At 36.6% G+C, this 52,769-nt stretch overlaps 1 protein-coding gene across 2 annotated transcripts; it reads left to right on the forward strand.

The window, feature by feature from the left end:
- The first annotated feature begins 604 nt into the window (after positions 1-604).
- On the forward strand, positions 605-46,117 carry LOC149072920 (uncharacterized). 2 transcript variants are annotated; one of them, XM_089246284.1, is made up of 3 exons: positions 605-774; positions 38,875-39,151; positions 44,113-46,117. In XM_089246284.1, the coding sequence occupies exons 2-3, from the start codon at positions 38,950-38,952 to the stop codon at positions 44,589-44,591; spliced, it is 681 nt and encodes a 226-aa protein (XP_089102410.1). In that variant the 5' UTR covers positions 605-774; positions 38,875-38,949; the 3' UTR covers positions 44,592-46,117. The 2 variants fall into 2 exon arrangements, with proteins under 2 accessions (XP_089102410.1, XP_089102411.1); XM_089246285.1 differs by lacking the exon at positions 605-774 and adding an exon at positions 32,321-32,459.
- The last annotated feature ends 6,652 nt before the right edge of the window (positions 46,118-52,769 follow it).

Consider the following 52,769-nt stretch of genomic DNA (forward strand, 5'->3'; position numbering starts at 1 on the left):
GGGGCGCGGGCCGACCGACCGACCGCACCTGTCGAACACCCCTAAGGGCGGCTCTGCATTTTAACTCAGAAAAAAAAAAAGCTCTCTTTCTCTTATATTTAGATGCACATTGGGATGCGAGATAAATTCCTTTTTATCTCTTTAGATGCTTTTTGTTTTTGCATCGTGTTGTTTTTTCACGACGTTTGTGTCTTGTTTAGAGCGACGTTTTTTTTTAGTGTTTTTTTTTTTTACGTCGTTTCTTTTCTCGCTTGTATTTATCGGATTGCCCGTACGCTATTCCTCAAATTCATTCAGCGCACGATTCTCGCATCTCACCACTACTTCTCTCTACCCACTTACATCCTAGAAACTTTTATTGATAAACTTTGACTGTGTGTGTTAGCTCTCGCTTGATCTCTCGGGAGGAAAGAACAACAACAACAATAATAACAAAAAAAAAATTGTTGTGTGTTTTTTTTTTTTTAATATGCAATATAAATACTATTATTCTAATCCCCCCATGTATTAATACCGACTTAAGTAGTTGGTTGGTGAGATTATTTGAGCCGAGTGTTGATTGTATTTTGCCCCTGCGTGAAGGAAACTGTATTAAAAAAAAAACATTTTAGATATGAAATGAGATAGAGATATTAAAAAAATAATTTATATAGAAATAAAGGAGAAGTATAAATAAGTATTTATACTGATATATATCTGCAAAAGGAAAATAAATCAACGATATTGAAGGTTTTTCTCATCGATCTATTTTGAAGAGAACTCGTGTTCTACAAGGTAAGTGAAAAATCTCGAATTATTGTTTTTAATATTTTTAATAGGGCTGGGAATCGATTAAGAACTTTAAATTGTTAATCCAAATTTTTTTAATCGACTGATTTACCGACTTTTAGATGCTGACTATTCGTAAGAAACGTGCATTAGTGACTATAAATAATATTAATTGATGCTGTAAAGATGTATTTCATTCATTTCAATCACCTATTCTCGTAGATGTGAATAAATATAGGAGTAGATTGAGAAATTTTGGTCACCCGCGTGAATAAATTTGATATGCCGAACATATTTTGTCATATCCTGGAATTTCTTAACTTAGACCTTGCTGTTTTGTTTAGAGAATCCATTATTTTAGGTTGGTCACTGATTTCGAAACTACTTTCGATCTTCATACTGTTGCTTGTTTCCTTTAGAAAATGTAGGAAATGTTTAAGAGGGTGTTTCGCTCCTAAATGGGGGGGGGGCATGTTACGCAAGAACTGGTGTTCACAGTGGAGACAATATATTTTGAGCTTTTCTTTTGAAACTCTAATCAAAATCAGTTTGAAACTGAAATCCTCCGAAGTTTTCGTTGAATATCGACTTGTATTTTCCAATCTAAAAAAATTGATGAAATTATTAATTCAAGAATATCTAAATATGGTAACTCATCTAAAATGTTATGACGAGGAACATCATTTAAGACATCTAATTGGTTTCGTTAAGTAAATAAAGTTAATTCACATACTTTTATTGGAAAATTTTAATTTAATTAAATTTTAATCGGATTGATCGAGTCGATTAACACAACTAAAATTTTTAACTGTGATCAGCAATTGATCAACTAATCAACCCGATTAATCGATTAATCGGACCAGACCTTATTTTCAACACATCTTTCCAAAAGGATTATCATTGTACAAACAGAGTATATGTAAAATTCATATAAATTTTTACGAGGCTTTTCTTTGACTTTAAAATTGTAAGTGAAACTATCCGACGTAATAATTTTAATTCCAATTATTTAAAAATTTAGTTTTCAGATTTTATTTATAATTTCAAATATGGAAGCGAAAATATTTAGCATTAAAAAAAATGTTGGTGTCACAGATGCAAAGGTGTTCCACGAAGAGTGTCCGAAAATAAAAAAAATTTATGGTTATTCTAAAATTATAGTGAAATATAAGTAAAAAGAGTGAAAAAAAATGATTAAAAAGAGGAAAGTAGAAATATGGTAGCATCACTCTCGTAAAATTATAATTTGAAAAAAAATATAGAAATAAAAATTTCATACGGCCCTGATAAAAGAAATTAATTAATGAAATTTACCCCGTAACACCCGTAACATTTGAATGATAATTCGTTTCAAGTGCTAAAATGACATAATTTCATAAAAGGAAACACGTGATAGTCGGAAAAAGTGCAAAAATGAAGAATTTCCGTCGTCGATATCTCGCCGGATTTTTTATTTAAATGTTACGGGAAGAATTTTTTCGCTGCATAAATAAAAGCACAAATTTTAACCGGTTGACATTTTTTATTTTCTGCTGTATAAAAATTTGAATTTTTTAATTTCTCTTAATTATCATTTTACGAGAGTGCAACTACCGCAAATTTCAATTTTCTCCTTTTTTGATATTTTTACATATTTTACTTCAATTTTATACTCAACCATAGAATTTAATTTTTTTCGGACACTCTCCATAAAACACCCTGTAGATATATGTACAATATAATCGATAAAATATATTTGTAACAGAGTGGTATTATAATTTCGGATAATAACAGCCACTGGTACTTGAATTTCGAATGATATCCCTATGGAGGTATGTAATTTATAAATTGATTAATATGGGAACTAATTAATTTATTTATTTCAAAAAATTTCGACTATGGTAAATTGACTATTTTATGATTTATTTTGTAGAATTCAAATTTTTATGCCTGCTTGATTTGGAAACATGCGATATTTTCTATCTTCTTTTATTCCTAACCATAATTTTATAGTTTTCAAGAACTAAATTCGAAATTTAACTAGACAGGATTATTTGGAAAACTGAGGACTGCAAGGATTATCGATAACAAAGAAAACTGCCGAATAGAGCCAAGAAACTCGGTTATTGCTTCCTGTCTAGGAAAGCTTACCTCTTCCGTCGGGGAGTAATTAGTGAGGAATTATAAGCTACTAACTTTATACCCCTTCAGAATTCCGAAGTGATTTATTGATTTCATAAATCTCTACCAGAGATCCCTTTCCTTAACTCGGCTTCAGAAATCTGCCACATGCCAATGAACTCTACCTCACTATGGAATATATCTACCTAGCGTTCTATCAGAACACTATAGAACGCATTTTTAAGGGGGTCTCATACCTTTTAACATGGTGGGAAAACTATGCTCTAAAATATCATTTAATATTGCTACTTAACCATTGATTTATTTCAAATTTTTTACGCATATTTTCGATTGTACAGTATATGCTAACCCAGCGTTTTCTCAAAATTTTTTTGCCCGTGGCCCCCTTTGAAGCATATATTTTTTTTCTCGTGGCTCCCCTGTCTTACCCCAGAGTCTTCGACCTCCATGTAGAAGCAAGGTCCTTTATACATATTGAATTGATTTTTTTTTTCAGTGAATTTATATTGAACGAAAATTTTGCAAATAAGATTTCCCTCCAGACCACTGGCCTAGAATTTATTGAGCTCCCCGCTAATCCGAGTTCTATTCAGGACCGTCTCACCATCATGGGCCCCCTAGGCAAAGTGATGCTATGGTAGTCTCATACTTAGCCGGAAATAAACAGCCTACATATTACCTACTTATTTTCAAAATTTATTATACTATATAAAATATCATGAGGGGTGGGGTCACTTATGAACATGAGACCCCCCCCCCCCGGGCATGACCTCTCACAAGAGGACAGAACTGCAGCCCGGGGCCTGATATGGTTTTCATCATTTTTTTGTTTTTTCACTCTATAATTTTAATATGGGGGGGGGGGGGCTCTGTGAAAAATCTAGCCGGGGGCCTGAAAAAAACCCCATTCTAGGGAACCTGCTGTAAAATGTATGCGGTGAGGCCCGGGTGGGTCCATGCCCTCAGACGGCCCTGGTTTTATGGGTGGTTTGTTGGATTCTGTATAAGTGTATAGTCACTAATATAAAAGCTTTATTTCTTTACACCTCAATTTTTCTTCTCAGATCTCTGCAGCCCTTCAAACCACCTGTCATAGCCCCTTTCTCTATTTTCTTCCGTGGCTCTCTTGAAGTGTCCCAGTACCACCAGGGGGTCATATGGTTCCCGGTTGAGAACCACTGTGCTAACCTATTGTCAGTGTAAAGTTCTACATATATCTAATACTTAATATTTTACGAATTTTTAAAATAGCGCATTAAAAACAAACAGCTTGCGCGCATGATGAAATAGCATTACATCAATGTAATTGAATAACAATTTATTCAAAATGTACAGGGTGGGCAAAAAGTCCGTAGAAACTTTAAAAAATCATAAAAACGGTTTGCAGGGTTAGCATCGCTACGTAACGGGAATTTTTTAAGACAGAAAAAAAAAACTACAAAGCAGCCGATAAATGGCGTTGGTACGAGCGACTTCGGTGGAAATATGCAAATGAGACGGTTATAAGAACTTGCGCTCCTAATCCACAACCAGTTCAACGTTGTAAACCGTGTATGTGAACAAGGATGCCGAGTGCGAAGGATAAAGCTTTGTTGGTGAAGTTGTTTTACGTGAACCAGGAATCAGCGACCATTGCCGTGCGTAAATTCCGGGTTCTGAAGAATGTGAGGACTGGAAAAGGCCTTTAACAGCGACAGGCCTCCTAAAGCTTGTTTAGTGGTTTGAGGAAACTGGAACGCTGGAGGATCGTGTAAGAACCGGACGACCATGTTTAAGGAAGGCAGGTTCGCCGCGTGTTGCAGCCGAAATGGAAGCGCTAGCGTCCGAATCAGCTGCAGGGACCAGCAGTGCTCGTGAAGCTGCCAGACGCTTGGGCTTACCACCATCCTCGATAGCAATATTCTTCATGGAATCCTTGATCTGTACCCATACAGACTGCAGTCGTGCCATGAACTTTTACCAGTGGATACCGTACAGAGGGAAGCATTTGCGAGGTTGGCTTTCTCCAAAATCGAACAGAATCCCACCTGGGTCTTTAACATCTTATGGACAGACGAAGCTCATTTTTCGCTTCATGGTGACGTTAATATTCATAACTGTCGCATCTGGGCGACGTGTAATCCACGTGAGTACATGCAGAAACCATTGCATTCCCCAAAAGTGACAGTGAGGCGTGGGTTCACATGTTCGTTCATCATAGCACCCTTCTCCTTTGGAACGCAGTGCCCAGTAAATCTGTGGAAAACGGCTACGGTGAATGTGCAGCGTTATTTAATGCTTCTGTGCGAGAAGGTCGTACCATGTTTGCGTGAAAGAGATGCGTTTTCTACCGTCACGTTTATGCAAGACGGAGCAACTAGTCACACTGCTACTCCGGTCAAGGCATTCCTGATACAGACGTTCGGGGAAGACAAGATCATTAGTAGGCGTTGCAGGCTTCCATGGCCTCCTCGGTCTCCAGATTTGACACCGGCAGACTTCTGGTTATGGGGATATTTGACATCCCGGGTGTGTCGATCCGGTCTATCCAATCTGTCGGAATTGAAAGATGCGATCCGCCGAGAGGTGTCATGTATACATCCGGACCTGCAGCACTCTGCCGTTGTTGGATTTGTGATTCGCCTGCAAGTCCCTTGTGGTGGTGGTTATGTGGAATACATACTGCTGTAATAAACGATTTGAAGATATTCTGTTCGTTATTTGCGTATCTTTTCTTTGACTTATGTATGTCAGCGCCACCTATCGGCTGGTATTTCAGTTATTTTTTTTCCTGTCAAAAAAATTCCCATGACCTAGCGATGCAAACCCCTCAAATCGTTTTATTTCGGTTATTTTTCCGGTTTTTATGAATTTTTAAAGTTTCTACGGACTTTTTGCTCACCCTGTATATAAAAGAAACTGTTCAGTTAGTGAAATGAAGCAAAAGATTGACATTTAATTGACTTAATCTTATTTAAAATTAAGTTTTAAATTTAAATTTTTTTGAATTTCAAAATTTGAAATTTAATTTGAAATAAGATTGAGTCAATGAAATCTGTCTTTTATTTCATTTCATGAACAGAACAGTTTATTTTTTTTTCGTATTCAATTACATTGATGTCAAGCTATTTTATAATGCGCCCAAGATGTTTTCAATGCATTTTTTTTGAAAAATTTGCAAAAAATTAAATATTAGAGATATATAAAATTTTGTACTCACATAAGATAGTATATATAATCAAAAATATATATGTGTGTAAAAAAAATTTGAAATGGTCAAGAAGTGTTTTTAATGATATTTCGACTAGAACATAGTTTTTCGCTTTGTTAAAAGGTATGAGACCCCTTAAGCAGTAACAGGTGATTAATACCGATATAATCAATTAAATTAATTGTAGTATAAAAACTATAATTTCATGTAAAAAAAATAATTATAATCTTATTAGCTGGCTCTCAGACAGCCTTGTGTTTAAAATTAAAGTCCGAACGATATTTTAGGCCGAAAAAAAACAACAATATCCTGTATTTTTCAGAGATAGAGGAGCAGAACTCCAGTTTTAGTGTTTTAAATATTTTATATCAAAGTATTAAAAAATGAAACATCAAACCAAAATATCAGTGATTCTTGCTACAGAAAGGATTAAACTACTGGGTAAGGATTAAACTACTGGATAAGGATTAAACTACTGGATAAGGATTAAACTACTGGATAAGGATTAAACTACTGGATAAGGATAATAGTCATCATTGAGCTCAATGCTAAAAATACGCATATTTGGTTCTTCTTTCAAATCATATTTTGATATTTGGTTCCTGTAGCTCTGAGGTACAGAATGTAATCTTCGCAAGCAAAGATTTATTGTAATTTTAGGCCAAAAAATTTAAATAGCCTATAAACTAAGTACTATTACAGAAGGTGCCATTGTTTACTCCATGTCTCAGGTTGTTTATGACGAGTGGACACTTTTGAATGACGTCAAATATCTAAATTGGATTTTTCAAACATTTTATTTCGTGCAGAACCTTTGATAGTTACGAGACCGTTCATTGGACCGAAATAGACATGAATATCTTTTGATTATAGATATTTTTATCGCACCACCAATTTCGCAGATTTTAATACTGTAAAATCCTAGGATTCCTTAAAAAACAGATTAGAAACCAATGGCCTAACTTAGATAACACTCTTTGTTCACTGTGTCTGCTTTAAGAAATAAATTTACGTCGTTTGTAGGTGTTTTTGGTATTTACTTTTTATTTATTTGTTCCGGCGGATTAAACAAAATTTGGTGGGACGTAACTTATGTTATCAGAGGAGGCAAGTCAATCAACGCACCCCGACCTAGCCCGAGGGCGATACGGGATAAGAAGCAAATCGGAAGCTGCAATCCTGCCAGTAGAGCACTTGTAGGGTGAGAAAGGCCAACACCATCTATAGCAGAAGGCCTCCGCGCGAAGCTCGTGACGTCACTGAAGAAGGCCATCTCACTCACCTATAGCTATTGAATATACTACAAAAAAAGAAAAGATTGCGCATGCGTCGGCTTGCTGTATGTAATGTCTATAGGTGAGATGACCTTTTCAGTGACGTCACGAGCTTCACGCGGAGGCCTTCTACTATAGATGGTGTTGGACAGGCTACGGAGACCTCGAATCGAATACCAGCGTTCAGTGGTTCCAGAGAGGTTGGCAATCTCTGTGTGTCTCCCCCCCCACAGTCTTTCCTTGCCTATATGGGTATCTATCAGATGAGGTAAAAGCAGCATCGCAGGAAGTACAGTATTAGTTTTATAAATAATGTAAAAAACCGTACCACCAGGCTGGATATCTGCCAGACTCTCTTTTGGGTTCTATGGGTAGTTCTGGATTTCAAAAGTGGTTTACTTTCCTCCGCTATTTTTTAAAAACATGCCTCACATCTGTATTTTTTTTCAAAGGTCTCTGTGCCCTTTTCACCCTTGGGCACCCTTAAAATATCCCAAGGCCGTTGAGAACCACTGTCTTAAACTATTGAAAGTAAGGAATTCTACTCCAAGTCCCCCTAAAAAAGGGATATTCGTTCTACTCTAGATTAAAATCCATTGCAAATCACTGTAAATCAATTACCAGTCTATGTACTCGTAGATGGTATTTTCGGGAGAGAGAAGGTGATTTTTAAATAAGTGATTCTCTCAACAGGGATCCCGGGAATATTCTATGGCGGTGGCACGGTCATAAATAAAGTAAAAGGAGAGCCACGTGGCAGGTGATTCAAGGAGACACGGGTGAAATGCAAGCGAAAGGAAAGTCGTGGCAGGTGATTGTGGGAGACACAGCTGAAAATCAAGTAAATGAGGAGACACGGCAGGTGATTGTTGGAGACACAGCTGAAAATCAAGTAAATGAGGAGACACGGCAGGTGATTGTGGGAGACACAGCTGAAAATCAAGTAAATGAGGAGACACGGCAGGTGATTCAGAGAGCCATCGGTGAAAATTGAACGAAGGGAGAACCAATGCAAGTGATTAGGGGAGCCACAGCTGAAAATCAAGTAAAAAGGCAGCCATGCCAGGTGATAAGGGGGGGGGGGGGGCACGGGTGAAAATCGAGTTAAAAAGCAGTCATGGTAGGTGCTTAAGGAAGTTGAAGAGATCTGTGAAACACAACAGAGACGTAAAGCATTTCAATGAAAAATGGCCTACTGTAGTGGAAAAAGCGTGGTTATACTTTTAGAAACCAGTATAAATATCCATGGAACCCTCCCCCCCCCACAAGAGGGAGGTTGATGGTATCTAAGGCCGGTATTACCCTGTAAAAGTTTGATAAAACATATTTTACTAAACTTGGAAAACCAACCAATAAGTCTTTCGGTTGCATTCTATACACTTATTGGTTGCAGTTTTCAAGTTTTACGAAAGAACTTTCCTAAAATTTTCATAGTGCAATGCCGGCTTAACCCAAGATGCATTTTATTTACAAAATTGTTGGACTCTTTTTGGGAAAATAATGTCCAAAGGGTGCCATGGGCGAAAAAAAAAAAAAAGGTTAAAAAACACTGATTTAAAATCATTACGAAATCCCACGTGCCGGAAAAAATAAAATAAAACACGTACCACGGGAATCATATCAATATTTTAAACGTGTCTAAAATATCTATCTTTTCCCACCGATAATTGAGTAGCTACTAGAAGATATTTCACTTTAATGTGAATGTAAATAAACAAACACGGGATCTAGAATTATCGCAACCTAATGGGGATCTGACACTACTTGGAAACATAAGAATGATAACGAATTCAGAAGCAGAAAAGAATAAGATAAAATAAGAAAAAAGGGTTTCATTCGTCCTTGTTCTGATGAAAGAGTACTCCGTCGGAGAAACATCAAAATGATTACATATTAAAAAAAACAAAATCGCAGGACAACAGAAAAGAGGTGAGGAAAGCTCTAATAGAGACATAGAAGACATTCCTTGATAAAAATCGTTTATTTATTACTTGATTACCCGAAAGTGTCTCGAATTTCTCAGAAAAAAAGATAACAATAATAATAATAATGCAAAGAAACTTTCACTGTTTAAATTTTCATTGAGATTAAAAAGAGTGAAAGTTGCTCCTGAAAGAAATGTTTCTGTGAATGTAACTATTTTAATTAGTCCGAGAAATCCGAGAAAGGAGTTAATTAAGGTATTCAACTACCTTTCTCTTGTCACTCTTCTTTGAAATAGTACTGGAGTGAACTTTAGTAACATTTTTTTTGATACAAAGTGTCCCGAAATGATAAAAACAGCAATAAATTCTGGAGTATCTGCGTCATTTCTACGAAAAAGTCATTTTTATGTCAAATTTTAAGACAAATTAGTGTGATATTTCAAACACGATTGCAAAAAAATCTATAAACGTTTTTTTATTTATTTTCACAGTACATTCAACTAGTAATGGTGCAGGTTATGAACCAAAATTTAAAGGATTGAATGATATGCTAACTGACTAATGATAATGATATACTAATTGAATGATGTCCTAACTTACACTCAAATCTATTGATGTGCATGTGAATTTTTGAAAATTCCATTCTAAATTTCTTCTATGAAACTGTAATTAGAAGAATATGTGATAGGCATTAGATTTTAATTCATAATCTCCGCAAAGTAGTTTTTCCTCAAAAACTGCTTATCAAAATACAGCCAAATTTTGAGCATATCTTAATGAGACCATTGAGGAGAGATTTATAAAACAAAATAGTTTAATTTTCGAGCACCAGGTGAAAAAGTGGCGCTTTTCTATTGCATTTTGCATTTTACATATAGCGTATGTGCCAAGTTTCAGTGGAATACGTCTACCAGTACGGGCACTATATAGGTCTGAGTAGTTTCAGTATACTGACGCTGCTTATAAAAATGTAGCACCCGTCAGTATACTGACACTACTCCGACCTATGTAGCGCCCGTTCTGGAGAACGTATTCCATTGAAGCTTTGTACATACTCTCTATATGGGAAAAAGTCTATGAGGAAAAGGAAAATTCAATAAAAAGCTCCACTTTTCACCGGGTAGTCATAAATTAAACTATTTTCCTTATATTTCATAAATTTTCGATATTTTCTTCCAAAATGACGTTTTCAACGTAAGTGGATACCTTAATGGGGTTACTAGAGCCCAGAAGTTCAGGTAAAATGCCATAAATGACTTTTTTTTGTCTATTTTCAACTTTTTTTTTGTGAAAATGCCTTTTTTTAGAAGTTTTTCAGCCGTAAGTGCCTATTTCGACATTGTTTCATGTTTATTCGTGAATTTCTATAGAACTTAGATATTTTTACCATTGAGAACTTCACAAGAGTTTTCTTTTAATCTGCCGCCCTTGGTATTAAGTCTTATTAGCCAAGCCTCCCTTCCCCTCGGCCACATTTGAATGCAAATAGGCGTAAATTCCTCGAGACTAGAAAATGGGTGACACAAGTGGTCCGTCAAATTGCTTCAGATATTTTACTGCTCCTTGTTTTAAAAAGGTTGCAAAACACTTCTCTAGACCAATGTTTCCCAACCTTTCTTGTCCCATCGCCCCCTTCTTTAGAAAAAAATTTTCCCATCGCCCCCCAACGCAATCTAACCCAAAAGGATCCTATGTTATACCCATAGCTACTACCGCCCCCCTAGAACATTCCATCGCCCACGTTGGGAATCACTGCTCTAGACGAAAGCATCCCATGCATAAGAAAAACTGAGAATAAATTAATAAAGTTTGTTTCTCCACATGCTTCACATGTCTTACTCACGCACTGCGCTGCATTATAGATGAACAGTTGACCGATGACTGTCTCAATAGCTCATGGCTCACACAGGGTGAGATAGGAGCAGACGGTGCCCTCCACTTTACCGCACACCAACTCCGACCATATATCGCCATACGGCAATTTCCAACCGGTGGAGTTGGGTGGGAAATGAAGGCGCCATCTATCGTTGGTTGCCCCAGCCTCGGTATAGGTAAAGATCTTGTTTCTGATGTTCTTGCCCAGATTCGAACCCGTGGACCTTGACGGTAACCCTTGACAGGGTCCTCTGGTCCATATGTTTTGATTTTATTTTTCTGAATCATAAATACACTACGAACAACCAGGACAAGTTATTTTAGATAATGCAAAAACCATCTCTATAGAATATTTAAGAGATTTTTTTTTAAATTGATGAAAACCAATCGAATGCAGATCTCAATATTTGAAAATTTTGAGAAAAATATGTGGTTATTATGGAAAAATTGCCACCTGTTTTCGAGAAGAATTATTTTTTCCCCCATTGTGAGCTGATAACTGCTTCCCCCAACAACAAAAATTTACTCCACCCATCTCTTTTATTTCCCCTCACTATGATACAGAAACACCTGCCATGACGTGCGTGGCTTCCTGGGAAGAGAAATACTTTTTTTCTTTAATATCTTTTTGTATTATTTATACTGAGCGTATATTTCTTTATATTACTGAAAGAAAGGGGTGGAAGGGGGAACACACAGTCTCTTTTTCTCGCTTGTTCTCTTATCTAACCTTGAACAAGAGGTGACTCCGTCCACTGAAAGTTGATTGATTGAAGAGAGGGATGGAAAACATGTTTTACGGTAAAAACAACTTCAACGCGTTTTTAGAAGCCGAGATATTTCGGGGTTGCTGAAATAAAGCAGATCAAGTTTGACGAGATATCTCGGGATTGCCGCTGAAAGGGTTGCAGAAAAATGCAGTTATTATAATCTATTATAGAAGCAGTAGATTCCATGAGCGCAGCCAATTTTTTAGCAAGTATTCGGACCCTTAATATCGTATCTTTTAGTTACTTTTTCTTTTTTTTCATTAATTATAAATGCTTTTTTAGTGCTTATTTTAGGCATATTTAGAGCCTTTTTTAGTGCTTATTTTAGGCATATTTAGAGCCTTTTTTAGTGCTTATTTTAGGCATATTTAGAGCCTTTTTGCCTGCCTATCTTGACCATTTTTAGTGCCTTTTTCCTTCCTATTTTGACCAATTTAATGTCTAAACTTCCAGGCTCTAATGATTACAAAAAAGAATTAACGTTGGACTTAATAATAACTAGAACTTTTTTTTGTGTTTGTCCAAGGATTAAGGATTAACTCAGGTATCTAATTATATTTTTTTGTGATTATTTTTGATACCGATAAGTTTTATTTTTTCTTTTAATGATCTGATGTTTAAAATGATAATGGGAATTTGTTTTGGAAGTAATGAGAGAATTATCATTAAAATTACCAGTTTGGTATCGTTAAGCTAGATGAAAATGCAATTGCGGCTGATTCGATTTTGGTATTTGAGATCGTTATTTTTTATGTCGACTCATCATGATTTCAGTAAATGTATTTAGATCTTTGGTTTGTTTTTCGTCGGAAAAGATTGAAATCGATATGCTTTCTTCCAAATGAGAGCCAAGATGTCAGGTACATGTAATGATGAGGGTAAAACATTTATGTGATTATAATTAAGTTATCGTCTTCGAATGTTTTTTTTCGTTGAGCTTTATGTAAAAGTCTATCGCCAAATTGAGACTCTTGATTAAGCCGTAATACGAGGGGGTTGATTGTCATTAAAAAAGAAGAAATAAACAAAAAACGCATAAATTGTTCTTCACTGTCTTTTATTTTGATACTGTGGAAAAAGCTTTGTATCAAAACATTCCTCCAGTTCAGTAGCGTTTCTAAATTACGTGTCGCAATTTGGATTGGGTTTTGGATTTATTGGCGCAAGGACCAATTTGGTCAAACTGCGCCAAAACGAATAATTATATAAAAATAAGAAAAATTGTCCTTGTCATGTCAAAAAAATAAAACTGCTCATGATAAAAAGCAACGTGAAACGTAAAACAATGACACACATGGAATGTGAAAAACTATAATTTGTCGTATAAACCAATGGCTTTAATGGGTTTAAAAATGCGAGATGCTTCGCAATGGTCAGATAAAATGTCAGGAAGTGAAAGATGATTCTGACCAAAAGCAATCGTAAAATGATGACGATGATGTGAACAAGTAAAAGCATGAGCAATGGTCAATGGACATTGACAATGTGGGCACTCCGGTTGACTCTCCCCTTGTAATAAATATGATTGCGTGAGGCGACTGTGTCCTATACGCAACCGGGCAAGCAAAATCTCCTCCTTTCGGTTGGTCCTGCAGCCCACACTTGGCTTGGCCATTGGCGTTCGCCAATTGCCAAATGTGAGCTTGATGGCATGTAATTTGTTATTTATTTGGTTATTCCAGTGATTCTACCAGCGATGATGCATCACTGGCTTTGAAAAAGCTTTGTATCAAAACATTCCTCCAGTTTAGTAGCGTTTTTAAATTACGTGTCGCAATTTTGAAAATGTTTCTAATAGATTTACGATGTGAATTTGTTGTTCTAAATTTGCATAAAATTCACAAAACCGCACACTTTTGACCCAAAAATGCAATTTTAATTAATCAAATTTACTGTGTTTCTTAATCTTTTGCGGTCCTATGCCCGAGGTGGAAGTACTGTTGTTTCCTGACGCGGACTTATGTCGAACGGTACATCATTGTCACAACGGCCCCTCACGATAATAGGAAGTCCCCTGTGAATTCGGCTTTTCTGCAGAATTCAGAAGCTATACAGAAACTGCGAAGGAACAAACATTCAGGGACCTTCCTCATTGCGGGGGAGGCGCTATAGAGTACGAACTGTACCAACGATGTGCTGAAAACCTCTGAACCGCCAAGGAGGGTTAATAGCCAAGTGGCTCTCATATATCGCTAACTATCTATGTATCACATCAGAAAATATGTTTTAGATAATCTAAGGAGTAAATTGTTAAAGAGTTGCCTATTAGGCTATCAAAGCTGTCGAGACAGATTCTATAATAAACAGTTTGATTTTCCCCAACAAGACATGTTATTCCCAATAGAACATTAATTTCATCCTAATTAATACGCTATTCTCTTTGTATGTGGCAGATATACGAGATTATGATTGTATTTTAAATATACAGTATAGTCTCGATAAATGTTGGTTTACTTAAAACAAGATACTATCATACTTACTATATTTTTAATTCTTGAACAAGATATAGATACCATACGATGTACAAAGGTTTTTAACACAGCTACTGCTACTAAACTACACATGAACCTCGTCCATGTTCCTCTGCGGAACTTCTAGCGAATTGGTACATGTTGGAATATGCATGTGGTGAACCTGAAGTGAAGTTTGTTTTTGTATAATGTTGTTATGTGTAGTGCCGTCCTCTTCCATCAGTTTTTCTGATAGGTTTTTAACAGCTGCTGATGCGAAGATGAATTTAGGAAAGAAAGAATATTCAACTGCCGTTGCGGAGAATCGAACCCACGTTCTCTCACTTGCCAGGTGAGCGCACTAGATTACAAATTTAACGAACTTCACCCTTTCCTTTCATGAGCTCTAAGGAGCCAGCTGTTAAAAATCTTCGTATGGATAACGGAGAGTGACGTCATCTTTTGCCATACGATGTGTTTCAAAAAATGAAGAATGTGAAAGAGGGCGAAGGTCAAGAGACGATCAACTCTTCTCAATCCACCATTGAGAAGAGTTGGGGATGAGATTGGTGGTAACGCTGAGACGCCCTTAGCTTTCAATTGCCTTTCCAATGATTTTACGTAAGCAATTAGGGGACGTGTCATTATCCACCATTACGAAGAAAATTGCCAAACTTGCTCCTTTCTCTCAGCGACCACCCGAAAGTAAAATGGTATACGTCCACTCAAGGGAGTCTAATATTTTATTACACCAGTTACCCGTTATAGGGTTGGGGTTTGCCTAGTTCCTTTGAAATTGAAATTATTATTATACAACACATACGTACAGCGTAGTATTCCAGGGGGAAAAAAAATAAAATTGGGCTCTATTGGAGGGAGAAAAAATTCAGTGCCTCGGATTATCCGGAAACTCGAACATTCGAGACTACTGTATCTGTTTTCCATTATGTATTTCTAAAATAAAGAATCATAGAAAAGACAGCTTAAATATAGAGAAGTTCATTATTTATTTCAATCGTATCTGAATAAAACGCGTGTGTGGAGAAGCGAATTCAATATTATTTCTAAAAATGTAAAGCAAGTTTTCTACTTAGCTATCCAGCAATGAAAACCATCAGAACACTCACCATTCTGTTTAATAATACCCGTCAAAACCCCCTTTCACAAGGAGTAAACATCGATCACTGCAGCTTAAACGTTCCGTAAATACCAGATTGAAAGTGGGATTACTGATTCTATTATTAAACAACACGCAACCTAAATACAGGTTTATCAACATCAAACTTACCCGACTCAGAGGATTGAGGAGGGCGTTGGACAGGTCCAAATGGAACCAAATTCGGATATGTAACCAAAATACAGCAACCTAGTATAAAAGCATATATCACCAAAAAATAATAATTCAACAATATATATATAATACACTGCTCATAAAAAAGATTATGGTTGTCTTATCTAAGTATGGATAGCTTCTCGATTTATCTCACTATGTTTATCGTACTTCTTTTTAAATGTATTAGTATTGTGTTAGAATTCACGACCACCGGAGGTAAGCTATTCCATTTATTAACAACTCTATTAGAGGAAAAACTCCCTGGGATACCACAACCTGGAATTGTCCCTTACTAAACGATACTGGTGTCTCCTCGTCCAGGACCGTAACTAGGATTTTTGCCACCCGGGGCGCAAACATGATTCAGCCACCCCCACAACTTTAAAAGTTCGATGATTTTGCAACGGTGTTCTTTGTTCAAACCTAAAACTGTCCCCTTCTAAATTTTGTCGCCCAGGGCAGTTGTCCCTCCCCCTGCCCCTCTACCTCTAGTTCCGGCCCTGCCTTGTCGAAGCAGTTGATTGACGTTTACGGATAGATGTACTCATGGTCCATTCCATTCATCCCGTAATTAGAATTCATGGATTATGTTGTCATTTGGGTATTGTTATCACTTTTGCACAGAACGGAGCGGACCAACATCATAACATGGGAAAAAATTCGTTTATAGTTATCGGGACTTCGGATAGTTATAAATTTTTTCCCGTCGAAAGTTTTTCTTTTTTGCGCAGTGTGAAGCTAAGGTTCATCCAAATTTATTTCTCTTTTCCGGTAAGTTATCGTTATCAGGCTGCAAGACTGTGTAGGAGGCTTGAAGAAGATCGTACTTAATGTCGGTGTTCCAGATTATACAACGAAGCTGGGCTGGAAGAGATCTCGGCAACGGGATAAGTCCGGTGGCACAGTTCTGGCGTTTATTCATTTGTACTTAGTGTCGCAACCAGTGCGTAGTATTCGCTGTGATCCATGTACGTGTGCATCTGCTTTTGCGCAATGGCCTTCCTATAATGAAGGCAAATGTATGACGAAAACAAGGACTTACCTTCAGTTCTTTTTCAGTTTTTTTCAGTTGATCAGATTCAAATTTTTTTTTCCGACATTTGATTTGATGTCGACATTGATCAATTGATCAAAGACATTCTCAATTGATCCATGAAACGTATTGTACATTAAAAGAAGTCTCCCAATTCGTGATATACATTAGACCAGCGGTTCTCAACCTTTTTTGACTAGCGGAGTCCTATCCAGTATATAATTTCTATGGCGGAGCCCTGTTTGACTCGAGGAGCCCTTTTTTGTACATTTTTTTTTATGGCAGAACCTTGTAGGCCTCTTATGTATTTATCTATCAAATTTACTGATTTATATTATTTTCCTCGAGTCACCGCGGAGCACCGGTTGAGAACCCCTGCATTAGACAGTTCCATTCTAATGCCTCACAATGGCTGAATAAGAAAAACGTAGGACTTTAGTTCCAGGAGGAAAAAGTCCCGTTTTAGAAAAGAAAAAGAAAAATATATAGGAACGATTTTTAACATTTGGCAACCAACTATGTGGGAAAGAACAGCAGTTGTCCCGGTTTACCAATACCAGTTTACCATGCATGGAAGGGCAGTGAAGGCTCACCAGAGCCAACCAGCCATTGCAGAAGTGGCCCCGCACCTGGGATGGCCACGGAAAGTACAGGGGGGGGGGGCTTGCCAGAGCCAAACAGCCATTACGGAAGTGGCCTAACACCTGGGCTGGCCACACGAAGAATATTGAGGGCTCACCAGAGCCAACCATCCATTGTTCCAGAAGTGACCCAGCATATTTTCTGGACACGGGAAGGATAGTGAAACCAGAGCCAACTAGCCATTGCAGAAGTGGCTCAGCAACCGTGTTGGCAACATAGAGACTATGTTACCAAAGTGCTGACATGAACTGAAATCTTAGAAGTGCAACTATCCCGAACCACCCGACGAGAAGTGAAACTATCTCGTCACGAATCGGAGAGTGAAAATAATGTGGACACTCCAGCAGGCCTTGCGATGGCCAATGATTTGCACGTCAGATGTAAATATATTTACTTGTCAATAAAGCGACCTGGGGAATTGCGGGGCACGGGTTGCTGGGGAGAGGGGTCTATGGGCTCATGGGTCCTGGGCTTGTCTCGGGGGGGGGGGGTTGATGCTGCAGGCTCCGTAATCTGCGATAGCGGTATGGCCTCGCGGCCTGTAGTCCTAATCGGGAGTGCTAGGCCGGAGGGCTCGGGGCATTTGGCATTCGGGCCTTCTAGCCCCACGCACTCAGTTCTCTCCAGCATGGCCCAACCCCTTGGGGTGCAGTGCATATATCCCCATGCTACAGAGCCTGGGCCATGTCTGGTTTTAAAGTTTACCATACGTCCCGTTTTACCAAACGAATGTATTGTCAAACGTATGTTCTTGCAAACAGGACTTATTAGGATTTAGTTACCATTCGGTGGTTGTTATCAGAAACCACGAATCCCGATGTGATCACATTAATCGGCATGGGCCTGTATTTGATATGTCCCCCTTGGTTTCTCGCAATAGCATTATCAATTGATGTACCGGTTGGCGAAATTTGATGCCATTTGAAATAATGGAACACTTTCCACAATCCTCCGAAGTTTAATGTCGATGAACTTTGAGAATTAAAGAATATTAAATCTCGACTTTTTCATAAAATATTAATATTTAGTAATACAGTAAAACCCCTCTTAACCCCTCAGATGCAGTCACTCCTCTTTTAAGGCCAAATAAAAATTTCCACTTGTATAATAAAAGTATGATATGTAAATTTAAATATATTATTTGTATAATAAATGCAATGTATTTCAAACCCCTGATTAAAGGTCACCCCCTCCTTTACGGACGATTTTTTTTGTCCCACCGGTGACCCCAAAAGAGAGGTTTTATTGAAAAATAAACGTTTAAATGATAGCTAAAATCATAATTAAATTCTAAATCAATTTTCGTAGTTGCTTTTTGTTACTGTATAAAAATAATAACAGAGCATCGAGTTATTTTAATAACATTTCATAACCGATTATAGCATTTCTGTTTTCATATCCATCTCCAAAATATCAACAAACTCTCGAGAAGAGACTGCCGAGTGTTGGCACGTGTCTTTAGAAATAAATAAATAAATATAGTTTTGTATATTTACGCAAATAGTAACCCAATAAAGGAAGAAAAAAAGGCGTCAAGTTGTTCAAAGTTAGACAGTTTTAGTGATGAGATATGGATTAAGTGCAAATTCTTTGTTCTGATAGTCAAGAAAAAAGAAGGAACGTGTAGATGTGTGGATAATATACTGGATCATTTCTGTTTTTATTTTATCAGAAATTCATCGATGGAAACAAAGATATCAAATAGTTTGTACTGCTAGATGAAATATTAAATGAATCACTTTTCAATAGCGGCTAATATAACCAATATGTATTAAAGAATATTTTTTAATAATATTTCTCTGGAAGTGCTTTAAACGTAACGAAAATTTTACATTATTTCTAATTTGTATCAATTGATGTGCCTGTTGGCGAAATTTGATGTCATTTGAATCAATGGAACACCCTCCATAATCCTACGAAGTTTATTGTCGATGAACATTGAGAATTAAGACATATTAAATCTCGACTTTTTATAATATTAATTTAGTAATACAGTAAAACCTGTTATTTGGCCTTACTCGTTAGAATTATATAATGTTTAATCTTAATCAGGGCCGGATTGAGCAATTGTGATAAGTCCAGCGGACCGGAGAATATCAGGGGCCGTAAAAAAAAGGGTTAAATATACATCGAATAGATTTTTGAAGTGAAACTTCTTTAGTCAGGGGAGTGAGCTTTTGTGAGAGGAAGGAAATTCGTCACAAAATGTGAAACGTTTTCTTTTTTGGCTCAAAACCCGTTCTGTAGAAGTAGAACTGATTGTGTGTTGAAGCTCTGAGAAGCAGATGGGTTGTTGTGGTGTTGGTGGGGGAGGAGGTGTCAATAGACATTCCGCAGTGCAAGAAAATAAAAATGGTGGGAGATAGGTTTGGACGGTTTGTGTCTGACAAAGACAGTTTGTTACTTATCCCTACCCCCTCCCCCGTGACGCCGCACCCCTTAGTAACATTAGAGTATATTTCCCCCGCGAACGCAAGTTTTATGACATCACAGTACCAGCTCCTAATTGGCTGCGCTGTCATAACGCAGAATACATCCAGAGCACTTCACTTTTTCTTCTTACTCTTCACTCCTGTACTAAAGCCCCCAACCCCCTCTGATTTAGTGCCAACTCCAATTACAACCAGAAATTTTTAGTGAACAAATCTGCCACACATGGAATTTACAACGAATTCAATTATAATTCCTTATGAAGCCAAGCTCGTTAGAATTCTACAGGGTGAATGGTGTCTTGGGAGTCAATTAGGGCAATTAGATCAAGTGGGTCAAGTTTAGGGGAAGAGATTTAACAAAGATAAGGTAAGATTTAAGATTAAAAAAGGGTCAACAAGAACAATCTTATTTTAAATTTAATTTAAAATTTCTAAATTCAATTTTAAATAATTAAAATTTAATTAAATTGAGGTAAATATAGTCATGTCAAACCTAGAAGTTTCAATTCTATCGCGCGAGATTCTTACGTTGATTTTGAATTTTGTGACTTCGGCTGCTTAACGAAGTCTAAAATTCTATAAGTTTACAGATATGTCATATGAAAGATATAAGACTCACGCCTTGTTGGCAGACACTGACATACAAGTATGGCCAGTCTTGTATCAAGAGGAGGGGTTGGACATAATGGTGACCACCCTACTAAGAGCCGAATAATATGGAGGAGAAAAAACCCACTATTACTTTAGTTCACATTACTTTAGTAATTCATTAGTCTCCTAAATGAGCAGTCTTTGGTGGGGGGGGGGGGCTTTGGCGGGGCTCCTCTTCCTCCAGGATTTTTTACTGCTCCCCCATCCCGAGTCAGGAGTGTATAACCTCCTCATCCTAAGCCGGGTCTACATCCGCATTACTCCGCAACGCAAAATCTAGTTTTAGAGTGGGGGCAAAATCTACCATTAAAATCACCCGTGCTGTGCCAGCCACACCTCAAAACCAGTTTTTGTGCTGTGGAATACTGCGGATTTCTGCGGGTGTGAGCCCGGCTTGAAACAGAACTTGTTCGGAAATTAAGATCGGCTCGTCGGTTATTCAAATTTGCTCAAGTAAAATATTTCTTTTTCGTTCTTAGCTAACGACTAAATAAGAGCTTAAGGATTGGATTTTTTTTGTTAAGGACTAGGAAGTGATGCACTCCTAGAATTCTTAGAAATTGTTTAAAAAATGTAGTCGAGATTCTCTCTCGCTCCCAGCCTCTAGGCTAGAATCCCTGTCAGTTGACTCTTGGTGGAGAATGCGTTTTAATTTTTTTTTAATTGAGAAATGCCAACTAATGCAATTAAATATTTTGACAAAAATTAATCTGACACATCCCTTGAATAATTTGCGGCAAAATTCTAAAGTACTTAAACACTCCGTGGCACATTTACAGATCATTTAATTGACCCACGGTGCAGTTTTCCAACACTAAAGTGGCTTGCGGGACATTTCCAGAGCACTTAAGTGCCCATGGTGCAGTTCCACATCACTCAAATTACCAGCGGTACAGTTCCACATCACTTAAGTGACCCACGCCACATTTACAGATCACTTAAGTTACCTGCCGCACAGTTTCAGATCGCTTAAATGGCCCGCGACACGTTTTCAAACCAATGAAGTGGAACGCACACTCCTAGTGGTTAAGTACCCTTAGTATACAGTATTTTTTACTGTAAGATACGATATTGAAAGATGTTCAAGACAGTGTCGTCTTAACGCATGGGCCCGGCCCGGGAGCTACTGACCGAAGTGCAGAGGAGGAAGCCACGCAAAAATGAGATCTCGTTAAAATTTTCGAGATTGAGCATTTAAATGATCCTCAAGAAACTCGTGTGGTTCCGAGTACTTGCCACATGCGTTGTTATTTCAGCTTTCTAACGAACCTGATCGAAAAATTTCTATGACTACTAAGAGTCAAATAATTTTTAACAGCAATCATCTAATTGACATTTTGATTCGGGAGTGTGTGTGATCGAAAAAGCTTCCAAAAACTGCTAAAATTTTCCGAACAATTGGCGTATAGCTTCATTAAAGATACTGTACGAGGCACTCTCGGGCTTTAGGCAAACAGCGCACGGAATGCAATTGCTGTTCGATACACACAGATAATATACGTTGTTCACTTTCTGGTAGTATTCTTCCTGACAAGGCTTCGAGGGAAATCTAGTGAGGGATAATTCGTGCAGCGAGCTTTCAACATCATGCCACCACCAGCAGCAGCTCCTTTCCAACACAATCGAGTATTAACAAGGGATCTCGTCCCTTTTGTGGCTTGCCTTTCAGAGCTTCCAATTAGAATCTGGAAGCTAGCTTCGTGTGCTCAAACGACAGGTCAGCTGTAGAAAATCAACTGAATCTCGAAAGAGCTTTCTCCTTTCCCCCTCAACTCCACAGTTTCCCAAAAGGTATATCCAGGAAAGCCTGGAAAGGATATTTTGATTAGGATCTCCAGGTACGTAGACAGACACCCAAGCAATGTTTTAAACTCTTTTCCAGCGTCACTGTCTTCCACGACGCGTTTAATCACTTCTTGTTGATCAGTAAGTCTGTTCGAGAGAGAGAGGGACCACGTCTATAAAAGGCGTAGATCAAATGAACGATTGCGTGTTGTCTATTTGAATTTGCATATTTGTTCCTCCCCCCCTCCCCCGAAAGAGAGCGTTTAAATTCCCAGAGCTCATTTCGTCGAAATTAACGTTTGTTCTAATTTTCTTCGGTTCACTCTCGAATAGATTCAATTATAAATTGCGAGGGGGAAGAAATTCCAATTGCTCTTCTCTAACCCCCTCAAGAGTTTGCTCCGAAAACAGGAATTGAAAACATTCGAAACACGCAAACTACTTACTGAAATTTTACCGGAAAATTTTAAAGACTTTATTTTCCGAAGAACACACACGACCGTGGAATTTTATAAAAATGAAATCATATTCCGAAACTGTGGTGCATTCATTTGTTTTTTTTTAAATTCAAGTACCCAATTTTAGGCTTTAGAAAGTTCGATCCTTCAGATAAGAAATTAGCTTCTATATCAGTGATATATAGTCTTTTCTGAATAGTTGAAAGCCGAACATATATGTTTGATGTATTCAGGTATGATCTATACAGTTTCGTGAGAGATTTTCTTTTAGCTCCATTCTGTCGAAATTTGTAAAATTGTTCCTTTGGTATCACAATTTGCAATAAAAAAAGTTGCAGCTCCCTTTCCTAGCGATCATTTACCTGAGGTTCTCTCATCATCGTGATCATTCACCAGCGTTTCCATTACCATCGTGATCATTCACCATTGTTTCCATTACCATCGTGATCATTCACCCTTGTTTTCATTACCATTATGATCATTCGCCCGTGGTTCCCTTATTATGGGGATCATTTACCCGAGGAAAATACTGAAATGAAATTCTTTTATGGAAGCGAGAGATAATCTTGTTAATGCCGGTGAGGGGGTTAAATCAACTGCTGCACACACAGTGGTACACTGCAGGGTTGTCTTTAGAACATTGTAGCCTTTCCCCCCCCCCCCCCCCCGGACAAGGTGATTTTTCTGAAACCCCTACCTCTGGTTAGAAATAGCTGTCTATGAGTTCACAGACATTCTAGAAAACTGGAACCAGATCTTTTTATCACGAGGCCTTTTTTTCACTGGAGGCTCCCTCCCGGGCTGTGCCCGTGTAGGCACATACGTTAACTGATACGCTGTTACAAATTATGTGAGATGCTGCAAATTCGACTCATCGACTTAGATATAGCAAGTCAAATCATGCAGTAAACCCAAAGCCGAGTTTTCCTAGGAAAAGGTTTTTGATTGGTTAAAAACCTGAAATTCACGTTTTTAACCAATCAGCGTTTTCACGCTGCACACGGTGCAGGTAACCTGCTCCTAGGAAAACCCGGCTTAAAGCTCGGTCCACACCAGTGGAAACACGTAGCGCAAAAACCGGTTTTGAGGCGTGGCTAGCACATAATGTATTTTAATGGTCAATTTTTTTTTGCCAGCCACACCCTAAAACCGGTTTTTGTGCTGCGGGTATGGACCCAGTTTAACATTGTAGCGTCAATACTCACTGGCAGTCAACACGCGACTGGCGCAGAAAGCGTCACAAAGCAGTTGTCGACAGTACGCAAGAACAGCCTTGAAAAAAATCGAGCAATACCCTGACTGCATAGCACTTGAATAACTAAGAATCTGTGTTTCCTCGAAGTAATAAAAGTCCTTTCTTTTGGATACTTTTAACACCCAGTATAGTCTAAGTTTTGAAACGTGCCAGGAGAATGCAAACTCGAAGATGTAAGAAACACATCAGTTTCTTTCCTGAAACATCTTTGGACACTGAGCTTTATTCCCGAACTTTTTACTCAACCAGAAAAAGATTACTTATAATTCTCTCATCTCAGTAGGACTTTGTACATCTCGGCATGGCCTTTTTTAAAGATTTCTCACACCTGCTCATCCATTTCTGGGTCTTTAGGTCTTAACGGATGGGAAAAAAAAAAATCCAAAAAAAAAGGCTAGCTAATATCTCTCTCTCATACCTTTTGCCCTTGACATTTGAGGAGTAAAGGTCCCACAAATGCGAAAAAAAAGGTCCAAAGATATAAGATGACTGAAATGATTTCAATCACAACAAGAAAGTTTACGTTAGCGTGCATTTACGTTAAGAGCATATCAAAAAAATAAGAAAGCCAATTTTTTTTTTTTTTTTTTGCTTCTTATGTCTGGGATATGAATTTGTTCTAGAAAAATAAGCGCGGCAAACATTTATGGCCAAGTAGAGCATTTTTTTGCTTAACCGTCTTTATTAAGGAAGGAGAAATGCCTAGCTCTAAAAATAATAAAAACATTAAAAAGAAAAAAATGATAGCGAAATGATGTTTCCAATCCTTATCTATTACGGATTCTACTGTAGGGATCATGGAAATTTTCCAAACATCAGGGACTATCATAAGGGACACGTTTCTTTAAATAGCTTGATTAAACAACCATATACGAAATAAGACGATTAAACGTTTGCTCCAGCCTTTCCATAACCAAGTAAATAAGAAATATTTAATAACATTATTATTATTTATACTTGAACTTCGCGACCAATATCCCCAAATTCTCCATAAAATAGTAGTACGTATATAGCACTCTTCGTAGTGACCGCGAGTAAACTTATGCTAGTCGAGGTAAGTGTACTTTATGACGGATATCTTGAGTGTACAAACACACATGTATATATAAAATATATACTATACATTACGTATATTCCTCCAGGATATAGCTTTTTACCGACTTTTTTAGGTTGAATATCTTTTTTTTTTGCCATACCTATGAATTATGAAGTGTTATGAAGAAATAGTAGGTCATCGGGAATCGGTATGGGTCCATCCTGAAAATTCGAAATGGTTACAGATGTTATTTATATCCATTTTTATATTAATATGGAATTATTAGTTATACTTAAATATCCCGGATATAATCTCTGAATTTTATCAGAATTTGTGGAACCGAAATTGATGAAAAGATGGAACTGTACGGATGGATTTTAATTTGGTCAACAGATTGGAACCGTACGGATGTATTTCAATTTGGTCAACAGATTGGAACTGTACGAATGTATTTCAATTTGGTCAACAGATTGGAACTGTACGGATGGATTTTAATTTGGTCAACAGATTGAAACGGTGTGGATGGATTTTAATTTGGTTAACAGATTGAAACCATGAGAATGGATTTTAATTTGGGCAACAGATTGGAACTGCGGATGGATTTCAACTTGGTCAACAGATTGAAGCCGTGAGGATGGATTTTAATTTGGTCAACAGATTGAAACTGTACGGATGGATTTTAATTTGGTCAACAGATTGAAACGGTGTGGATGGATTTCAATTTGGTCAACAGATTGAAACCGTACGAATGGATTTCAATTTGGTCAACAGATTGGAACCGTGCGGATGGATTTTAATTTGGTTAACAGATTGAAACCGTGAGGATGGATTTTAATTTGCGCAACAGATTGAAACCGTACGGATGTATTTCAATTTGGGCAACAGATTGGAACTGCGGATGGATTTCAACTTGGTCAACAGATTGAAACCGTGAGGATGGATTTCAACTTGGTCAACAGATTGAAACCGTACGGATGTATTTCAATTTGGTCAACAGATTGGAACCGTACGGATGGATTTTAATTTGGTTAACAGATTGGAATCGTGCGGATGGATTTTAATTTGGTCAACAGATTGAAACCGTACGGATGTATTTCAATTTGGTCAACAGATTGGAACCGTACGGATGGATTTTAATTTGGTTAACAGATTGGAATCGTGCGGATGGATTTTAATTTGGTCAACAGATTGGAACTGTGAGGAGATTTTATAATTAGGTCAATAGATTATCTATTTAATAAGAATGTATCATTTTAGATATTATTGTTAATCACTTATTATGTTTGGGGGCAGAAATGCAAATATTTTATTTCTTGAATCCAAACTCTCGTCTATTGGCCAATGAAAATATTACCCCTAAAGAGAAGTAAGTGGTGTGGAAATATTTTTCGAGTTGAGAAATCGTGAGCATTGCGCATTCGTATAATATTTTTTGCGTGATGAGTGTTCGGAAAGTGTTGCCATCTGTTGTCCGCACTGACAATGATCGAATAATACGTTTAATAAATATATTTTTGGTGTTTGGTTGGTCTCTTTCACCGATTCAGCAAGAATTTTTTTACGTGAAGTCTGAATTACGCAATTTTTAACGTACTTCGAGTTTAAGATCGAAGGGACAGCCCTTTGCAGAGACAGTGCTCGTTGCGGAAATAATCATGGAACTCCCTTTATGGTCAATGATATCTTAACGTACGAGCTCTTCCGGGCACTATCGGGGGTGTCACTGACATTTGGTTAAGATTCTCGAAAGTAAGCATGTAAATTGGTAATCAGGCATTTCTAGTAAAGTAGGGGGGGGGGGCGATCCGGCTCTATGTCAGGGTTTCTCAAACTTCTTCCACTCGCGGTGCCTCTGACAAAGGTTTGAGAACCCCTGCTCTAGGTCATCAGTAATTTTTTAGTATGGATAGATTCGAAAATGGCTGTGGATGTTATATTCGTTTTTATGTAATTATGGAATTACTTCTTTTATCCTTAAATATCCCGGATACAATTAATGGATTGTATCGGAATTGGTGGAACCGAAATCGGTGAAAGATTGAAATTGTGCGAGTGGATTTTGATTTAGTCAGCGGTAAGATATGCAGCTTAACTATGTGTAAGAATTTATATTAGATATTATTAAGCCTTATTATATTAGCAGAGATGCAAATATTTTATTTCTTGAACACCAAGTTTGGTCTATCCCAATGGAAATGGGGCGCGGCAGCCCAGGTCGATGAGATACTCGCCTAAAGTACCAAAGGACGTTAAAAGGTGTCGCGAGTTCGATACCCGGTTCGTCTTTGTCAGAAATCTTTCCTGACACAGGGGTACAACAGAAACGGCGACATGACCACAGAGAATATTGCTACCGCAGGGAGTCCCTCACCGAGGGGTTAGCGCACCAACCCCTCGACGAGTATAAAAAACAAGCGTGCCGTTTGGAATCGGCAATAAATTGTAGGTCCCGGTCTGATTAGTCATCGTGTGCAGAAAATGACCGCGGTGCGACAAAAATGATCAAAAAATGATTCAATGGAAATGATACTCCTGCAGAGGTGATTATTGTATTGTTGAAATATTTTGCTGCGGAAGCTTGAAAACATTACGCATGTATCTAGTATTTTGTAGAGCGTATGAAGTGTTCGGAAGTGCTGCCATCTGTTCTACGCACTGAAAATGAGCGAATAATATCTTCAAAAGAATATATATTTGATATTTTATTTGGTCTTTCACCAATCCAGCAATTTTTTTTTCGTTGAAATCTAATTTAATTTCTACTTCGAGTTTAGGATCGAACATTAGTAGTCAGGACAGCCCTCACCGGAAGTGGTGCCCGACGCGGAAATAATCCTCCCCCCCCTCTCTCTTTACGGTCAGTGCCATTTTAAAGTATGGCCCAGAGGGCTGCCATGATAGTGAGATCTGATTAAGATTCTCGAAGTTAAACATTTAAATTAGTAAGCAAGCATTTCTAGTCAGTTAAGGGGCCTCAGAAGAATCACTTTCACCGAGGGCCAATGGTCCTCCTAAGACGAACTTGTGTTCATGGTATATGCCCCATACAATGTTCACTATTATTTAGATTATATATATAAATGAACATTTCTAGAATTTTTTTAAGCGCAGTTTTGTTTTATAATCACAAATAAAATTAATAAATTTTTCATTCCTATTTCCGTGAGTCAGGGCCCGGTGCAACCACATCTGTCACACACACATCTTAGGGCGGCCGTACTGGTACTAGGCATGAATTACCATGACGGACACCAAATACCGCTCTTTGATATTAACCGAAAGGGTACCAAATACTGTTTGTAGCTTATCAGACACACACACGATGCATTGAAGGGTTAAAACGATGTCCACGACCTTATACGTAATTTCGTCTTAAAATAACAAATAAAGTTTATAAATTGTATTAATTTTCATTTTATTAAATTTAATCAACTTTAAATTTATTATAAAATTTTATAATTTTTATAATTTTACAGTAAAAAACCATAGATAAAACAAAAAGTAAGCGATAAAAATGGCAGAGTCCGGTGCAGAAACTGTATTTTTGCAAATACTTAAGTAGTTAATGATTCAAATTTGATCGCAGTCAATACTTGATAAGATATCTCAATAATGAAAATGCATAATTTAAACTGATGATAGAATACACACACACATATACATATAGATGTATTGAAATGATTATTATCCTATCGAAATAAAGTTTTGGAAAAACGGTTAGAAGCGTTCAAGTACAAGTGGATATCCCTATTAAAGCTAAAGCATCTATCAAATTATTAGGGTATATATCTTCTACATCATCAAGAAATGAATATATGGTCTATAATGGATATTTAATGTCAGCTAGTGGAACACACATTCACTCCAAATAAGCCAGCACGTGTCAGTATTTAGCCAATATCCAGCCATCGTATCGATCAACATCTCCAGCAATAGTCAACAAGTATATTCAAAGTCCCACTCATTAAAATTCAGATTATAATTACGTTATTCAAACTGGAGATTAACGATTAAATATGGGATTTCTAATCGAAAGATACTCTGCTGTCCTGTCGAAAAGACGACGTACTATTAAACAAATTCCCGGAAAATGGTCAAATTGGGGTAGAAAATTCTCAAAAAGTCATTTCTTAGTTTCCAAAATAATGAAGTTTTTCAGGCCATCTGATAAAATTGTCTTCTCGCGCCAAAACTTTCCCAATTAAATGTCTTAAAGTTCCCGATAAGATTAAGAAAATTGTACTTCAACTTCTCTTTTTGGCGCTTGTAGGTGATGAAGCCGAATTTGAGTAATAACCTAATGAATCCGTAACGTTTCATCATTATTATTATTTTATCTGTTGTGTGTCGCCCTCAATGAATCCCGATGAATTCGGCCATTGAAAAGCTTCGTTATAAACCGCAATAGGATGATGATCAAGCGATACAAACGCACCCACGTAAAACACTTAAAATTATAGACACGAAAAGAGCTTTTGTTTCGAATCTTTCAGCTTTGAATAACTTAAAAGCCATCCATTGTCTGAGAAAATGGAAACTCCAAAAACTTCATTTTTTACCCGAAAATTCTCCTATTATCGGCAGCATCGCTCATGCTCGTCCTCAGGTATCATGAGTAGTTTTTAGCGTAATTACAGAGAAGGTAATTGCCGTTTGGAAACAGTGAAAGTGAATGAAATTTTCTATAATATCAACCTTCAATATTTCACATTTCAAATTTATTGTGGCCGTGGGATGAAGAATAATGTATATCAATTTTCGTTACGTTGTTTTCTATCTCCAGCATTTAATTTATTTATCAAAATATTAAAATTCTCCAAAATACGTATTACGTATATACGTATTTTAAGGAATTTACGATTTTTTGGGAATAGTTTTAGATGAAATGAATGTGAATTTTTTTGGGAAAGTGGAAACTAAAATTTATACACTTTATCTTCTTCACACCCGAGCCAAAACTGACTATTAAAAAAAATTTTTTTTTGACAGATTCGTGTTTATTGTACGTCAAAGTGCTCTTTAAAAAGAAAAAAAATAATAATTAATTAATTAATCTTTAATAGAACCATTTAAGTGAGTACTATTTGGTTAACTTTTTGGGCCCCCCTATTCTGCTCTGAGGCCCTGGGCAGTGCCCCGGCTGCTCCGACCTAATTACGGCCCTGCTGGTAACCGTTTAACATTTTGCAGTCATATGTCGAGGTGCTAGTAACGCCCCTGTGAATTCAGCTTTTTAACAAAACTTATAAGCTATACAAAAACCACAAAAGACAAACATCCAGGGGCCTTCCTCCAACGAAGAGCCGCCGCCCCCGAAAAAAACTCTGGACCACGGTTAAAATAATTTAAAACCTTTAAAAATGCGGCCGGAGCGAAGAGGATATAGAAGAAAAATATAATGAATCACACAAATGATAACAAAAAATTATTTTTATTGTTTTTCTAAGGAATTAAATTTATTTAAAAAAATTTGAAATCAAAATATTAAAAAAAAATTAAATATATTTATTTATTTAAATATTAAAAAAATTCTCCAAAAATATTTTTTAACGATTGAAAAATTTTGTTTTTTTGGGAATATTTTTCGATACCATCATAAACAAATGTTATATTTCTCGAGAAAATGGAAACTAAAATTTATATATAGTACATTGAGCAAATATGGAACAGTCGGGTATACAGGGTGTCCTATAAGTCCTAATGCGGCCTTTATCTCATCAAGCGTTCGTCGTAGAGGTAATTCAAAAAATGGTCAAAATGTGTTCAAGAATCACTCTGTACCAGTTCCGAGAGTGAGAATACAACGTGTCATGAAATAAACAAATTTAAGTTTTTATACGGTCCCCCCATCCGCTAACTTTCAATTAGAAAGTTGTTGTCATGTCTTTTCTGTATAAATGTATAAATGTGTCTAACTTAATTATATTTGTTTTAGATTTGTACTAATTAAATTTATGCATTAAAATTGTGAAAAAAATTCTACAAAATAATTTTTCAAGACTAAAAAATTTCAGTTTTTGGGAACATTTCTTGATATTATTATAAATAAAAGTGATTTCTCGGGAAATAGAAACTAAAATACTATATACACTTAGAAGAAATGAAAAGATAATTTAAATTATTTTTATTAATTATTAAAACTTAAATCTTAAATTCATTCATTAAAATACTGAAAAATAAGTTTCAAAAAAAATTTTTTGAAGTATTGAAAATTTAGGTTTTTTTGGAAATATATTTTTTCATATTTAGAAGTGATATATCTCTTAGGAAAATGGAAACTGAAATTTGTATATAGAAGAGAATTATAAAAATGAATCATCTTTAAAATTTTGGAAAAAATTCCACAAAGTAATTTTTTAAGATTCGAAAATTTGGGTTTTTGGGAATATTTCTTGTTATTATTATAAATAAATGTGATATTTCTCGGGAAATAGAAACTAAAATATATACTCTCGCTCTCTTATAGAAGAAATGAAATAGATAGTTTAAAAATTATTACTATTTATTTTTCTTATCTCTAATCTCTTTTTCTATCTTAAATTAATTTATTGAAATATTTTAAAGAAGTTTCAAAATATTTTGAAGGATTTGTAAAATTTCGGTTCTTTGGAAATATTTTTTTCATATTACTGTATTATAAATAAAAGTGAAAATCTCTAAGAAAATGTTAACTTAAATTTGTATATAGGAGAAAATAATAATAATGTATCAGAAACATGAAGATGACAATTTAAATTATTGTTATTATGTTCTTTTTCTCAATCCAAAATTTACTTGAAATTTTGAAAAAATTCTACAAAATAATTTTTCAAGATTCAAAAATTTCAGTTTTTGGGAATATTTTTTTATATAAAACAATAATAATTTCTTCGTTTAAACGGAGCCCCAGAATTTGTACAAAAAATTGCGTTATAAATTTACGTATAAATTTGATATTTCTCGGGAAATAGAAAATAAAATATATACCCCGTAGAGAACAAATGAAAAAGATAATTTAAATTATTTTTATTAATTTTTTTTTTACCTCGAACCAATTTTTCTAACTTCAATTTATTTATCAAAATACCGAAATTAATTTTTCAAAATATATTTTAAGGATTGGAAAATTTCGGTTTTTTTATGGAAACAATTTTTTTTATATTTAGAACTGAAATTTCTTAGGAAAATGGAAACTAAAATTTATATATGTGGAAAAAAAAAAATAACGAATCACACAAATAAAATGGAAAGGAATGCTGAGGGGGCGTAGACCCCGATCTGTGATTGGTGGTTGAAACTAGAAATAGGCGGCGTTGTACTGCATGCCATATATATTTTCTACTAATTCGGGATCATATTCTTTTCCGTCAGTCACAAAATTTTGTGAGAGTCCATTAACTTAAAGTTAACTACATACTTCACGACGTACCGGACGTTTTCCTCTCATCGAAGCACGCATGTTTCCGATATTTTCAAAATAAGGTAAAATCAGTCTTTTCCAAAAAAATGAAATTACATTAAAAAATATATATATTATACATATATATATATCTTCATCGATATTAGATATTTATATTAATAGATATTTTATTTGTCTTCATCGAAAAGGTGAGTTGAATATTTTCAAATAAAAACGATGATATTTGCATTTCTTTTACAGAAATTTTAGTTTCGTTTTCCGCAATTAATTTAACTGCATCAAATGTAACTTTATGTAACTTTTATTTTTTAAATTTTAATATTTAATATCTTTTTGTGTGTGTGTGATTATTGGTGATGTGAAAATTTGATTTATTTGATTTTGAAGGAAAGTTTTAATATTTTGGTGGAAATTTGTGGAAGAAAAAAGTTTGTCGTAACGGGCGACATTTCATGTCGCAGCCCATTTTGATGTGAAATGCTTAAATATTTTAACATGTCATACTGAACATGACCGTGGCGTGACCGAAATGACCAATAAATTTTACCTAAATCTTGATTTCGGCTAATTGTCGGTCATTTTCACCATCGCAGTATGAATTTTTTGGTCATGTATCTTAGGATAATCAGAAAGGGTCATCGATTTTGAAGCCGATACCGGAAATCGAACCAGTTTTGATATTCGAAAAATTAAATTAAACCAGATATTTTTCAGATGATTATCAATTTTCGTATTTTTCGGAAAAAATAAAAGGCATTTTTTCTCTTAAAAATTGAGCTTAAAAAACCTACATACGGCGTATACGCAAGTACATGTGTATGTCAAAATGAGCGGCTATATCAAAAAACCCCGGCAGTAAATAGTACTTTCTCAACATTTTTTAAATATATTTTTTCATAATAGAATATATATGTTGGTTCAGATAATTGATATAAATTTGGAAAATCAGAGAGAGAAATTTGTTTTCTAAAATCTAATAAAATTCACACGCCAAAAATATATTAAAATGATCGTAAACTCTATCATTAATTTAGTTTGTGTTTTTAAGTGAAATATTTTCTTAATTTAATAATTTTTGTCTTAATTTTGAACGAGTAAAAATAAATGTCAAATTTCCTGATCGATGGGATTGTTAGCAAATTCGTAGATGACGTGAAGCTAATGGGGGTTGTCGGGAATCAAAGCGATGTGGAGAGTTGCTCCAGACCTTAAACAGGATTGCAACATGGGCAAATGAATGGAGGATGACGTTTAGCGTTGACAAGTGCATGGTCGCTCATTTTGGTTCGAACAACCCACGTTTCTTTTACGAACTGAATGTTATCACTATCCTTGATGCATCTAGGGTCACCGATTTGGAAGTTCTTATTGACGAGCGGCTTTGGTGTTTTCTGAACATTTATTTATTTATACACAATATTGTTGGCCCAAGGCCTAAACAAGAGGACGCGGTAGATTACACATATGCTTTGAAACATTTGACAAGAAATCGGAGATCATGTGGGAGTTAACAATAGTAGAGGGGAGTTTGTTCCATTCAACTATGGTATTGGGAAAGAAACTGAATTTAAAACAATCTGTAGAGGCAAAAATAGGTTTTAATTTTTTGGGGTGGTCAAGTCTATTGGAAATATAGGAAGGCCTAGACAAAATACCGGACGTATGGAAATTTAAATGACCATGAATAATCTTGTAAAGAGCATGGCTAAGCGGGAGATAAGTCGGTGAGTAGCGAGTGAACGCTACTCACCGTAGCGTCTCACTAGCAGCGAGTGGATGGAGATTAAGTTCGAGTTTAAGATCGAAAACTGAACGAAAAGATGACCAGCAGTCGTGAATAAAGTGGGCGGATTTATTTTGGATAGATTCAAGTTTTTCGATGTTACTAGAGGTGTGGGGGTCTCAGACCTCAGCTGCATAAGAAAGAACGGGAGAAATATAAGTTTGGTAGCAGAGAAGTCGGACGTCACGAGTAGAATGTTTGAGGTTGCGGCGAAGGAAAAAAAGTTTGTTGAGGCATTTCTCTGGTAGACATAATCGATATGATTATTTCAACGGAGATCAGCCGCGATTATGACCCCCAGATATTTAAATTGAGAAAGTTTATATGGTTACGTTATTGATCGAGTATGAAAATTCGAGGGGAAGAGTTATACGTGTAGCTCTCATGAAAACTGTTTTAGATAGGTTAATAAGCATGTGCCAACATGAGCACCAATCTGAGATGGAAACAAGATTACGTTGGAGAGTTTCTTGATCAGATCTGTCATTAATTGCGCGGTAGATTACACAATCATCAGCAAAAAATCTAGTGGTGCAGTTGAGGGTTTCAGGGAGGTCGTTTATATAAACTAAAAATAGTAAAGGCGAGAGAACCGCTCCTTGAGGAGTACCCGAATTTACAGTGGAAAAAGGTGAATCATGATCTTTAAAATGAACGAATTGTTTACGATTTTTTAGGAAAGCTTCTAACCATTTGAGTAATTGTACATTAAAACCAAGATTTGAAAGTTTAAGGACCAAGATTTGAAAGTTGTTGAATCAGTTTTCCAGCCAGTTTTCCAGTTGAACCAAGTTTCTGAACATTGTTCAGCGGCGGTCAGAAAATGGATTAGAAAATGCTCGGCTTCATTCTTAAAAAGGTTCTTTGCGTTCTCCTAAACTCATTCTTCAGCTTTTCCGACGCTTAGTTCGTCCTGGACTGGAGTATGCCGTAAGGTTTTGAAGACCAATACCTATACAGAGGAACACAGACTTGGTTGAAGGGGTGCAGAGAAGAGCTACGCGTGTTCTTATTGGCACATGGGGCTTGATGTATTAAGAGAGACGACTTTTTTTTTTAATATGTTCGCATTGGATGAACGCAGATGTCGGGGAGACATGATAGAAGTTTTTTTTCAACGGGATGGATAGGATGGACCATGAATTATTGTTACACCGTCAATCGACTTCTTTTGCAAGGGGGACACCAGTATAAGTTAGTAAGGGGCAATTCTAGGTTATGGTGTCGCAGGGAGTTTTTCCCTAATAGGGTTGTTAATAAATGGAATATAGCTTACCCCCGGAGGAAGTAAATTCTAACACAATTGACAGCTTTAAAAAGAAATACGATAAGCATGTTGGGGTAAATCGAGAAGAATAAACAAATATACTTAGAATAAAATAACCATAAGTATTCTTTATGGGCATTGTATAATATTTTATCATGTGTATATGCTGTTTCTAGTTTTTGTAATTGCCTTTTTACAAACAAAAGTCACCAACTAAAACAACAAAAGTTCTTCAAGCGTTAGGACTGTTCAAGCTGGACATGATTTTGGCATGAACAAGTGGGGTATTTGCCAAGAGTCCCGTCCCCCCCCCACAAATTTGGGGCTTCAAATTTGAACAAAATATATTTTTTTGACAAACCAGAGATTTTATCCCAAAACAAGGAGACTTTATAATCTTAGCTTTGCCCTGCCGATTGCCCTTTCAAGTCAAAATCAGGCCCTGTGTTCGAGATTCGTTTGATGAGGAGATTACCACATGAACTATTGCTGAAGAATTTGAAGAATTAAAATTAAATTTCTTGTATAAAAAAAAATAAATGTTCTACAGAAAAAATTAACTATTCTAACAGTTACTCTGATCAGTCTAAATTAAACAAAATTGGTATAAATCATCAATGTACCTATGTATTCAACCATTATGGCACTGTAAAACTCAATAAAAAGATCAAAATTCCATTTTCTTCCTTTGTAATCTATAAATTTGTAATTCTATTGTAATAAATAATAATAATATAATAATAATGTAATAAATAATACTTATAATAATATAATAATAATGTAATAAATAATACTTATAATAATATAATAATAATGTAATAAATAATACTTATAATAATATAATAATAATGTAATAAATAATACTTATAATAATATAATAATAATGTAATAAATAATACTTATAATAATATAATAATAATGTGATAAATAAATAAAATTGTAATCTATAAAACATCATGTTCATTAAACAGAAAATTTATAATGTGACTGGAATTGATTCGATTTCGTTTTAGTAATTTATTCTAGAAAAAAAAAGAAATTAAACTGAAATAATTCAGTTTTTATACGACCTCCGAAGAAGTAATTCATCTCTTATGCGACCATAGAAGAGGTTTTACTCAGCGTTTATTAAAACATTTAAAGAATTGATTCAGCTTTTACACGACCCTCCAGAAATAATTCAGCTTTGGTACGATTTGACACTCGAGAAGAAATTCAGTTTTTTATACGGGCCTCGAAAATCTACTTCAATTTTCTTACGACCCTCCAGAAACAATTCAGCTTTTTATACGGCCCCATATTCCATAGAAAATTCTACAATTAAATTATCAATTTTTTCTGTAAATTTCGGTGAACCAATAGTTTTCACAGGGTCTCAAAATGAAACATTCACCAACCAACCACATATCCTAGAACCCACTCACGGGGAAATTTCTAATACCAGCCCCCTATTTTCCTAAGCCCCCTTCAAGTCAAAATCGGACCCCCCCCCCCCCCTACGTGGGCACAATAGTAATAAAAATTTGATTGTACTATGTATTTATTAGAAATAACTTCGACAGTTATAAAAAGGATGATTTTATTTTGTAACAATTAATTAATTTATTTTTTTCACTGATCTTTAATTGGAATTAAGATTATCCTAATTTATCAAATGTCTGTCATGTTAAATTTCCATGTTTTTTTTTCAAATAATTAACATTCAATTACGTACTTAATTAGGGGGGTAATAAAATCATCGGATTCCATAATAATGATGGTACCGGGGAGGTGAACGGAATTACGTAATGGGATCTCTTTAAATCACACAATTTAAATATTTTATTTTATTTTTATCTCTATTCATGTTAAACATGCTCGAAATAATTAAATTTACGGGGACAAAAAAAAACATATTATCGATTAATCGATAAAGAGATGATTACTTCGATGTAAATTTCTAAGGTATAAATAGGAACTGTCGGGAAACAATCGGTATTTATAGTGAAAAAAAATCTTTTTTGTGTTATTAAGATGATTTATCAGGTAATAATCAGTGAAAATAATTTAATTTTATTATTTAAATTTATTAATTGAGTGATAATGTAAACCAGAAAACTTTTTCCTACCCGTGGGCCCCTGCTAATTACCATTTTTCCCGATGAGAGAGAAATGCGCTTTTATTTATTTATTAAATCGATTTTTTGCCGGGACTTTTCTTAATGTTGTTTTTCGCTTTTCCCCGTCTGGGCCGTATAACAGCATCGTGAGCCCCCGGGCTGATAATACTGTCGGGTCCCTACAAAACTGATGCAAATCTAACGAAGTTATCAGAGGATCCTGATAACTTTGGTTTGGCCTAACCTTTCGAATGTTCGAGATATCTCTCCTGATGCATTTAGAGGGCTCCCGGGTCAGCTCATGCGTAAAGACGGCCCCGATTTCTGTAAGATAGGACCCCAAGTGTGGTTTAGGCTGAGAGCTATTGATATAAACATAGAAATTAAGTATAAAAACTATTTCACTTTGCACAGTGTGAAGTGAATTCAATATAATATACGGCTTTCGGGGGCTAGTTCACGATATTAAGGCTAGACATCATTAGTTTCCAAGGTGTGTGCCGTGGCTCCCACAGGCACTGTCAAATTTTCTCAGGGGTTTCACGCTGGGCCAAGAATATTGATTTGGACTTACTTATTAATTAGTAGAAAGGGACTTTATACTTGGATATTTTCACAACAGTCATTGCCATGAAAGTATATTTAGGGCCGTTTTAATGAATTCGGGGTCCCAAAAATTTTCTGGGTGGCATGTGTGTGTGAGCTTCGATTACATATATTTAGAAAGACGTTGGCATTTATAAAGCCATGAGCATATCCAGAAATGCTGATAAATATGTTCATAATTTAATGGGTAGCGGAGAGTGACATCGCGTCCTTCGATAAGTAGCCATCTGGTGGTAGTGTCAGCAGTTTTGAGCTTTAGCCTGAGTTAGGTTCAGCTCATTCGCATTATAACAATTATATAATCACGCTTATAGTTAATCCCGCTTTTAACGTTTTCAAAAAACTACCACGAACAAACGTTGTAAGCGGGATAACGCTTTGAACGGGAAATCTCAATGAGTATTAGAGTTGGGCTTTGAACAGTGGTCGTAAAAAGTAGGAAAACGTTATAAGCGGGATGCACTGCATTTACTAAAAAATTAGGGGCACCAAAAGTCTTATTAGCCATTAAAAAAGTTATCGTGATAATATTTAGTTTGCACCAAAATGAATTTCTCTAATTCGGATTTTACTTAACTATTATTTCCAAATTTCGTGGATAGGCAGCACTTTGAAAAAGATCTTATCTTTCTATATATTACATAATACTACAGTAATGTGCGTACCTATGAAATACAGTATATAGATTCATTGTATTCATGTAATTTTATTTTTTTTATTAGGTCTAAAATTGTACAGCGGTGACGAACGAATTTATTTTGTTGAAAGACGGTGCATATTCATTTCCACAGAGGAAAATGCTTATTATGAATCGACGGGCCATCTTACCATTCTTGTTGTTTGTGGCAGCTTTTTCGTCGTGTTGGCGGAGTGGAGCCCTGTACCCAGTCCAAGGAGATGCCAGACAAAGTTATAACATCCCATTAACCAAGAAAGAACAAATCAATTCCTTGAAGGATTCGCTTTTTTCTGCTTTCATCTTACCGGATACCGTCAAATGTAAGTCTGTCTTATTTATGGATTACTTAAAATGCAAAAACATCTACTGATATTTACATTTGGCTGTTCAATAAAGAATGAGACTCATCTTTATCCTAGATCAGTGCTTCCCGACCTGCGATATGTAACTGGCAGTGCCGTCTTAACGCATGGCCCCACATAGGCATTGCCCGGCGGACTCATGAAAATGAAATGTGGGGAAAATTTTCAAGAGTAAGCATGTAAATTGGTAGGTAGGGAATTTTTTTAGCCAGGTAGGGGATTCAAAAAAAACCATTTTGCCCGAGGGTCTCCGATCCTCTTAAGACGGCTCTGGTCACGGGCCATTCAGGAGTACGCGGGGGGGGGGGGAAATCAGCAATGGCAGAAAAAGGAAATTAAAATAATAATAAGTGCCAAAAATTTTTGTAGCATAATATACAAGAGAGTGCACACGCTTTCTACGCATTTTAGGAGTACGCACGTTCTCTACACATTTCTAGGAGTACGAACACTCTACGCATTTATAGGAGTATATAGCACGCTCTCTACGCATTTCTAGGAGTACGAACAACTCCTATGCATTTCTAGGAGTACGAACAACTCCTATGCATTTCTAGGAGTACGCAAGCCCCCTACGCTTATGTACGAATATGCAAGGCTCTCTACACGTTTGTAGGCGTACGCAAACCTACGCATTTCCAGAGATTACTTGAAGCATGAAAGGTTAGAAACCACTGTACTAGATCTTCCTTCCAATGCTATTCTTTGTTAAAGTATTCATCAGCGAGTGACCACATGATCCTTATTTTACCGCATATTTCGCTGCCCCGAGTTTTTGACCAAAAAGTCTCACAGCCAAAATAAAATTTGATTGATTTGGATTCATGTTGTTTGTTTCAAATAGCATCCATTTTGATTGGGAAGTGAAATCAGGGGAGGCATATCTATTTTTTTTGTTGGTTTTAGCTCACAAATGACTATATCGTGCTTCTATTATAATTTGATGATGAGGGGCCAAAGATCGGATCACTAAAATATAAAGCATGTCTGTAAAATTAAATTTGAGGCGGTGTTTAAGATGTTTATACACCCTGTCATCAAGCTTGAGCAGTAGTGGTCTAGCGCAGTGGTTCTCAACCGGGGATCATGGCCCCCTAGTGGTACTGGGATAATTCAAGGGGGCCACGGAAGAAAATTTAGAAAGGGATCATGACAGGTGGCTTGGAGAGTTGCAGAGAGCAGAGAAGAAAAATTAAGGTGTGAAGAAATAAAGCTTTTATATTAGTTGACTATACACTTATACAGAATCCAAAAAACCACCCACATAAAACCAGGGCCGTCTTAGGGCATGGACCCACCCGGGCCTCACTGCATAAATTTTACAGCAGGTTTCCTAGGATGGGGTTTTTTGCAGGCCCCCGGCTAGATTTTTCACAGAAACCCCCCCCCCCCCAATATTAAAATTATAGAGTGAAAAACAAAAAATGATGAAAACCATATATCAGGCTCCGGGCTGCAGCTCTGTCAGTCCCACTCTTGTGACGGGTCATGTCCATGAGTCTTATTTTGACCTTATGATATTTTGTATAGTACAATAAATTTTGAAAGTAAGTAGGAAATATGTAGACTGTTTATTTCCGGCTAAATATGAGGCTACCATAGCATCACTTTGCCTAGGGGGCCCATGATGTTGAGACGATCCTGAATAGAACTCGGATTAGCGGGAAGCTCAATAAATTCTGGGCCAGTGGTCTGGAGGCCAATCTTATTTGCAAAATTTTCATTCAGTATAAATTCACTGAAAAAATCAATTCAATATTTTCTCGAGAGGGGGGTTTCAGAATTTTTTTTCCTTTTGAGGGGGGGGGGTTACTTTTTTTCCTGCAAAATAACACTATAATCTTGGCTCAAGGGGAGGTTAGAACCCCAAAACCCCCCTTTGCGTACGCCATTGAATACGTATAAAGGATCTTGCTTCTAGATGAGGGTCGAAGACTCTGGGTAAGACAGGGGAGCCACGAGAAAAAAAATATGCTTTAAAGGGGGCCACGGGCAAAAAATGGTTAAGAAACGCTGGTCTATCGTACTCGCCCGGCATGCGAGAGGACGTGGATTCGATTCCCCCTTAGAGGCAGTTGAGTTTTCTTTCCTGAATTAATTTACACATCAGCCAACTGTGAAAAGCTTCGTACAAATAGCGGAGAGCGACACGTAGTTCTTTCATCCATGTGCACTATAATTTGAATAGAAAACACTTTCTAGTGGTAAATGTCAGTTAACTTGTTCTTCATATTTGCTATCAATTTATTTTCATCCCTTGATTTACCCTCTCACTGGCATCGACGAGATAGCTCACTACTTTAAACCCTCTTATTTTAGCAATGACAAGCTAGATAGTTTAAAAGCTGATTTCTCAGTCGAACATTTTTTCCTAGCCTCCTTACTTAGTATCTGCTAAAAATCAGAAGATAGCCTAATTTTTATGAAAACGGTATGTCAATTCCAGGGAGTTTAGTGATTTCTACTATGCCGTTTCTCTTGCAGATCAGTGAAAATAATCATGCCGGGAAAATAGTTGATACTTTCCGAAAGTTTCTTGGATTTTTGATGGGTAGTTACACAATTTGTACTCACTGTACTCATTTGAGTACAGCTTAACGAGAAAACCTGTGTGTTACAAATTTTTTCGGGAAAAATACTCATAGATACAAATAGGTTAAGGCTGTAGACAGCTCAGAACACACCAATTTCAATTATAAATATACGCTATTATTTCCGCTTAGATAGTTGCGAGACAACACAAATACGTCTCATTCTTCATTAAACAGCCCTTCTCCATCCTCCATCATCTTTTTCCTTTTTAGTATACAATATAGTCACTATCTTTTACAACTTGATTTTACAAGAAACCATATAAAAATAACCTTATTGAATGAAATAATGTATGTTTTGGCGTAGTTTGACCAAATTGGTCCTTGCGCCAATAAACTTAAAATCCAATCCAATAATGTAATAATTTTTTTTAGAAAATAATTGTCTTATCGACGGAAGTAATTATTCAAAGAGTTAGCAATTTACGTCTTTAAATACTAACAAAATTTGACAAAGTTGCAGATAACTTTAAAAAAAAAATAACACATGGAAGGAGATGCTTAAAAACCTGAACAATTCGATTGATGAATATACAAGATATGTATTTGTATTTGCAATATCGATAAAAAAAAGAAAATTTGACTTAAATTTCAAAATAAATTTTTCTTTTAATGAATAAAAATATCATCAATGCATTAATTTTTTTGTATTGATGAAAATGAAACCTCTATTAGAAATTAAATCGCAATTAAAAATTTACTTTGGCTTTTTTTGAGAGTATTGGGCAAAGGTTTATTGACTCTTCCAAAAATTAGGGGACCATATGTTTTATAAAGCCAATAGACACTACACACTGTACACACATACAGTCAACCCTGGGATTGCAAACGTCTCGGTTTGTGTACAATTCGGTTTAAGTACAACAAAAATTGATTCGGTTTACGAACTTGTCTTGGTTTACGAACAGCCGGAAAAAATTATACTGAATCAGAAGGAACAATATAGAGAAATTAAGAAGTCTACGGCCACACATGCGAGGTTTTTCATCTAAGTTATTTTCTCAAATACGACTCCACTTATCCAGCTCTCATGGCCAAGCATGTCATTTCATACTTTAAGAAGCTTTACATCAGAAACTTTACAGAGATTTTTTGCAATAATCTTTGACACGGAATCACTCACTGAATGTCCTGAATGACTAATGACCTACAAAGAGCTTATTGATAAAGCTCGGCAGCAAGTGGCATTACAGAAGCATAAATTTGGTTTGAGAGGAATTATGGCCAGATTGTTTTGCTGGCGGAAATTTCGAGGGCTTTGACGCTGAGGTTAATAGATGAAATTAATGAGGTTATAGACATGGGTCCGGCTCTGCTTTAGTATAGGACATAAGCCCGTGACCTCGTAAGGATGGGATTGTTTCTCTTTAGACAAAAATGTTATCAGTGTCAGTATGATGATTTCAAATTATTTCATTCGTTATACACTTGAGCATAAAATAAAGCAGGGTTGTAAAAACTGGCACTAGAAATCTTCGAGTGTCCCATGAACGAATTAATCCCTTTTACATTGATTCTTATCGGAAAAATTATTTCTGTCTGTGAACAATTCGGTTTACGATGGACTTCGAGAAATAATTAAGTTCGTAAACCGAAGATTGATTTTACTCTGGTAAGTGGTTATAAGATCACAATCATAACATAATAAGATCACAATCATAACATAATAAGATCACAATCATAACATAATAAGATCACAATCATAACATAATAAGATCACAATCATAACATAATAAGATCACAATCATAACATAATAAGATCACAATCATAACATAATAAGATCACAATCATAACATAATAAGATCACAATCATAACATAATAAGATCATGACATCAATTGAGGAACGGGATTTTTTTAAGGCCAGTTTAAGAAAGATTCGGTTTAAGCAAGCCAAGAGATCAGAGGATGTTCTACTGCACCACGAGTATCTACTCATTTTGTGAATATCGACTGATTTATTTAAAATCATAGCAGACGAATGTTTCTTAACTTGGGTAGAATGATGATTTCAGACTAAAAATATTAATTAGAGATGACCGAATCTCTCACCCATATCTAGTCATCTCTGGACAGCCGAGATGACCTTATCAAATCCACGCCCGTTTAAACTCAACATATCTACCGTAGATTCGACCAAAACGTTTGGACCAATTTCCTCTGGACCATGACTCTTCATCTCGAAATCATAATTTTACCTTGACGCCAGTTGTGTTTACTTTATTCTATTTATTTAACAACTTTATTGTCTCAACAGTGGAAAATTCTAATGACATTTATGGTGACGATGACAAAACTGAATAAATTTTCATTTTTTTTATTTCTGTAGCGGAATCTCCGAGCCAGAGGAAAAAAGCTGTCGATTCGACATTCATACGTTTCGGTCGAAGTTCAGTGACTATGGAAAACGGTGGTATGCCTGATTCAATGCACTTAGATGAAGCATTAACATCAGCGGACTATTACGATGGAATTGACAAAAAGAAACAATTCTACGACATCCAAGACAGCGATGGCGACCAAGTTTTACCGAAGAGTAACCGAAATACCCCTTCGGATCATCCCAACCAGACGTTGCAATCTGACGATGCGGACAATGGTTTACGGGATACTAAATCTTCAGATCTATATTTGGTAAAGAAGCGGGATTTCTACCGCTTATTGATGATGAAATCGTGCAGTCGAGCCACAGCTAAGGTCAAGAGGCAGAATGTCAATGATACTTTCATCAGGTTTGGAAAGAGATCGATTCCAGAGGATGCAGTAAAGTCAGCCGCCGTCACTGGTACTGATTCGCACGATAGGTAGATAAGATGGCGGTGCGTGATCAGGAATAATGCTAATCCCTGAAATTATTATCATCTCCCCTCTCTCCTTTTCTTTGATTTGTTGAGCTGGAGTGATGTTAATCGAGCCCTACTAACATCGACGAATTCCATCGAGATGTCATCATGAAAATCGCAAAGTTTGATGAGAAGCACGAAAGTGCCTGTTACCTTATGGGTCGTGAACATGGTTTCGAGAATGTTCGCTCAATTCAACTGAGAATAACTGTTATTCTACTTTAAAATTTTTTATTTTCGGTAATATTGCTTATATTAATTTATCAGTTGCTTATCAGTCAACCATTGAAAAGTCTTGCATTTGACACATGATTGTGAAGTTCTTCATTCAATAGCTCAATTCAGATTCAATTTCAATAGCTTCAAATTTAAATATCATTCAACACAAAAGATTCGTAATCAGTATCTTTAGACCATATTATGTGATTAATCCAAATAATAATCCAATAATTACTAATGTAGATAATATTGAGTGAATATTCCCTACAAAAAATTGATCGAAACGCATGAATTTCCGAAATAAAATGCCGGTGAATACCCATGTCGGTGATTTCCTCGATTCGTCTTTTGGGAGTCATTTGAAACTGTACGGTTATTATAGAAGTTGGAATTTGAGAGCAACCGTTTTGTGAGAGATCAAATACCATATACGATCTTCATACCACTTAATAATAGCAATTTTACAACGTTCTACGAACATAGGAAGGAAACACAATCACTAGAAATACATCAAGCTTATTCACAAAAACACAAAACCTATCAAAAAATTGACAGTTTTAACATATCTAGTCTCCTAATTTTCATCATTTTCAGTTGTATTCATTTTTCAATTATTAAATAGAAATATCAAAAACTAAAAATTAATGCATTTTCCTTTAATATTTTTCTCGAAAACTGAATAAAGAAACTTAATTCCTGAAACTTCGATGGAACGTAGGCTTTTGATTGGCTGATATCATTCACGTGATCAGATTCAGCCAATCAACAATAAACACGTTCCATATCTCGCACCAAACCCACACACACACAGATATATAATCGATCGAAATAATTTTGTCCTTCCCCTCCATTTTTAAACGTTATAAATTAATTTAAAATTTTAATTTCATTATCAATCCATGCATTCATTAATTTTATCGGAGGGTAAAGGTTAATCTTTCGTGCTCATCTCCCTGTGACTTCGTCAATGGAGTCTAAATACTGACAAAGAGGGGATATAGAAATGTTGCTCGTATAGAAAATAAATCCCAAGGCGATATGATATCAATTATTTAATTATAAAATAATAAAATCATATTGTGTCCAACATCCTTTGTTCTGTTTGCTGTGATAACACTAATAACGTTGTTATTGTTTTATACCAACGAAATGTTCGGAAATATCTTGATTTGTGAATTTTGGTTGCAAAATCTTTAGGAAATATATGAAGATGTATTATGTATATGTATAAAAATATGTAAAATCGGGTCCATATAAGACCATAAAATCCTGAAAATATATAAAAAATAAATTAAGTAAAATTACATTGAATGGCTAATGTTTTCATTTTTTTTTTTTGGACTTGATCTGCGAATTCATATCTACAGACGCTCACCGTGTCGTGTCAGACACACGGCAAACATTCTTCAACATAAAATCAACGAACGTATTCCTAGCTATCGTAGCTAACCTAGCGCAGCCGTGTTATGTTAATGATTGCCTCTGATTCAATCAATCAATTGCCTCTGATTCAATCAATCAATTGCCTCTGATTCAATCAATCAATTGCCTCTGATTCAATCAATCAATTGCCTCTGATTCAATCAATCAATTGCCTCAAGAATTCTCATCTTGCTGTAAAATTCTTGAACACATAATAGCAAAGGAAATCCGCGCCCATCTTGACTCCATAAAAATTTTTTTCCCTAATCAGCATGGCTTTAGACGTTCTCTCTCCACCTCTTCTCAATTGGCCCTTTTCATCCACGACCTCTCGGGAGCCATCGATAAAAACTTACAAACTGACGTCATTTTCTTAGATTTCTCAAAAGCATATGACAAAGTCCCTCACGATAAATTACTTTTTGAACTTTCCACCCTCGGCCTAAACGTCCAACTACTTAATTGGTTAGAAGTCTTCTTAAAATATCACAAACAATTTGTCCATTTCAAAGACTACAACTCTCCACTGGCCACAGTAAATTCTGGAACCCCTCAAGGATCAGTAATCTCCCCAATTGTATTCTTAATATACATTAACGACCTCCCTGAAACCCTCAACTGTACCACGAGACTTTTTGCTGGTGATTGCGTAATTTACCGCACCATAACTCACAAGTCAGACCAAGAACTTCTCCAACACGATCTCAATTCCATCTCCCAATGGTGCTCCACATGGCAAATGCCTCTTAACATCTCTAAAACGGTTCTCATGAGGATTTCACGTAAAACCTCACCTCTCGAATTTTCATACTCCTTCAATAACTCGTCCATATCCCAGGTTTCTCATTACAAATACCTCGGTGTTATCATTTCAGCAGACCTGCGCTGGAATAAACACATCGATTATATCTATCAAAAATGCCTCAATAAACTCTTTTTCCTTCTCGTCGCAATCTAAAACACTCTACTCGTGACGTTAGACTTCTCTGTTATCAAACCTATATTTTTTCAGTCCTCTCCTATGCCTCCAAAATTTTGGACCCCTACACTGCTAGCAATATCGAGAAGCTGGAATCAATTCAAAATAATTCCGCCCGTTTTATCTATGGCAGTTGGTCCTCCTATGTGTCTGTGTCTCTGAACTTAAACGCGAACTTAATCTCTAAATACTCACCACCTTCTTTCTCGATTAACCATGTTTTTTAAAATTCTTCACGGTCTTTTTAATTTTGATACCACCGGTATTATTTCCAAGCCAACATATCTCTCCAGTAGACTCGATCATCCACTTAAGATTAACCCTATCTCCGCTTCCACCGACTGCTTTAAATTTAGCTTTTTTCCACCATACCATTTCTCTCTAACTGGAACTCTCTCCCTTCCACTGTTGTTGATTCACCCACGCCATTTTCATTTTCGAAAAATATAAAACTTTTTTTCTGTCACCCCATCAACCGCATTCTCATGTTAAGGCCTCGGCCAACATTATTGTATGAATAAATAAATACTGTGCATGAAGTTTATATTTATGATTATGGTGACATGTTTGATCGACAAAAACACGGTAAATCGGAATAGCTAATACGGGACACCGCCGACGTTGACAATTGTTGGCGAAATTACTAAATATTGCTTATAAGTAGAGTCCAGATTATATGCATTAAAAGGTAGCAAAATATGCACTAAAAAGTAGCAAAATATGCACCGAAAAACGCTAAAATATGCACTGAAAAATGCCAGGATACACAGAAATTAAAAACATGTGAGAAAAATGAAACCAAATACATCTAATATCATACGCTGGTGTATGGCACTAAAAATGAAAAGTATACAAAAATAAAAAAAATGTCAAAAAATGAAAAAAAATGATAAAAGTTGTGAAAATATGCATTTAAAAATACCGATATATGCGTTAAAAATGCTGGAGTTTCACTAAAAATGAAAAATATGCACAAAAATGGAAAAAAATATTCATAGTAAAAGCACTGAAGTATGGGCCTTACCTAAGAAATAAGAAAAATATGCAATAAAACTAGAAAATATGTGCAAAAAATGAAGAACACGTGCATTTAGAAGTGCAAAAATATGCCCTAAAATGAATGCCCTCAATAGTGAAACATTTTCTTTAAAGGGTTGAAAAAAAAAAAGAAACAGAAAGAGAGTACACAACGATTAATAGAAAAAAATGCTAGAAATATGCACTTGTACTAAAAATTTGGTGATTACATGCTTTTACATGCACCAACTGCAAAAAAGTTCTAAAATATATGCATTTGCATATAATCCGGGCTCTACTTATATGCAACTTTTGGCGAAATATGCTGCGATACATACAGCAAGTTTGCTAAAATATTTTTTCACGGGGAAAAAAAATGAAACTTGGCAAATGTGTGAGATGAATATTTTTGGCATATTCATTAGAACACAATTTATAAATTATGCAAATTACCTTAATTTTGATTCTAGTGAACATTGAGAACTAAAAAACAAGCTTCGTTAAAGCAACGGGACATTTTTATTAGAGAAAGTCGGGAAATACTGACATGTTTGTATAAATAGACTGACCATATTTCCTCTAGAAAAATACGGGATATTGGGAATTCGGTGTAATACGGGACATCGCCAATTATCACCAAAAGTGAGCAAAGTTGCCAACTATTGCTCAAATCACTGAAAAATCGCCAATGGCCAGAAATCCGCCACTGCTTATTGCAGTGGATCGAAGCTGTATTAGAGCTTATTGCAGCTTAAAAAGCTGTATTAAAGAGCTCTTAATACACCTTTGCAGTGGATTGAAAGGAAGTCTACGAAATAAAACGTTAAAAAAACAAAAAAGCATGACAAATATGCGAGATGAACGTGAAAAACGGGACATTTTTACAAAAAAAAGTCGGGATGTGGAAAATAACTCAAGTATCGTAGTCATGTCCACGAGCAAGTCGGAGGTCAAACATGTAATAAATCTTTTATTCAACGTTAAACAGGGCCGCAACTATAGATGCTTTTTCAGCGGGAGCAAGCATGCATTTTGGGGGTCCCTTGTAATTTTGAAGGAGAGGTTAAAAGGGGGAAATTTGCACCCCCTTCCTCCCTGGGCCGGCTCCCGGGATACCAGACCCGCGTGCTCCACAGGGCCGTCTTAAGAGCATTATGGGCCTTCGGGTCAAGTGATTTTTCTGAGACCTACATGGAAAATTCTCGAATGGTGGTGGGCCCATGCGTTAAGACGGCACTGGTGCACCCCACTAGTTGCAGCCCTGGGTATAGATAGAAGAGCAGACAAACATTTTTTTAAATGTGATCAGCTCTAAAATTGGGAATTTCTTTGGAAAACGTCATTGAAACGGACGAAAAATTTGCCGTTATATCCGAGAAGGTTGCTTTTCATCGACGTTATAAGCAAGCTTCATTACCATTATTCTCTATAGGAATTAGTTTGGACCGCCAATTACTGATGTTATAGCCAAGGTGTCATCATAACCGAGGTCCTTATAACCGAGTTTGACCGTATATTCCAGTGATGGCATCAGTCAAACCGAGGCATGAGGGGATTTCACAGTTTCATTTTCCCTATTTATTTCCTATTAGTCGAGTGCATGACTCGACTAATAGGTGCCGGACTGGGCAGCAAACTAGATGCTTTGTCAGCCGCGGCAAGCACTCATTTTGGCGTCCTGTATAATAAAGAAGGGTCAGTTAAAGCAGGGGTTCTTAAATTACGGGTCGCGGGGGGCTTCAGAAATGGGCCGTACGAATCTACTGATAGCCAGGGATTATTGAGCTATGGTTCACTACCCAAACTTGAACTTGATTCAATGTGACTCTGGGGGGCGCGGTCATTATTGCTGGGGGGGGGGGGGGCACGACGATGATGATGATGTCAATTCATATATACATTAGATCAGTTGACTCCACCTTTGACGCTGGGGCGCCCCCACGCCCCCCATATATGCGCCCATGATGTGACTTCCGACATGGGTCTTACAAAACCACTCACAGCCAGGGATTCCTGAGCTATGAGTCACGACCAAAACTTGATTTACGACCCATTCCGGTCTCCGGAATGGGTCGTACACAAATCCATTTACTGTCCTGTTATAAATGCACTCATTGCGTCACTGGTTTCACTAATTTTGAAAAACGAACAGTTTCCATGGGTCGCGAAGCTGATCATGTTGCTGATTTTGAGTCGCGGCTGAAAAAAGTCAAGAACCCCTGAGTTGAAGGGTGAATTCGGCATCCCCTCTGGTCTAGCGCTGGGGGCACCAGGCATACGTCATTCAGCTTAGTTACGGCCTTGTGACAGGACATACCACTCACAAAGAAAATAAAATAAAAATCAAAGGTTGAGAACCACTGGTGCAGTAAAACCCCTCTTAACGGACACCCCTCAGCCGTGTCGTATTTAGAGGGGTGCTTAGCGGGCTATAGCCCAGGGCGTCAAATTTGAGGAATGAGTGACCGAGAAAATTAGTAGAATAGGAGATGGGCTGCAAAATTCGTGTATAACCCTAAATAAATCTGCCTCTGCCGAGCAGTGCCGTCGTATCACACGGGCCTACCCGGGCACAGCCCGGGGGCCTCATAAAAATGAGATTCGGCTAAAATTTTCGAGAGCAAGTGTGTAAATTGGTACGGACAAGTATTTATAGCCCGGTGGGGCATCAAAAATATCACTTTGCCTGATCCCTATTGCTCTTAAGATAGCCCTGCGGCCGAGAGAGTAAGGGCATCAAGTTTAATCAGTGAGTGACAAAAGAGTGACTTTTCAAAATTTCAAGCACGTGAGTGGGGAAATAGGGACCCCCGGAGCGTGAACAAGCATGTGAACGAACAAAAGAGTGACCTGCAGAGTGAAGGATCAGGTCAGTGAGTGATCTAAAGTGCGTGCACGCATGTGAATGACCAAAAGAATGACCTAGAGCATAAGTAAACGTGTAAATGATCAAAGGAGTGACCTATAAAGCAAGGGACCATGTTATTCTGAGATCAAAATAGTGACCTAGAGTGTGTGCAAGTACGTGAGTGACCAAAAGAGTGATCTACAGCGTGTGCAAGCATGTGAATGACGTACAGAGCGGGGGACCAGGACGTGCAAGCATGTGAATGACCAAAAGAGTGACCTAGACAGTGTGAAAGCATGTCATCTACAGCATGTGCAAGCTTGTGAATGGTCAAAACAGTGACCTCCTAGAGTGCGTGCAAGCATGTGAATGACCAAAAGAATTACCTACAGAGCGGGGGACCAGGTCAGTGAGTGACCTAGAGCACGTGCAAGCACGTAAATATCCAAAATATTAAGGCAAGTGTAAAGATGTAAATGATCAAAAAGAGAGAACCCAGCAAGAAACCCTGTCAGTGAGCAATCAAAAGAGTGACCTTGCGTGTGCAAGATGTGGCAATAATGTACAATGAATGACTAAAAGAGCGACACCAGAGAGTGTGTGAGCGTGGGAATCACCAAAAGAGTGACTTAGAGACACCGGTGTACTTGCAGGAGTGGAGGGACGCCAGCTGGTTATAATAGCACAGGGTGGCGAATCCGAGGAAAGACTAGTCAAAAGAAGAAAATTACACTAGAATGGGAGATGGGCGGCAAAACCATAAATCCACCTTCTGCCCCCCCCCCCCCCAGAAGCGGTCAACCCTCTTATACGGCCAAATAATAATTTCCCGTACAATAAAAGTAAGCATTTCTCAAACCCCTGATTAACGGTCACCCGTTTTTTTTTTTTGTCCCGCCGGTGTCCGCAAAAGAGAGGTTGGTTTCACGGTATATTTTCTATCAAGAAAATGGAGGGGAAAAAGAGTGTGTTTTCTTCTAATTTTTTCTCGATCTTTTGAGTACGTGACGAAGAAAAGGAAGGTGGATGTGAGTTATTCTCTCTTCTTTCTTGTTAAGGTTAAAATATAGGTGGTTCCAAGGTGACCCCGAGGACCCTGAACCTTTATGAAAACACTCATCACGTAAGCGCATTCCTTCCAGAGGTGAAAGCAAAAATACTGCACCACACTGCGCGCGACTCTCTCTCTCTCTCTCTCTGTCTCTATTATCTAGGACGTTAAATACTTTTGTGTATTGTGTATTATTTGCACGTGAAGAATCACGGAATTGCAGTGAAGCTTCCTTGGGATCTACGTGACGCTTAAAATTCCGCAATTTTTCCCGATTTTCCAATCCAAGTAATCCATACGAATCGAAGTTAACACGATCAAAACTGATTCCGGGATTACAATATAAAAGATTTTATCAAAGTTCTTTCAGGCCGGTACTACACTATAAAAGTTTGATAAAATCCCTTTTATATAAAACTCAAAAAATTCAACCAATAAAGCTCATAGGTTGCATTCGAGTGAATGCAAGAGATAATCTTATTGGTTGAATTTTTCAAGTTTTATAAAAGGACTTCTAGAAAACTTTTATAGTGTAATACCGGCCTTGGAAAATTTGAAGGAAAAAAAAACCAATAAACCGATTGGTTAACATTGTCTCGAATGTAAT

This window comes from Pholcus phalangioides, unplaced genomic scaffold (assembly GCF_987345545.1).
Source record: "Pholcus phalangioides strain wild (caught in Gottingen) unplaced genomic scaffold, Ppha-v1.0 ptg000017l_1, whole genome shotgun sequence".
Lineage (NCBI taxonomy): Eukaryota > Metazoa > Arthropoda > Arachnida > Araneae > Pholcidae > Pholcus > Pholcus phalangioides.

Bases quoted from the DNA above. Each gene is read 5' to 3' on its own strand.
- LOC149072920 (XM_089246284.1), top strand. From the start codon at position 38,950: ATGCTTATTATGAATCGACGGGCCATCTTACCATTCTTGTTGTTTGTG. The intron at 39,152-44,112 runs GTAAGTCTGTCT...TTATTTCTGTAG, and splicing joins CTTACCGGATACCGTCAAAT to CGGAATCTCCGAGCCAGAGG.